Raw genomic sequence first — 72,089 nt, 5'->3', positions numbered from 1 at the left:
GGCAAGGCCATGCAGGTGGTGTAATGGCTGGTACTGAGTGGGAGCTCCCCGCAGGTTCCCCCATCACGGTGAGGTGGGAGGGCTGCCCTGCAGCTGAGGGACGTCTGCAGCACAGCAGAGCCCGAAGATGACGCTGGACCTGCAGCCCCACACAGCCCAGTGTAGGCCCATGCCTCCTCCAGTTAACTGTTATGTGAATCACTAACGCCTCGGTGTACAGTGGTACAGGAGGTACCACTAAAATCTCTAATTGCATTGAGGCTTCTGAGGCAGTGACTGTAGAGAAGGCTCAGCCTCAGCCACTGCCTGTCACAATTGCACGGGGGGATTAACAAGGAGAAAGCACCTGAATTTTGTTTTCTCTTGCTGGTTTAGCTAAAACAGCCTCAGTGACAAGAGAGTTGCTAAACTGGCATGTCTGTTCTGGAGGCAACCAGAGACACAGCTGGCCTCGAAGCAGCAGCCCAGCTAGAAACATGGCTATTTCAGAGCACACCTTGCTATTCCAGGAACACGGACCTGCTGGCCAAGAAAGGCTGTACTGTAAGCATCATCCAGTGATCCAAATGCACTTCTAGAAAAGAGCTGTTAGACTAATGCATAATATGCCCTAGAGCAAAGGTCTTGCACCAAATTGCCGCCTCATGCCTGCTGCTGCAGAGATTTCCATCGGAAAACCACAGGAGGGCTGTTAATCAAAGTAAAGCGGTGTTAGTCCGCTGGCTGCAGTGGAGCGGCTCCAGTATGCTTTCAGTGCTGTGGGGCCACATGCCAGGAGGGGCAGCGTATTCTGGATGCTGCTGTGTGTGCATAATTGGACACGCCTGATCCGGGCAGGCTCGCCAGGACCCTGGTGAGGTTTGCAAATGCATTTGGCAAAAAGAATGCCAGGAAGAGCTGCTGAGCCTAAACATCCTGGAAGTTTCAGCTCTTCTGGGAAATCCTTCTCTGGCATGTGAAACAGCCACTGGGCCAGCCACAGTCAGAGTGCGGTGGGTGGCAAAGATCAGCAAATCTCACGCTTGCTTCTTAAGGGATGTTTCAAGAAGATCAAGCAAACAAAATTCCCAAATCCCATGCCATTTAAATAAACAGACTTTATATTTTGGTGAAAGGAAAAAAATGGCCATCAACCTAGAGACCATTTTAGCTGCAGAAAGATTATTTCAGTTTCTCAGCTCCTGGAAAAGACAGTCTGATACCTCTCATTACTGGCACGACTAGCTGAGTTTTGGGCTAGCAATTGAGGAGAGTGACATCTAAAACCCCTTGCCTTCCAGCTTCCTACCCCTGTTTGTTCCAGGAAGGCAAAAAGCAACTGTGCAGCAGTGATATATCCTTGTCATTTCCCCCCTATGGGTAAGCTGGTTGCTCTTATTACTTTGCTTCGAATGATGAGAAGAAGATTCACACCTTATAAAAATGAAAACTTTCATTACAGATTACTGTTCCCAACAGGGTCTCTGCTTTTACGCAGTTATCTTTCCATTTATACCAGCCAGAGCAGACCCCAATTGCAAACGCTCCTGCCCCCTCTTAGAACAACAGAAACACTTAATACTCCTCCCTTGGAAATGTACAGGACGTACCAGGGCTGAAAGAGAAATTTTTCTCTCCAGACCACAGCCAAACCAAAACCAAATCGTCAGTGTGGAAGCCCCGCTTAGAATATTTGGGTTTGTATCACCACATTTACAAGGAGGTTTGTGCTTCACACTGCGTGTGACACATTTTTAATACACATCGTAAACCTTTGTATACACACAAACCTTCCCCTCCCTTAAGTAATAATGAGTTTTGAGGCTGTAGCACATGCTGATGAAAGCAAGTAGACACATGATTCATAAGGCATCCGCTACAGCACGTGTCTGATGCAGCAACAAATTTGGCAATACAAAAAAGAAAAACCCAAACAACTACTAAATGAACAGACAGTCACCAGCTGTGAACCACCTGAAATGCTGCTGCACTTTGTATCAGAAGCAGTGATATGGCTCAATGCCCCAGGTGAATGGCTTTGACATTAGCCTGGCACGCACACACAGCTGCCTCTGCTGCACCCTGTGTAAAAGCACAGGATTTGTGCTCACGCCTGCTGTCTCCCATTTCAGTACCAATTAAAAACTAACTTAGGGCCACAAAGGACAATCTCCACCTTGCAGCATGGACAGGAAGCAGCTTTTCCACCCTTAAGCCAAAATCAAGGATGAAAGCCCAGTCCTCCAACAGAGCTGGTCTAAGCTGTGTGGTGTCTATGAGCAGAGAGGTGCAGCATGTGTGCACCCAAAGGGCATTCGTGGCATCAGGTGTAGTCCCAAAGACAAACAGCTGTGGGACCAGTTAGCTCTGGCCAGCAGGTGAGCGCGCTCAGCTACACGGTGTGGTGCATCAAGAGGGGATGAAACTCTGTAAAACCTAAATGCTGTCTCCTATCATCACACTAACTGACATGTTGCCTAGTGGCCTCAGACACATACCTTTCCCCTGTGTGTAGCACAGTGGAGAGACTCTGCCCCTGGCCTGAGGACCTTAAGACACAGAGAAAAGACAAAAGGTGGAATGTGGAGCAGCTCAACCATGATGCCTGCTGAATTAGTGGTGGGCTGGGAACAGATCCCAGCCCTGTTGCCAGCCCCTTTGCGAGGCAGGGTGCAGCAGTGCTACACCTCAGCTGCTGATCCCCAGCACTTTGTTTAGCAGGATGCTCATGCTGCCACCACAGCATTTTCTGTTCCAAGTGCAACATGACTATGTGTGACAAGGACAGGAAAGGTGGGACCCACTGCTCTAAGTCAGGCTGACTTTTCCCTGCTCTGCAAAATAAAAAAAAAAAAAAAACAAACCAGAAATTGTAAAGGATTACTCCTCAGTGATCATGGTGAACGGCTTCAGCTGTTTGCTTCCCATGTGCCTTACAGAAGTTTGGAATTTGACTTTTAGATCTAGATTTGATCCCAAATGTCGGCATCCTGGAATTTGATTCACCAAGGTCCATATTTGGCTGTGAAACTAAACACCTCCCAGATGGCCCCTTTTTAGTAGGTGTTTGAGTATGTTTCATTGTGGTATTTAGCATATGGGAAAAGCACAACAAAACAAAACAGACCCACTATTTCATCATACTTATCTGAAATTTCTATCTAGGATCCATAAATAAAAAAGCTGAGTCTTTCACAATAAAATATGGCATATGACTATGTGAGCTTGGGCTGCTAGTGCTGCCCTCATGGAAGAGCTGGCAGATGGGTGCTAAACTGGAATGAGCAGCAAAGCTAATGTACGTTGAGACTCAGCAATACGCAGTGTGTGGGTACAAATAAACACAGGCAGATAATCACTAAGTGGTGAGCAGACAGCTCTGCTGACTTGCAGTTCTTCGTCTCGGTTCTGTTATTATTCATACGCTGATTAAATCCTCACACTTAGCAATCTGCTCAAGGAAGCCTATGTAGACACACTGTACTGAAATGACATTCACTATTTCAAGTCTTCGTAGCGGTGGCACACCATGCTTTGCTTCTGATCCATCTTATAAAAGGTGGGTGGAAGAGGAGAAGGACCTGTTTTTTATTTGCTTTTTAAAAGAACCATTTTGATGTATATAGGACCAACTTTTGAGTTTCCCAGGCTTGGATCACCTACACCTCCAGCACGCAGGTGGAGGGAAATGACTGTAGAGGGAGCATAGAGCAAATGTTGCACCAGGCTTATCCTCTCCATCCTCCCTGGATGTCAAGACCATGCCCCCACAAGCCACAAGGAAGGTTGCTTGGTCAACAGGGCTGATAACCCTTGCTTCTCCTCTTCTGGCTCAGCAGAGGTTCAGCATCAGACTTATATCTTATTTACCTTCAAACTCACCTCTGTCAGTGTATTTGGAGAGTTGTGGCCTAACACAAAGCTACTGTAATGCCATCAGCCCTTGACATAGTCACAGTTAATACAGATATGGGGCCTACAGCCTCTCTGAAGCCAAAGTGCAGTGACGAGATTGTTCATGACACCCCATTATAGTAGAAGAAAATGCCCAAGCTGATTTTACCAAGACTCAGACCACTGGAAGGTGTTTGAGTGTCTGTTTCTGTGTAGATCCCCATTCATTAGAAGAGGCAATTTCACACAGACTTGCATGAGCTTCCTACAAACATTGGACCCATCCAATGCCTGGCAAGGGTGGGAAATCTTCAAGAGGACACAGTCCCCAAAATACTTGGTATGGATGAGACAGGAAGCTATCAAAAGGCTGCAGAGCATGGACCAACACAAATGCAACAGCCAGACAAGCCTAAGCATACTTAGAAGTCCAGGGTTTTTTTGCAGTGCAGGACACAAAGCTGGAGAGATGGTCTCATGGACAGTATTTCCCTAGTGGGCCAGACAGAAACCAAGGTCATTGTCCCAGTGTATAGCATCAGCTCCACAGTAGTGATGGAGTCACAGTGGAGTCATGGCAGCTCAGAATTGGCACAGGGTGTGGAAACTGGGGCCATGCAAATTTGAGGAAAGTCAAGCCATGTATTTCACATTGCATAATGATAATTTAAAGCAAAGGCAACAAAGCACTTCAGGGTTCTCACTGCTGTGGTTGGAACTTACAGCATTTTATGTTACATTTTTCGAAATATGGAGCTAAAGGGGTTAAGGATGTCACTGAAATGTCCCACAACTCAGGTGTATTGAGGCAAAGTTTCTGATTCCAGTTCTACAGACAGGACACTGAGGTAGAGAAAAGTACCGGTTAATTGCATAGCAAGGCAGTGATAGGAAAAAACAACCCAGCCCACAAGAATAAATCAACCCAAAAGCGCATGTCATTCCCCACATGCTTTCTTCCACTGTGACCAATACCATCTGCTTCAAAAAAAGAAAAGGAATACATTGCTATATCAAGACTTCTCTGAAACCCAGCTTTGCTCATTTAGAGTCTCTGGGTATCTGCACTACAGCACAATGCAGAAATAATCCATTTTAAAAAGAAGGACATGCCGCATCCTACAGCGTTTAACATCTAAAAGAGAAAGGCTTAAGAGAAGCTAAAAGCTGGAAGTGGATACATTCAAACTAGGAATGAGAGCTAGCCTCTTAACAGGAAGGATGGATGACACTAACCAACAGCGGAAGAAAGCCCCAAAGTCACTGTCCCTTGACACTATCACATTATGTCAGGCTAGGAAGATGTGTACAAGTTAAAACAAGTTATTGATTAAAACATATTGGCAGCTGCATAATAGCATATGATGAAGATCAGGGCCAGAAGGCCTGTTAGTCCTCTCTTTCAAATTCAGTGAAAAGGTTATCTGTATTCAAAGCATATCCTCTCTCTTTTCTTACTTTTTCTGTTTACCTTTCAGTTGGATCCCCAATCTATTTAACGCTTTTATTTTGCAGAGCACGTGCTCCATGAACAGGAAGCAGGCATGGCTTTGGAGTGTCTGGCAGTGGTGTGTGTCATATACCACTGGTTGGAGCTGTGCATGACATTCCTCCCTGGAAGAACCAAGGGAGGTTCAGGATGCCCTCTGCCCTCCAGAGCACCAAGGTCTGTCCCACCAGAATTGTATGATTCTTATTACAGACTTTGAGTTTTATTTCCCTCTTGGACTAAGCATGAAGAGTGTTAACTGCCAGGACACCACTGCACATCAGTGCAGAAGGTACAGAGAGTCTCCACAGCAGCCCAGGTGAGGATTTCCATGCCTGTTCCCAGAGCTGCAGAGACTGCGTGTGGCAATTTGGGCTAGCACAGTAAGAGCCAGATAGCAGAAAGCCAGAAGGTCCCAGCATGTTGGCTGTCCTGTGATCCCATTTGTGGACAGTGAGAATGTGTTACCCAACTGTGTGCCATCACTGCTGTTAATGGCAGGGCTGAGGCAAGCAGATTTTTCCCCACCAGCTCAGAGGTGTGAGCACTGTCACTGGATGGGCAGGGATTGCTGGTCTGGAGGAGGCAGGCAGGACTTCTGTGCCCAGGGCAGATGATCTAGAAACACCTGAAACACTTGGATTATGCATGGTACAGGATAAACTCCCTGATATAAAATAAGATGTCCCCTCAACCATCCCCATTTGGCAGTCTGAACTGGAGCATGCATACTTAAAGTGATCCTGGTATATGACGCTTAACTGAAGTAGAACTGTCTATTGGCATTGAAATAAATGAATTATTTCACCATTCTTTCTCAGGGGAGACATCCCTTTGCCTCTCACACATTTGTGAAGAAAACTAATCCAGTTCCTTCATAGGCGTCAGTAATGGGACAGCTGCCACCAGGACCAAGCTCTGGGAGTGTGGTCTCCCAGCTGTTGTCACCATGCAAAGGCACAGCTGGCTGCTGTGTCATTTCATTTTTATTTATTTTTGTCCCACACAGGAAGTTAAGTTCTTTGGCTTTGTCCTTTAGCTCTGTTAACTCCTCGGTGTGAAAGTCCCTGGTGAACCCACAAAAAAGGTATGTTTCCCAGTCAGGCACTGTCAGACTGTCAGGAGAGTTGACTTTTCTCCACAGCCCAAATAACCAGCAAACCAAGCTGATATGCAAGAGTAAATCAGAACAGAGGAAGACAACAGTTTTTTGCTACTGCAGACTCTTCAGTAAGATTTGGAAACAGTCATTTGCCAGCATCTGCTTTAGGTGACTGCTTAGGTGATGCACAAGACCATAAACCCCACCTGACAGGACATCCACAGAAGCAGCAAAGAACCATGAGCACATCTGGCAACCTGTCTGTAGCTCTTTGACACAGCAGCTTTGAAGACCATTCTTTTCCTATGTGTTGCTTGCTGAGAAAGGTGCACAATGCAGTTGAATGCCACAAGCAATAATTTAATATGATGTCCATCCCAGACACATTGATCAGCTGTGAGATATATCACCACTGAGCTAGATGGCATTAACCATATGACCTTGGCTGAAATTGAGGGAAACAAGAATGGTGGGGCTCTGACCTGGCTGTAGACCCGCTGCAGTCATTGCAGGGGTAAGATAACAACTCCTGTACAGAAACTGCAATTAAGGATGTGAGGTGACTTGTGCAAATCACATTGTCCAGCTCCCCTTATAGCGCTGTGATTTCAGACTCACAGCTGTACACAGTGGGGCCTGCCTTTGCCACCAGTTGCTAGCATAAGGTCATCCAGCTTGAAATACAAATGCTCAGGCCAGTTGTTTGAGGGGGTGAACAACCTGAGAGTCATAACCTTTGGGCCTTCCCCATAAGCTTCTTCCTCTCCTGTTTTTTTTAATCTTCCTGTTATTAAAGCTTCAGTGTAGTTATAAGCTCCAAAAAGCAGCCGGTTTATTCTCTATTACTCAGTAAATGCTATTAGTGCAATAGCATTGCTGGCTGCATACCGAAAGGGCTACTCCAGCAAAAAATAGGAAGATGGATATGTGTGTATTTTAAGTGACTCTTCATGCACATGGATCCCAGTGTGGGAGGTTGGAGTAGAGACTTCTAGAGGTCCCAAGACATCTGCAGTGCTCTCGGATTTTGTCAGGGACACCAAGTGAGGCAACCTTTATATTACCATTGATCATGCATGTCACAACACAACTCCAAAGAAAGTCAGTGGCAGAGTACTCAGGCTGGCATGGGGGCAGAGGACAGGATCTGTGCTAGCACATAGAAAATATCAGGTCAAGAAATGCTCTTTTATGGCAAAATATGTAGAGCAATGCTATTTGTTCAGCTGCTGAGCAAAATGCCTGCCCACTTGGTAACCCAACCAACCCTGGTGCACAAGAAGCCTGTCCCTCAGGAAACATTAATAATGCCCTTGAGTTTACACATAGGATGTTGGGCCCCCTCACAGATGGCATTCATGAGATTTATGCTGGTCTTTTCCATCACCAGCATGTACAGACAGGCACGTTCAATTTGGAAGCAAGCACGCTGACAGTTCACCATCAGTTTTGGATGAGTTCTATCCCCACAGAGTCAAAAGCTTAAGAAGCTGTGCTCCTGGGGGAGACCTTAGCCTACAGCTCACTGATGATCTCGCTAAACGCTGGAGGTTGCTAGAAGCACCTGGCTGTGGGGAGTACTCCTTAGGAGATGCAGACAGGGCTGCTGGGAGGTGAGTTGAGTGCCCTGGCACAGAATCAAGCAGAGGCTGCACAACCACCAAGCATCACCTACTGTGATTCTCTCTCCAAGCCAACGTATCCACCTGTCTGGAGAGCTTTCCTTCATCATTGCCTCTGGCTCTGACATTAGATGGCTTTCCTCTGTGGACCGTCTTTGGCCTCCTGCATACTCCTAGGATCATATGGGGGCAGATACTTGGGAAAGGTGCAGAGGGTATATAATGGTAGTGAAATATGCAGAGCCTGAGATGGTAGACCTGTGTACAAGGACTGGAGTAAAGTAACCTCACTATGCTAAGCCTGGGTCACAGTAAGACACTCCTTAGGGATTACCAGACGCATCATGACTAGACACATCAAAAACCACATGAGCACCAGCTGTGGTACCAGAGCTCAGATCTCCTTTTCCTCAGTTTCATCTTTTGAATATTCAAAAAAAGGGTTAATCTGTATTTTTACAGCTTTGGCCAAATTCTTGCTTTCTGTAACAAAGATATGGGTGGGATAAAGTTTATTCAACCTGAAATATATACTTCATCCACATATGTGCTCAGTGAAGCTTAAGGTCTTTGGACAGTAGTAATCTCAGTTAAGGGAGCAGAAATTGGCAGCAGCTTTGACCCATGCCATAGTTTCCTCATGTTCCTCCCAGCGCAGATCATGCTCCAGTGTCACAGCACGAGTATCTATGTGCATTGCTGCATGGGAGGAAATAAGGGTTCCAAAGACATCCTTTTACCATTGTGGGCTACACTAAGTTCTCCTCGTTGCTAGGGTGTTAAGAGACCCTAGTTAGCATTGGACTAAGATCAGACCAATGGGGTGGGCTGAGCTGACATAAACAATTTCACCTTCCTAAACCACATGCTGGGCAAAGCTCACCCCTGCCCCAGCCGGTGAGCAAGGAGAAGCAAGTCAGGGGCCTAGAGACATCCTTCCGCAACCTAGCGTGTGCTAGGACAGCCGCTGCCACTGTCCTCGCTGCATTATCCCAGTGCCCTGCCACCTCTTTGCCTCAGGTAACGATGGGGACAGCGCAAAATCCTGAGCAGCACAGCGACCCACCCAGCACATGCCGCGACAGAGGCAGAACTGGTCTTCATGGCAGGCTCCTGACCATGGTGACTTGCTCTGCTGGTAGGTACATGAGGGTGGCCTGCTGATAAAAAGATCCCCACCTATTTTAGTCCATTTTCTCACACCTTTCATTACCCAGATCCCACAGGAATATGAGAGACTACTGCCGTATCCCTCCCAGCTCAGCTGTTTCTGAGTTACATCTTAACTCAGGCCCACGTTTCATGGATCCATCCCAGGAGCAGAAACCCAAGCAAAGATGCCACCATGGGAACACTCACAATGAAGTGGTTTCCTACAACTTTGTACCCAATATTCTCATTTCCCTTTCTTTTTTGAGGCCCTCAAGTAGCCCTGGATCCTTTCCCTCTCTCCAGCTCCCTTTTGCTATGAAACCACCCCCTTCTTTACATCTTTTTACCCCTTGGGTTAAGCAAACAGAAGCTGATTCACAACAGGCGTGTTGATTCACTTGCCAGTGGGGTAAGAGGCTGTTTCACCAGCCCTTCCACTTCCTCATGTGAAAAATCAGTTATGATATGGAGTTCACATGCTCTGAGGCCATTTGCTGCTGGGTCACCTGCGGTTAGCAAATGTATTCAGAAGTTATTCTGGGGTAAGCCCTCAAAGACAGAGATGGTAAGAGAGGAACAGGCAGGGGGAATGTTTAATCCCTGATTTCCTTAGGAAACCAGTTTAAAAATAACTTTGCATCTACATAAGCACTTTGGTTTTCCAAAGAGCTAAGCTCCTGAGAGAATTTGGCCCAAGGTGCTGCAAAATGCTGATCTCTGCAATCAGCCAGAAAGAAGATACTGGAAGTCCTGGGGTATCACCACCTACCTTTGCCCTTAATGATGTATTTTACATCACCTATTCCTTGATACAGGGTCATTATGAGTAAAGGAAGTCTGCAGAAAGTGCTCATTTACATTATGCAGATTTCTTCCTCTCTATTTTGGCTAACTGATATGTGTCCTGTTTAGATATCTCACAGAACTCTAAAAAAGGTTCAGTAAGCATTAGCTATGAATTGCATTTCAACTTTTTCCCCCCACAGTGGAGCTGGCAAGAGAAAATTAGAGTTGGAGTACACTGGAAAACAAAGCAGCACAAAAGCAATCCAACACATGCAGCAGGGGAGCCTGAAGTCTCTTTGCTCTGTGAATTTTAAATGTGGCAACACTGACAGCATTAAGCAGGGTTTAACACCTCTTATGACTTTGCATACACGCATGCAGATACTGCCTACCATGAGAGCCTGCAGGCTGCAGTCACCCAGTCAACCCCTTCAGCCATCCTCAGGACACACAGCGCGGTGCTTCACAACCAGAGTCCTTCACTGATAATCACAGAATGGTAGGGGTTGGAAGGGACCTCTGGAGATCATCTTGTCCAACCCCACCTGCTTGAGCAGGGACACCCAGAGCAGCAGGCAGAGGACCGCATCCAGGCGGGTTTTGAATGTTTCCTGAGAAGAAGACTCCACAACCTCTCTGGGCAGCCTGTCCCACTGCTCAGTCACCCTCACAGGAAAGATGTTTTTCCTCATATTCAGGTGGAACTTCTTGTGTTCCAGTCTGTGCCAATTTCCCCTTGGCCTGTCATTGGGCACCACTGAAAAGAGTCTGGCCCCATCCTCTTGACACCCACCCTTTAGATATTTATAAGCATTGATAAGATACTCTCAGTCTTCTCTTCTCCAGGCTGAACAAACCCAGGTCTCTCAGCCTTTCCTCATAAGAGAGATGCTCCAGTCCCCTGATCATCTTGGTAGCTCTCTGCTGGACTCTCTCCAGTAGTTCCCTGTCCTTCTTGAATTGGGGACCCCAGAACTGGACGCAGTACTCCAGATGTGACCTCATTAGTGTGGAATAGAGGGGGAGGGTAACCTCCATCGACCTGCTGGCCACACTCCTTTTAATGCACTCCAGGACACCATTGGCCTTCTTGGCCACAAGGACACAGTGCTGGCTCATGGTCAGCTTGCTGTCCCACCAGCACTCCCAGGTCCTTATCAGCAGAGCTGCTTTCCAGCAGGTCAACCCCCAACATGTACCAGTGCATGGGGTTGTTCCTCCCCCGGCGCAGGACCTTACACTTGTTTTTGTTGAATGCCATTGTGTTCCCCTCAGCCCAGCTCTTGCTGAATGGCAGCACAGCAATCAGCTGTATCACTTTTCCAGGGATGGAGGTGAGGCTGACTGGCCTATAGTTTCCTGGGTCCTCCTTCTTGCCCTTTTTTAAGACTGGAGTGACATTGCTTTCCTCCAGTCTTTGGGCACCTCTCCTGTCCTCCACGACCTTTCAAAGATGATGGAGAGTGGCTTAGCAACAGCACCCATCAGGTCCCTCAGCACTTACGGGTGCATCCCACTGGGGCCCATGGATTTGTGAGGATCCAGTTTGCCTAAATGATCTCTAACCCAATCCTCCTCAACCAAGGGGAAGTCCTCCTTTCTCCTCTTCCTGATCAGGTGGCCTGTAGCAAGCACCCACAACAGTGTCACCCAATCCTACACAGTCCATCCGTGCAACGTGCACACACATGCACGTACATACCGACTCCCTTCTCCCTGAAGTAAGCACAGTGTTTGAGCCACAAGAGCTCCGATTGAGCTGATACCGTGCTGTCATGAGTGACCTTCAGCCAAAGAGACTGCTGTGGCTGGGGATTAACAACAGCATACCCTTCTGCCCCACTTAACTGTATCTGATCCAAAGACATCTGCAGCAGAAAGGAATGCCTGGTGTAGGAATGTCTGTGCTTGCAAGGCATTACAAACATTTTCTAATTCTGGAAGAATTTGCCAACAGCCGGCACATAAAGTGCCACCTCATTTCTGGTACACTAGCTTCAGACCAACGCCTCCTTCAAGGAGCAAAATGACAATTGCTTCTGGTATATACTGACAGAGTCCAACTACGTAATTAATACCAGCCAGCACGCCTCATGGAACAAACATTTTATTTCAATGAGATTAGTGTGTTGACTTGATATACTTGAATTTTCCAAGGTGTTTTACCTTAGAGTCTTCTGTAAGATCTTGCATTATGGAAGTTTAAGAAGGTAGACATGATACGAATAAACACTCTCTCCAGTGACAGGTCTTCCAGGTTCTGTGGCTGCTAATTAGATCATGAGAAATGTGTGGGTCTGTTTTACTGACAACCCCAGATGCAATCCTTGCTGCAATATTGTTTTGTTTGACTACCCGCTATCTAGACAATGATGCCAAATCTTTGCAGGCAAACTCAGTGGATGATTCAGAGGCTAGAGGATAGTAAAAGCTAAAGAGGATGGGTCATCTTTACAGAATGATCTGAAATGACTGGTTAATGGCCACAAGACAACAAACCCATATTTTTGTAGAACTAAAAACTAGGTACTATCTCTGGGCACAGAGCATAAGTCATACCAATGGGGTGGGACACCGTCCAGTGCCTCCTTATAGCTAATCTATGTCTGATCCCACTTCAAGTTGCTCAAAAGACAAAGATAAGCAAAGGGGGCTGTGCTGGTTTTGGCTGAGAAGGGGTTAATTCTCCTCACCGTGGGGGGTCAGGGACCTTTCCAGCTTCCCGCGCTCTGCCGCGTGGCGGGGGGGGGGGGGGGGGCTGGGAGGGGCGGGGCCATGGCGGGGGCGGCTGACCCCGACTGGCCAATGGCACGTTCATTCCATACCACGTGACCCCATGACCAGTATATTGGGGGGGGGGAGGCGAGGGGGGCAGTTGCGGCTCGGGGGCAGCGGTGGGTCGTGCGGTTGGTTTCGGTGTTCGTTCCCCCTCTCCCCTCCTTTCCCTCCCCCCCCGGGGCTTTGCGCCGCTCGTTGTTCTCCTTTACGTTGCATTTCTGGTGTTGTTTCTTTTAATTTTAGTTATTAAACTGTTCTTATCCCAACCCACGAGCGTTACCCTTCTGATTCTCTCCCCCATCTACCGGTGGGGGAGTGAGCGGCTGTGTGGGGCTGAGCTGCCAGATAAACCGCGACAGTCATTTTGGTGCCCAACGCGGGGCTCAAGGGTTGGAGATAACAAGAGCTGCTGGTCACAGCACCATGTTGTCCTTTTTGCAGTTGGTGTTAAAGATCGGTGTTGGTTTGAGTCTGCTGTGTTCTGCTGTGATTAGTAATGTTTTGCCTACAAGATTTGTTATACAAACACTCGTTTTCAGCTTTATCTGGTATTTGGGGATTTTGCTGAAACCGTACTTTTGCTGAAACTGTACTTTGGATGCCACCTTGGTGAGGCCATTAGCAATGATACCTCCTCCTCTGAGAGATTTTATATGGAGGAAATACAGAGTAGTACCTTTGCAACTTTGTTCTATGATGTCTCTGCCTCTATTACAACAACCTTTTTGTATCTTGAACATCCTTGGGTGGTTAAGGTGCACTTATTGTTAGTTTTTGGGCATGTTGTTTTGATTTTGACTAAGCAACTTAAGAATATCACCCAGAAATCTGCCCCCAGGCTCGATAGTTACGAGTGGCAGGGCACGTGGGATAGCATGGGCAAGTACCTAGGGCAGTGGGCACCCCCAGTGTTTTGGAGTGTCACCCCTGAACAAGTGCAGAATCCTAAAAAACTAGTAGAATATTTGGAGAAAGTATGTTCCTATGCTGGGAACTCCAGAGAGACACAGATAACTGCAGCGTTCTGGGGCCTGGCCCATGCATACCGAGCCCTGCTCAACAGTATTCAGTGCCCCCAGGGGGAAGAGAATGTCTCTGGATTGAAATGCAAAGTGACTGGCTCTGTGGTCGCTTGAACCCCCAGGACAAGCACTGCAGCCGGCTCAGAGAATCAACCCGTACCAGTATCAGTTGCCCCCATACACAAGATGAAATATTGGAAGCGGATGTCAACTCGTTTAGAACGGGATGATGAAAAAGCAGGGCCATCACAGGGAGAGGAGGAAGAAGTCATAAATGAAATAGAGACCACCTGATCCCTGTCCTTGAGGGAGTTGCGAGATATGTGAAAAGACTTCAGCCATAGTTCAGGTGAGCACATTGTCACCTGGCTGCTCCGATGCTGGGATAATGGGGCCAGTACCCTGGAACTAGTGGGAAAAGAAGCCAAACAACTGGGAGCCCTTTCTGGGGAAGGAGGCATTGACAAAGCAATTGGGGAAAAAAACACAAGCCCTCAGCCTCTGCTCCTGTCTGGAGTGAAGGAAAGGTATCCCTTTAAAGGTTATGTTACATATTGCCCAGGAAAATGTGCAACTATGGAGAAAGGCATCCAGTATCTAAGGGAATTAGCTGTGCTTGAGGTGATTTATGGTGACCTGGATGATCAATGGTCATCCAAAGATCCAGATGAAGCCAAGTACACACGACCCATGTGGCAGAAGTTTGTACAGAGCACACCATCTTCGCATGCAAACTCATTGGCAGTGATGTCCTGGAAAGATGACGAGACACCAATGGTGGTGGAGGTGATTGATAGACTCCGGGATTACGAAACAAATATCTCTTCCTTGCTTGTCTCTGCTGTGGAGAAACTATCCCAAGAGGTCCAGCAACTCAAAGAAGATATGTCCTGCTCCCCACCTTGACAGAGCAGTGTCTCAGCTGTTAGGAATAAGCGTCCTTTGACTCAAAGAAGGGGATACACACCACGGGCCACCCTATGGTTCTACCTGCGTGACCACGGAGAGGACATGATGAGGTGGGATGGCAAGCCTACCTTGACCCTACAGGCACGAGTGTGTGAACTGCAAGGAAGAACAGTCACTCAGGGAGGCTTTTCCAGGAAAGCTGCTGCTCCAGTTTCCAGTGAGCAACTCCCCAGACAGAGGAGTAGAAGCGCAGATTTTATTTCTAAGCATAATAGAGGGACTCCTGATTCACATTTACAGGAACTGAGTTGTCACTGCCATGATCAGGACTAGAGGGGCCCTGCCTCCAGTCGGGTGGAGGAAAGTGATAACCGGGTTTATTGGACTGTGTGGATCTGATGGCCTGGCACGTCCAACCCACAGGAGTATAAAGCTTTAGTGGACACCGGCACACAGTGCACTTTAACGCCATCAAACTATAAAGGGGCAGAACCCATCATCATTGCTGGAGTGACAGGGGGATCCCAAGAGCTAACTGTATTGGAGGCCGAAGTGAGCCTAACCAGGAATGAGTGGCAAAAGCACACCATTGGGACTGGCCCAGAGGCTCCATGCATCCTTGGCACAGGCTACCTCAGGAGAGGGTATTTCAAGGACCCAAAAGGGTACAGGTGGGCTTTTGGTGTAGCTGCCTTGGAGACAGAGGAAACTAAACAGCTGTCTCTGCCTTGCCTGGCCTCTCGAAGGACCCTTCTGTTGTGGGGTTGCTGAAGGTCAAAGAACAACCAGCAGGTAGATCAGGCTGCCAAGATTGAGGTGGCTGAGGTGGATCTGGACTGGCAACATAAGGGTGAACTATTTCTAGCTTGGTGGGCCCATGACACCTCAGGCCATCAAGGGAGAGATGCAACATATACAGATGGGCTCGGGATCGAGGGGTGGACTTGACCATGGATATTATTGCACAGGTTATCCACGAATGTGAAATGTGCGCTGCAGTCAAGCAAGCGAAGTGGGTAAAGCCTCTGTGGTATGGGGGACGATGGCTGAAATACAAATATGGGGAGGCCTGGCAAATTGACTATATCACACTCCCACAAACCCGTCAAGGCAAGTGCCATGTGCTTACAATGGTAGAAACAACAACTGGCTGGCTGGAAACATATCCCGTGCCCCACACCACTGCCTGGAACACTGTCCTGGGTCTCGAAAAACAAGTCCTGTGGTGACATGGCACCCCAGAGAGAACTGAGTCAGACAACAGGACTCATTTCCGAAATAACCTCATAGACACCTGGGCCAAAGAGCACGGCATTGAGTGGGTGTATCACATCCCCTATTACGCACCAGCCTCTGGGAAAATGGAACAGTACAATGGACTGTTAAAAACTACACTGAGAGCAATGGGGGGTGGGACATTCAGGCACTGGGATACACATTTAGCAAAAGCCACCTGGTTAGTCAACACGAGGGGATCTGCCAACCGAGCTGGCCCTGCCCAGTCAGAAATCCTACATACTGTGGAAGGGGACAGAGTCCCTGTAGTGCACGCAAAAGGTATGCTGGGCAAAACAGTCTGGGTTCCTCCTGCCTCAGGCAAAGTCAAACCCATTCGTGGGATTGCTTTTACTCAAGGACCTGGGTGCACTTGGTGGGTGATGCGGGAGGATGGAGAAATCTGATGTGTGCCTCAAGGGGATTTGATTTTGGGCGAAAACAGTCAATGAACTGAATGGCACAATGCGAACTGCTATATAATATTGTGTGTCACCTCTGTGTTGTATCAATGATATCAGAGTACGAGCCTCCCAACCCATGGAAGATCAACTGTGAAACAAGCCATGCAGCAGTGACAGAACGATGACTGACTCGGTATGCAGCAACCCAACGCCACACACCATCTCTCCCACCCTGAAAGCCTGATACAGCAGATGGAGCCCAGAGTCATGGACTGGGTGAACTCAATGGACATTTTAATGGACATTTTACAGGGAAGGTCCATGAACTAAGGGAATGATGTCTGTGTATTATGTTAAAGGATGGGAAGGGGAGGGGTGGTGGTTGGTACGGTTGTATTGCATCGTATGGGACCTGGGCATGGTGTAAATGGTATGGAATAAGGGGTGGAGAACGTGCTGGTTTTGGCTGAGAATGGGTTAATTCTCCTCACCGTGGGGGGTCGGGGACCTTTCCAGCTTCCCGCGCTCTGCCGCGTGGCGGGGGGGGGGGGCAGGGCCATGGCGGGGGCGGCTGACCCCGACTGGCCAATGGCACGTTCATTCCGTACCATGTGACCCCATGACCAGTATATTGGGGGGGGTGGGGGGCAGTTGCAGCTCGGGGGCGGTGTTGGTCCGGTGGGGGGTGAGCGGCTGCAGCGCGTGCGGTTGGTTTCGGCGGTTCGTTCCCCCTCTCCCCCCCTTCCCCCCTCTCCCGGGGCTTTGCGCCTCTCGTTCTCCTTTACATTGCATTTCTGGTGTTGTTTCTTTTAATTTTAGTTATTAAACTGTTCTTATCCCAACCCACGAGCGTTACCCTTCTGATTCTCTCCCCCATCTACCGGTGGGGGAGTGAGTGGCTGTGTGGGGCTGAGCTGCCGGCTAAACCACAACAGGGGCTCATGAGTAACAGGAGAGCTACCGAAAAAAGGTGCAGAAGGAGAATCGGGGCCACTGTGACTGAGACACAGCCCAGCCCAGATACTGGCCCACAGAAAAGGCATCAGATGCTAGAGACCATCTCATGCTTGCCAACAAGGATAGCTGCTGAGGCAGCTAGCAGTTGAAACAAGGCAATTCTTAAGATATGGGCTATAAGGCTGCATGTTGCCAGCTATCAATACTAGCCTATTTAACCTTGGAATTCTGAAAAACAACACAAATTTCCTTTTTTTCTCATACATATCCCTATTTTTTAACAAGCATTTAGCCCTTGAGTTCGGGTAATGGAAGCACAGAGGACATGAACACCAGCCAGGACTTGGTGCTGTGATGAAACATGCCCTCATTACACTTTCAGATGTCAAAAAAAAAAAACCCAGACTGTTTATAGATATGAAGAAAAAATTACTTCCCTACAGTATGTCAGCTTGGCTTGGACACAGCAAGCGGCCTGTTTGACCTCTGCAATAAATTACACGGATTGTCAGCAAGGATCCTATGGCTAAGTCTCAGAAACCAAGTCCCTGGGACTTCATCTTCTGTGCTTGGCATAATTTAATCTCCTAAAAAGGGTAATACCTTTGTTCAGCCTAATACTCTTGGCAGGAAAGCAGGAGGTATTTTATTGTAATGCTGATCAGTTTCCTTGGTTTTCACCTCTGAAGATCTTTGTGACAGAGCCTGAGTGACAGGATAGCTGGGTGGACCTGGGGATTCAGAACATTTTCAAATGTTATTACTGATTTCCAGGAAGTTAAAGCCACAAGGCCTCAGATTTTCTAGAAGTGTGGCTGGTACCTCCTGTAAAGTCCATCCAAATAGTCTAAATGCACTGCTCCTTCCTGAAAATACGGCCCACTACATTTTTACTTACAGACTTCACTCTATGTTATGCAAAATGTTGTCCCCTTTCCCTTCATACACTTCAAACTGTAACCCCCAACTATGGACTGCAGACAGATGTATCTAGGATGTCAGGGTTTTTTTTTGAAAAATCCTTTCAGACTTTCATAGGAAGTACAATTCTCCCTAAAACCTCTATCCAGAAAGCAGGTCACAGTTTTTTTGTGGTCAGAGTAATTAATTATGCCAATCCAGTCCAACCCCCTACTTTGCACAGGCTAATGGAAAGAAATCTCAGGCCACCTGGAAATGTTTCACCAGTTCAGCTCTGGAATGCAAATAAATCACAGACTTCATTTTCTATTCAGCACTACATGGTTTTGTAATTATTTTGAGACCTTAATGGCCATTGAGCAATAAGCACAGGACTGTTGATTCTTTTGAGGGTTATACCTCATCCACACAACAAATAAACTAACACAGCTTTCCACTTAAAAAGCATTCACCCCAGGCTCAGAAACACGACAACATCAGTTTGTGTGCTAAAAAGGCAAAGGACTTACCCCAAAATGCACAGGACATCAGTGGCAAAGGTAAGCATTGATATTACACCAGCACTGAACCAATACCCTACCTTCTAAACCCAACAGCTCCTTGAGTGCTGTGTGTTCAGCAGTGCACTCAGATTAGCTTTAAACTTCACTGATGCTCTAAAGCAGCCTTGCTCATTACCTGGTACTGAGGGCTGCAAGTCCAGCAGAACATGGAGATGTTTCATTTCACATATGACAACAGCTCTGCGAAGGTGAGGATGGCCTAGACCTGCCTCGCTAGGGAGGTTCATGCAAGGGGTTAATCCTAACTCCCAGCTCCAGGGAGCAGACTAGTGCTCTGATCCTGCACTCAGCACCCAACTTCAGCACCTGAAGTATATATGAATCCTGCCCTCCTCTGTGCACAAGCCACAGGAGAGCAATTGGGACTATATTCACATGCATGCTTTGTTCCCTCAGCTTCTGAGTTCTCGTGGGGAAAAAAAAGAACATTTTTGGATCAAAACTCTTTTCTCATCTGAGTTGCCTTCTGAAAGACTTAGTTATCTAGCATTAAGGCCCTGTCCTCCCTTCCCTCCTCTCTACCTACCACACACACACCCACACACACACCCCCATCCATCACATCCAGCAAATGAGAAGCACATGGAAAGAAATTCACACCACTGCTGCTCCCCACAGGTTGTTAGTGTCATTTTGGTCTCAGCTCTGTATAACAATACTGTCCCCCATCTTGGTGAGCTACTAAAACAGTAAGTTAGCCAGCCAGCAGTCCTTGCAGATATCTGATTGGTAGCTTCCAAGGGTTTCCTTTGGGAAGGCTCAAAACTTTACTTCCTCTTTCCATATAGTGCCACATCCCCACACCTTTGACAAAGGGTGTAACACCTTTTGCAGATAGCTTTATTAAGGCTCAGGAAGAATTAGTTGTCTATCGTCAACTGGAAAAGGTCTTTCGAACAGCAGGGTTTCCACCATTTATACTCTCTGTTGGCTCAAAATACTCCTGAGCTTATGGGCCATGAACTTTCCTTAACAAACGATGGCAGTTCCTATTTTTTAAACCTTCAATCTTATCCCTAATACAGCATTTTTGTTTCAGCAAAGCTCAAAAAGAGATAATTTTGATGACCTCCTCCCACCTGTCAGCCAAGGTTGCAAAGATGTACTGCCACAAACCTTTCAAGTAATCATTCAGCATACGATAGCTATCATTAGCTGACTAGTCACATGCTCACCTCAGAAAACACCAGTCCTTCTCCTTGTACTCTGACTCAGTTATACTATGAGGTGCCCTGAACATGTACCAGTGTAAGTGAGAAGAAAATTTGGTCAAAGGAACACATTTTCTATTAAAATAGTGATGTTTATTATGAAGATGTGCAGTCAGGATCTTTGAACTTTTGTTCTGCTGCCTCTTGCATTCTTACCAACATGCTTTACTCTGTCCTTCATGTGGTTGTGACATACTCAGGAAGTGTTTGTGTGTTTACATATAATTATTACTATTACACTTTCAACATTCAGAGACTTCAAAGATTCCAGGTGAAATGCTAGGTCTACACATCTTGGGCCAGACTTCAACGAGGGACTCAATTTTTGGAAGTACAACTAATTGCTATAGCATGTCTCTGTGAGCACCTCAGAGCAGCCATAAGCCAGGCAAAATCTTGTAGGTAAGCTGGAAGCTGGTAGGTTCAGCTGTTTTATGTCAACAGGCAGCAGCACTTAGAGTAAGTGTTTTGCAGCTCTTTCATCTGTCACATCCTTGTGTCTCCTATATCATCCCTGTATGAAAGGAACAAGAACACTGGGCTGCTCTTTACCTCTGAAAGCTTACTCATACTCACATAATGGTCCCTCTAGAGCCAGCGTGTGGTCAAGCCCAAGGCTGAGAGGTGTCTGTATTTCAGAAGAGGGAGCATTCAGAAGCAGATGTGGAACAGATACGTCTTCAGCTCCTCTGCAACAGACTTTCCCAACAACCTTTTCCTTTCTAGCTATTTAATGCTGGGTCTTTTCAGGACAGTTATGGGCTTAAAGAGACAGGTACAAAGTGGTGGCTTCTGAAGCTTCTAAACACCTTTGAATAATCAGACCAGACTGTCATTCATGTCTTGAAAATCTGGCCTTTCATCTTTGCCACTTATCCTCAGTTAAAGATGGGGACATGCAGAATAATGGAGACACTGTTATTGCCCAGCCTCATCACACAACAGAGAATAAAAGTACCAGAACAAGACAGAGTAATCTACTGCTGACTGAAGTGCTCAGACACGATGGGGACAAAGGCCAGAACAAGAAGAACAAAAAGGGACCTGGACTAACCAGTTTCTAGGAAGGAGAGATGAAAGACTCACGTCTGCCACTGAAGCGAGTGGAAAGACTTTCATTGACTTGAATGGAAGTTAGACGAAGGACTTGTGTTTACCTTGTGAAGCAAGAGGCACATATGCAAATCTGTAGATAGGCCAGGGAAGCGTCAGAATCAGACATCAAGAGGGGTTCACTGCAGATGGAGGTGGCAAGAACGGGATTTCTAATCTGGTTATAAAGCAAAACATTCCACCCCCAATAGAGCAAAGTTACATACAAAACTTCAGCGGGAAGTAAAGGAAGCAACATCCATCTCACAACTTTGGTGGAATCTAGCACATTTAGCATTCAGGACTAATTAGGGTGAGTTAGCCAAGCTGTAGTGCCCCTTGGTTGGGTCACATGTACCTGCTCTCAGAGCCGTATCTGTAAACCAAGTCACTTGAGTCTCTGAATATAAAATGCACCAGTAAATATGCTGTACCAACAACTGAGAGTGTTAAACAGGTTTGGTTAGCTGTCAGCCCACAAGACAGTTTAATGACCTCTCTCCTTCCACTCCCCCACCCCAGCCCCATGCAACTGGACTGGAGTATCACTGTGACAAAAACAGCAGAGGCAGAGGGAAGGCAGATCCTGATCAAATTCAGCAGCAGTGAGACACGGCCCCTTGCAAACTCGGCTGTGTTAGCCTGGCCTTCTTCAGACACCTGCCCAGGATCAGGAATGTCCCCTACACATATAGAAGATGGCTATCCCGAAATGAGATGAGTAATGTCATGTCTTTGATGACTGACCAGACTGCATGTTCTGGCAAGAGTGTCACTAGCCAGAAGTTAATTCCAGCCTTTCATTAATACCCATGAATCACTGCACAGCAAAGTAATCTACTGGAGGGGAGGGGGGGAAGAAAAAAAAAATCAAAATAAGAGATATGTCTATTAGCAGGTAATGAGATCACACTAGGAATTTCCACAGGACCTTAGTCTGGTTTACAGAATGAAGCACCAGAAGTTACACTAGGAGACACCAACCTGGAATAAAAAGAATGAAAACATAACAGTTCTGCATTTCATTTTGCTCATGTGAGTAATGCCTCTGAAGTCTAATGACCTACTTATATGAATACCTGAGCATTTGCAAGAGCAGTGCACGGATTTGCACTTTCTTAATATTATTTAATCTGTAAAGCCAGTAATTACAAACAAAAGGCCTCATATTTAACAAGACCACCTGCCCATACAATCACACTAGTTGTATGAACAATAACTAGAACCCCATTTACAAATTAACTGCAAAGTGTAGGCGGCTTCTGTTTTGCTTTAAAGTAGGCCTTTAATGCCCCGTATATCGACCTAAGCAGATTGGATTTTTTTAATGTTGCTTTTTTGCCTCCCTCAGTGTTGATGGTGTAAATCACTAAAGTATGTCTCAGTGACACATTCCCAGCTGGGATGAAGGGTTATGAATCCCCTGACCAGTAAAACTATGATAATTTGCAACAGCAGCTGCTCTGGCCCTTGCAATAACCTTTGTGCTCTACTGCAAAAAGAAAAATAATGGCTCTGTTTGTCAGCCCTCTGCACTCTAAACGCTGCCTGATTCTTATTTACACTTAGCCTTCCTTACATCACTCTGGCTTTGGAAAAAGGCCCCCAAGAGAAGTGGAATTTCCAAAAGGGAACATCACAGTCTCTGTTTCGGTTCCTCCTGTGCTGCAAAGGGTGTGGAAACAATCAGTGTCATATGAAACTCACAGAGCAACCAGCATGCCATTGTGAGGAACACTGGAACATATGTAGCACACTGCTTTTATGGGGTGCTGACCAAGCCTGCAGTGGGGTTAATGGGAGACCTGGAAAAGTTAAAAAAGCCCTCCTTGGAAGGCCAGTTTTGAAAACTGGAGTAGCTACCTGAGATATGCATCAGCAAATAAAAGAGCAGCTCAATAGTGGCTGTTCATCCAAAAATTCTGGATGGGCTCGGGCATTCAGTCTGGAGGAAAGTGTCCAAAATGGCACATAGGGAACTGATGATGACAAGTTCATATGCCACTGAGGATTTAGGGTTTGGTTCTAGGGCTTGGGTTTTTGCTAAGTTTCTGAACAGAACCTTGTTTTCTAAGAAGTTGTATCAATAAGATTGATATATTCAAGTACGTTGTGGTCATATCTATCCATTTAGCTATCTTCAGTCCTCCCCCAGACCTATTCAATGAATTTGACAGGGACAGAGGTTTGCACTCCTAGGAGGTTAAGCGGTCAAAGACAAATTCATCACACTACAGAAAATGGCACACTACTGTCATGCAAACTCATCCATATGAGGTTAGAAACCAAAAATTCACAGGAGAGAAAAATTTTATAAACATCTCAACAAAGGGAAAAGTCTATGAGGGCTCAATGTCTATTAAGAGCCAAAAACCCACAAGTAATTAGGCTTTATTATTGCTGGCACTCAAAGGACTCCTAGGTGGGCATTGTTTTGTTTTTTGTTATTTGGACAAGTAAAACCTACCTCTCCCGTTCATTATTTTACTGCCTTATGTGCACTCAACATATCACCAAAGACAGCTTGAGTTCTTGAGGTAAGATACATTCAAGTTCACTTGACAAGCAGTCTCAAAACAGGCTGCAGTATCTTCTGAGAAGGGTAATTACCAGCCTACGTCAGATCTAAAGCAGCCTAGTACTCAACTTCAGCTCTGCCAGCTGCTTGAGATGATGTAGGCTAACCTAGTTATAGGGGTACAGACTGGGCTACATGTCAGTTGACCTATTCTTTACAAGCAATCTTGTCCTTTGCTCTAGTTACTAAAAAATCCCATAAGGGTAATTTCTAATTACACTTTTGCTAAGTTTTTTCTTGCCATGAATGATGGATGCCACTGGCGCTGAGGTGGCCGGAAGCTGTCTTGGGCTCAGCAACCATGAGACGATAGAGTTTTCAATTCTTGGAGAAGGAAGGGGTCAGCAAAACCACTACCCTAAACTTCGGAAGGGCAGATTTTGGATTGTTAAGGAGTCTGGTTAACAGAGTCCCTTGGGAGGCAGTCCTGAAGGGCAAAGGAGTCCAGGAAGGCTGGATATTATTAAAGAAGGAAGTTTCAAAGGCGCAGGAGCAGGCCCTCCCCATATACCTACCATAAGTCGAGCAGGCGGGGGAGAAGACCGGCTTGGCTGAATAGGGAGCTTTGGCTAGGACTCAAGAAAAAAAGGAGAGCTCACCACCTTTGGAAGAAGGGGCAGGTGACTCAGGAGGACTACAAGGGTGTTGTGAGGTTATGCAGGGAAAAGATTAGGAAGGCAAAGGCCCAGCTGGAACTTAAACTGGCCACCATCATTAAAGATAACAAAAAATGTTTTTATAAATACATCAGTGGCAAAAGGAGGGCTGGGAAGAATCTCCCTCCTTTGTTGGATGCAGAAGGTAACCTTGCCACAAAAGATGAGGTGAAGGCTGAGGTACTTAATGCTTTCTTTGCCTCAGTCTTTAATAGTCAGACCGGTCATCCTTGGGGTTGTCAGGCCCCTGTGCTGGGAAATGGAGATAGTACGCAGAAGGAAGTCCCAGTTGTTCACAAGGTGGCAGTCACTGACCTGCTCCTTCACCTGGGTGTTCAAGGTCCATGGGGCTGGATGGGATCCACCTGAGGATACTGAGGGAACTGGCAGAGGAGCTCGCCAAGCCACTGTCCATCATTTATCAGCAGTCCTGGTCAACTGGGGAGGTCCCAGATGACTGGAAGATACTGAATGTAATGCCCATCTACAAGAAGAGTCAGAAGGAGGATCTGGGGAACTACAGGCCTGTCAGCCTGACCTTGGTGCCAGGAAAGGTCATGGAGCAGATCATCCATTGATAATGGCATTAATGAATGCCATTATGCAGCACACGCAGGACGCCCAGGGGATCGGGCTCAGCCAGCATGGGTTTATGAAAGGGAGGTCCTGCCTCACTAACCTGGTCTCCTATGATAAGGTGACCCGCTTAGTGGATGAGGGGAAGGCTGTGGATATTGTCTACTTAGACATCAGTAAGGCCTTTGACACTGTCTCCCACAGCACCCTCCTGGAGAAGCACCCTCCTGGAGAAGCTGGCTGCTCACGGCTTGGACAAGTGCACTCTGCGCTGGGTTAAACACTGGCTGGACGGCCGAGCCCAGAGAGTGGAGGTGAATGGAGTCAAATGCAGTTGGTGGTCACGAGTGGTGTTCCCCAGGGCTCAGTGTTGGGGGCGGTCCTGTTCAATATCTTCATTGATGATCTGGATGAGGGGATTGAGTGCACCCTCAGTACGTTTGCAGATGACACCAAGCTGGGTGGAAGTGTCAGTCTGCTGGAGGGCAGGAGGGCCCTACAGAGGGACCTGGACAGGCTGGATCGTTGGGCCGGAGCCAACGTTATGAGATTCAAGAAGGCTCAGTACTGGGTCCTGCACTTGGGTCACAACAACCCCACGCAACGCTACAGGCTTGGGGAGGAGTGCTGGTTTTGGCTGAGAAGGGGTTAATTCTCCTCACCGTGGGGGGTCAGGGACCTTTCCAGTTCCTACTCTGCTGCGTGGTGGGGGGTGGGGGGGGCTGGGAGGGGCAGGGCCATGGCAGGGGCGGCTGACCCCGACTGGCCAATGGCACGTTCATTCCATACCACGTGACCCCAGGACCAGTATACGGGGGGGGTGGGGGGCAGTTGCGGCTTGGGGGCAGCGGTGGGTCGGCGGGGGGTGAGCAGCTGCGGCGCGTGCGGTTGGTTTCGGCGGTTCGTTCCCCCTCTCCCCTCCTTTCCCCCCTCTCCCGGGGCTTTGCGCTGCTCGTTCTCCTTTACATTGCATTTCTGGTGTTGTTTCTTTTAATTTTAATTAAACTGTTCTTATCCCAACCCACGAGCGTTACCCTTCTGATTCTCTCCCCCATCTACCGGTGGGGGAGTGAGCAGCTGTGTGGGGCTGAGCTGCCGGCTAAACCGCGACAGGAGGAGTGGCTGGAGAGCTGCCTAGAGGAAAAGGACCTGGGGGTGTTGGTTGGCAGCCGGCTGAATGTGAGCCAGCAGTGTGCTCAGGCGGCCAAGTCAGCTAATGGCACCCTGGCTTGTATCAGGGATAGTGTGGCCAGCAGGAGCAGGGAGGTGATCGTGCCCCTGTACTCGGCGCTGGTGAGGCTGCACCTCGAGTTCTGTGTGCAGTTTTGGGCCCCTCACTACAAGAAGGACACTGAGGTGCTGGAGTGTCTCCAGAGAAGGGCAAAGTTGGTGAAGGGTCTAGAGAACAAGTCTTACGAGGAGCAGCTGAGGGAACTGGGGTTGTTTAGTCTGGAGGAGGCTGAGGGGAGACTTTATCCCTCTCTACAACTACCTGAAAGGGGGTTGTAGCGAGGCGGGGGTCAATCTCTTCTCCCTAGTAACAAGCGATAGGACGAGAAGAAATTACCTCAAGCTGCACCAGAGGAGGTTTAGGTTGGACATTAGAAAAAAGTTCTTCACCAAAAGGGTTGTCAAGCATTGGACCAGGCTGCCCTGGGAGGTGGTAGAGTCTCCATCGCTGGAGGTACTTAAAAGAAGGGTAGATGAGGTGCTTGAGGATATGGTTTAGCAGTGGACTTGGCAGCGATAGGTTAGCGGTTGGACTCGATCCAACCTTAACAATTCCAACCTTAACAACTTCCAACAACCTTAACAATTTCCAACCTTAACAATTCTATGATTCTATGACAAATGACCCAGCTGACAAAGATTTAATATGAGGGGTCCACTTCCAAAAAAGTTTTCCTGAGGACTGAAGTCTATCTGAAGAAACCAAACTCACCAAAATCCTCAAAAGGGCTGAGCTGCCATTTGGGCACTGAAAGCCCTCCATTTTGTGAGAGCCGTAGAAGTCAAACTTACATTCAAGTGCCTTGTGCAGAGCCCCACCTAGCTTGGTATCACACAGGTAATCCCCTCTCAGGTTGTCAACTGCCATAAGCAAGAACACCTATGGACCTGCTTGTTCCTCACGTGAGCAGTATTTCCACAATGATTACAGGAGACTTGCAGGGACAAGAGAAGATGTAATGTAACCAGGTCCTTTACTATACACTGTAATGCAATATAGCCTTGGGCCAACTGATGATGTAAATCGCACTTCCATTTCTATTGAGGTACCACCATCTTTTTCACAAGGAAAGACCAAGATGCAACAGAGAGGTGATATGGGGGCACCAGGGTTATTTTGGACAGGGAGGTTGGAAAAAACTTCCTCCTTCTCCCATTACAGCAGTTACACCTTCAAGTTACCACACTCTCCATTTATTGTCAGAGTGATTGCCTTTGAAACAATCTCCAACTCTGAGTCCAGAACGAATGGAAAAAAGGAAAACAGTTACCAGCTTTTGATTCGCTAATGCAATCACAAAATGTACAGAAAACAGGCACCATGCAAACAAGCCACTGCTTTGTAGTGTAAAAGTCTAAAGCAGACAAGACTACTTTCAGGCTCTCAGACTGGCATCAAGGAGTAAACTAATGGTGTAAAATATTTATTCCTATGCTGTCAGGGAATATCTGGAGTCCTTCACAGCACCAAGCACACCGTTCTCTAACAGCAGCAGTATCACTATTTGCTTTCTCTGCCAGAAAACCCTGTACAACATGATGCCGTCTGATCAGCAGATGGCTCCTTTATTTGCACTGAGTACCCATTCAGTGCATGGCTTGTTTCTTTCAGTTACTGCCTCATTCCTAGTCTGCTCGGGCCCAAATTCAGACAGAGGCTAGGCAGGCAGGCACTCAAAATGCAGACTTTCATTCAGGAACACAGCAGAGTACTCTCTTAGCCTGAGTATTTCTTTCACATCCACTGCGGAATGTTCTGTTCATTGGTTTGTCAAGATACTTTTAGCACTCAGGAATGAGCTCAAGAATTTATAGGCTTGAGATAGCTCAGACTGTGTGCATAAGCAAGAGAGGCAGGCTCGAAAAGCAAATGCTTTCTTCTACCCCTCCTATTTTCTCATAGCTAGAAAGGTGCATGGTAACTTCAGGACTGATAATGAGGGGGTCCTTTGAAGTGAAATAGTAGACAGCCAGTTACAGCACCTCATTTGGTGCTGTCTCCCGCCCTGTCATTCCAGAACAGGAATTCTTCCTCCCACACTCAATCTGCTCTTAATTGTTCAGAGATTATCAGGTGACAAATCCTCTGAGAAGCTTCCACATGGACATTGCTTTTCATATTGTCATTTTTCATCAAAGTGCTTCAGTGGCATGGAGACCAAAGCAGTTCTACCTTAGATTAGGACACATTTTAGCATCTCCCAAAAAGCAAATGCATTACTTTCATGGATGAAAGGGAGCTTTGACCTTCTGGCTCCTAAAAGTCTTGATAAACACTTACACTGTTTTACATCTTATGGATTAACAGACTGATTCAGGATAACGAGAGCCCCATTTTTCATTGTCGACAGCTGGAGCGTGCAAGTTCCAAAGCATAAAAACCTGAGGAGATCATGTGACAGAAGTAGTCACTGCACAATGGTAAGTGGCGAAAGACTGGTTTTGTTTCTAGATTTTTAGTACCAGCTGTTGCAAGAAGGACAGATTTCCACCTCTTCCCAACTTCCACCCGAAGAAATAATTTGTTGACGTAAAAAATTAATGCCACTATGCTACTTCCTCCTTAATCATCAGTGTTACTAGCTGAACTTAAAGATACCCCAGGAAAGTAAATGAACCCATCTTGGCAATCTTTCAGGGCAGTCCCAAGTCAGAGAATCTCAGAGGAAATGAAATCTAACTAGACAACAACCCAGAGCATAAAACAGAAACAGCAAGCACTGGCTTGTGCATCTGCTTTGTTCTATGCTCACCAGAATGGTCTGAAAACCCAACATGCTGGCACGTTGTGAAAGACTACCCTGTTTCTTCCAGCAGAACAGTCTTGGCACAGTTTTTAAGCACTCCCTCTTACAGCCTGCGTGGATTCCGCTACGTGATTTCTCCCACCTTCTGACAACCCACCCAAGGGACTCAACTGATTTTCTCCTCAAGGCAAGCCTGGGAGTCTAGGTCATTGAAATCTGTATGATATTTAAGATCTATTCTATTAATTTCTTTCCAACGCAGACAGAGTGAACAAGACTGTTGAGCTGTATAGCTGATCTGAAAATAGTAAGGGTTTTCTAGTAACATTTTCTAAAATTAATTCAGTCTACACTTTCATAAAATTCATGTTCTTATTCATCTGGATGATCTGTTTAAAAAAACCTCACAATTAAGCTTTCTGGTAGGGCTTTTGCATCTTAAAAATAAGATTTTTCCACAAACACCAATAGAAACTTTTAGCTGGCAAAGGAGAAAGTAAGCCCATGGTGGAAGCAATGTTTTTGAAAATAAACAAATGGCCAGTTGCTTCTATACCAGGTAAAGGACGCTAGACAATTTTACAGTAAATATCAGAGGTGCATAGGGCATTTGTATTATACGCCATTCAAAAATCCTTTTTTCAATTTATGGTAATATCACTCACCGGATAAGAACTGTCAGCTAACTATCTGCTCCTGCAACTTGTTTTTCTCACACATCAGAACCTAAGAAAGAAATAAATTTAAGCCTCATCTAACTTATGTTGACATCACTGAATTTTTAAAGAACCAACAGTGTGAGCCAAGTTTGCTTTGTAAACTTCTACAGTCTGCTTAAAATATGAAGAGACACAGAATGAAGGTGGCAGAACTAAGTATTCAAACGCTCTTTAGTCAGCCTTTACACTTAAACAACCAAACAAAAGAAAGGACAGGATATGGAAAATAAGCCTTCACAGAAGTTATGTCCCCACCAGAATGGTACAGTTGCATAACAAAAACTACTTAAATTTGAGACACTGGATCAATCAGGGACCTCGGGAGATCCTTAGCCCAACCTCCTGCTCAAATCAGGGTCAGCCATAGGATCATACCAGAACGCTCAGGCCTTCAGTGACTCTGGACTGGAAAACCTCCAAAGATGGAGACAGCACAACTGCTACGGGCAACCCATTCCAACATTTGACTTGAATCTTACTTCATTATATTAAGAACAATGTCCTCCATTATTCAAGTATGTTTAGTCACAAATGATCCTGAAACCTATTATGCTCCTGTGTGAACAGCACATCCATCTACCAACCTGACCATAAAGTTAAGGTTGCCATATGAAAAACTGATTCAGATTCCGTCCCTTTGTGGTTCACAGATGGTGGTAAAAACCACACCACCTTTCCACTTCAACTAAATAAGCATCTTGACTGTTACAGGATATTATCCTCCAAGCAGAATAGCAACGAGAACAAGGTGACAGAAACTTTGTAGTACCCGTCACATATATTTGCTGATAGCAGAGGACAGGTGATGCTCCAGCTTCTCAGGACTCATTTTCAGAGCTGGTGATTCATACCCTGTGATCTGCACAGTATCTGCAAGTGGGCCCGTCAAACTGCTGCCAAACTGAAATGGAACATCTCAAAAAAGGTGAGGAGAAAATTAAGTTACTAAAAATGCTATCAATGGACAGCTCAAGTTTTACATACTTGTAAATGAAAGTTATTGTAACAGTACAATACAGTCTCACTTGTGTCTGTTTGTTTTTAGGCCAAGTGGCTCAAAAACTCTACCTCTTTTATTCAAAGCCTGTTCCCTGTGCTTTCTTCCTTTCCACTGGTCCTGTCCAAGCCTAGAGATTTCAAGTGCTCTAACCTTTCACAGCAAGCAAGAACAGCCACCTTTCCCTGACTACAATGAACAAGTGGTCTGTGCATGAACAGTAAAATTAGCATATGCAGAATAGGTCAGATAATTCTTTTTGCACAGACCAGAAACGTTAACTTGCTATGTACAAGCTCTCAAATTTGTTGACATGAGCAAGACTGATATACCCAAAGCTTCCAGACTTCTTGTACCACGGAAGCTCTGCCTGGGCACTCAACATTGGAAGCCAAAGAAAAACAACTTGGCCCTCATAAGTGTTCTTCTTCCTAGCCCCAAACACACAGATGGAAAAAAAGACGACATCCAACAACTTCTAGATATCTAGTAACTCTGCACAGTGAAACAAATTTGAAATTTGAAAAACTAGTGCATCCCTTACTCCCAATATTGTTTTCCAAAACAGAAGAATTCTGTTTTATCTGAAACATATTAAAAAGTCACAAGCAGACACCAAGAATGTTAAGTTTCCTTCCAGATTGTTTAAAGCTGAAAAGTTAGGAAAAAAATGATCAAAGAATCTTAGAATAGAGGCTGTCAGAGTTTCAGTGAGTAAAATTAGCTTTCTAAAAAAATCCCAGAATGGCAAATATTTGCAAAACCCTCATCCCACCTCCTTCATAATCATTGCTTTTTCCGAGTGTTACTGTTAGTCCTTTACACTGTTTAAGCTGCTCAGATCTGCCTAACAGCCTGTACTCTGATCAAGCCCAGGACCAAACTCTAGTTTCTGCCAGACAAACTCAAATGACTGCGTTTCCCACCTCTACACTCATCCTCTCCACAGTTTTATTTGCTTTCAGGTTTACATAGTCAGATTTGGGATAAGTCTCCATTAAGAAGTAGCACACATTCTGACATCATGAGGTTACACTCAGTTTGCATGACAAAAGTGATGCAATTTTGAGTGGAAATAACAACTTAAGTCCAACCCCGATACTGCAAGCTGCATGTCTATAAAATGTATACTTTCATGTCTATAAAAACCCTCACATAAACAAGAGAGGTTTCTTCAGGTATCTACCCTCTCTAGCCACCTCATCTGCATGTTGTTAGAGTCTCTAACCTAGGACAAACTCTGCAGTCCCAGCAGAGCTTCTAAGACTGCTGTAGTAGCCTGGCAAGCATTTTACCTTCTCTTGCCCCAAACGCAAAATGAATCGCTTCATCCTTTTCTCCCCTTCTCTCACAGCTACCCTGTATGCCAGCCGTACAAGAAGCCTGGTCAGCTTTGTGTGACCTGTGTCTCCACTTCTGTAACTGCTAGTTTAATCCGACGGCTGAACTGTTCATTCTTCATTTTAATCTTCCAAGTGTAGTTCAATCCACAATTACAAAATCTGAGCGTTAACATGAAGACAAGCAACACTGTGGCTGGGGTCAGAGGTAAAGGGAGAGCAGGATTAAAACGAGGCAACCTATACTTCCATCTGATTAAAGCCACTGCATAATGATGACCCTGCTACTGATTCTACTAAAGAAAAAAACTGCAGTCATTTTCAGGGCAGCAGAGTGTCTACAAACACACAACACTGGAGATCAGTAGAATCTAGTAAAAGGTAAGTATATAGAAAACTTTGTTTCATTTGTCTCAGTGTTCTCAACTACTTGTTTTCTTCTCGCCATAAAGCAAAACTCCAAGGAGAAGCTACATAGAAGCAGCTACAAAAACAATCTTCCAGACACTTGTAAAATACACTAATTGTTCCACGCAGGCTATGAAGATGTGACAATCAAGTAGAGAGAATTTTTTGAGCTGGAATGAGGACTATGATGACAAGCTTACAGTTTCTCCACCTACAAACCACAATCGTGCAAATAACATCTTACCAATAAGATATCTATTTATGTAAACACAGGCTCAATCGCTTATATCTAACACATTCAAAAGGTATTATTAGGGCACGTTAAGGCTTATTAAGGCCTAATACAGCATTCTAAAGACACCATAAACTCCAGAAGTGCAGCAATGAAAAGAAACTGCAGCATCAGTGTCTTCGATTTCAAAATCTATATACACAGATGGCAGAATTCTGCCTATGCATTAGATGAAGCCCCATTAGTCAAACTTATTTTTCTTGCAACACTAGCTTCCAACAAGCTATTTCTCTCATGAAATACACCAGTTTATCTCTGCCACCTGACAGCCTGAATGCCAGAGACAGTGCATCAAATGCATGACTTCAACTTCAGCCTCACTTTGCATTAGTATGCTTAAATAATGTCTCTTCCAAAAAAACGGTCTTCTCAATTCATTAGTGACCTTCTCAGTTCTCCTCACTTGCATTCTTAGCTTTCAACTAGCCCCCACTTTAAGCAGTGTAGCATACACAATTCACAAGTCACAAAGCTGACTCTTCAATAAGCTTGCAAAGCAACAGAACCTTTCCAACAATTCTGAACCAAAGTGAATTCTGAACTGAGTTCAGAACACAACGCTACCCTCATCACTAGCAGCAGCCGACAAAGCCACCATTAAATGCTATTTGCATGCCTCTCCCACAGATAGTCATGCCAAACTGTTGTATTCAGCAGCATCAGCTCTCCATTCTGCTATCCTGCACAGGAGCAAAATCGTCACTCTTGTTCACGTCAAACTGCGGTTCAGTGTTTTAGGAATGCAAGTTTGCCACTGATTTTGAACAGCGACCTAGGCACAGAAGATGCCACTGATGCTACTGTCTTCATAAAACGTGCTTTGATTAGAACTGGAATTAAATTGTGTTTTATTAATATTTTTCTTGCCTAGCCAATAAGTATTTCTCACTATCAAGGAGGAGGTAAGAAGTGAGTGTTAAGAAGAATTGAAAAGCTTAATATCATTTTTAAGGTCATATATTCTGAGAAAATATAAATACAGCACTGGCACTTGACAATCAGGTCAGCAGCATCAGCTACAGCCTGCAGCTTTCCAATCATCAGCAATGCTGATCAGTCATGTATTTTGTGGTAAATTAATTAAATTAATCATGTACATAATTTCTTCACACATGGAATAAGACTACTTTTCTGGATAGTTTTGTGAGGTCACAAAGTTTTATAATTTGTGGCTTCTGAACCACATAGCTGTAGTTTCAAAATAATGTTTTTCAAAAGAGTGTGTTGAACACTTTGTTGGTATCCCAAACCAGGCAAGGAAGACCACCTAAAAATGTTACTGATAAAGATGTTGTCTCTTCACTTCCACCTTATTGTTTCCATTGAATTATATAGTACCTTTCAAGCACAGAAACTCTAGGTTAGTTTTGTGCACAGAGCGAGCTGTGCCTGAAAGAAATCAGCGTAAAAAAAATTAAACATTAACATGCCTGCCTCCAAATCTCTAAAACCAACTGAAATATCCAATGAAACCACAGGTGACAGATCTGCTTACATTATTTGAGGACTTGGCTTTGTGTCTCCCAGTTTCATTCATTCAAGTGTACTCTTGAAGTAAAGCTCAATCTGAGACTTTAAAATCAGAGCCACAGTTTGACTTCATGAGTGATTACATCATGTCTAAAGAGTTCTCTTAAAAGTGGTAAGAACAAAGCATATCACCAATCTAATCTCTTGGACTTTAGCGAGATTCATAAGAGGTTTCTGGACATGGTTAATGCACCGCAGCATTAAAATTCAGCTGTATAGAGGACATAAGAATAAACAACTAGAGTTAATATGACTTCAGAGTAATTTTTGTAATCCCAGCTAAAAGTGCATCATGAATAGCTTTTCACTAAGCAGATGCTTAGAAGTTTTACAAAAAAAAGTAAGGACTCCAGTATCAAAACTTAGGAAGAAATACTTGATTTTCCTAGCGCCTGTTCACAAAGCCCTGAGGAGATGGCTCCCCAAATCCCTAAGATATCTGCAGCAAACAAGCTGAAAAACACTGTGCAGGCAATTCCTGGGAGTACTTGACAGAGAACAAGGCACAGCATACCCAGGGAACTTATGCAACTTGTTCAGGTCACACTTACCTTCGCAACACCATGAGTTCCATATATTCTTCCCCTTTGGGCAGCAACTACAAAAGAGGTAGATGATTCTCCCTGCCAAGTAACCCGCTATTGATTAGATAATTTTTGCTGGCATATAAGGTCAGACCCCTGCTGTTCATCAGAAGTCACACAAACACTGTTCCACTGCTGAAAAATGGGAACAGAATTATCAGGAAAGCATCAACCACAGCAGCTACAAACCCCTTAGTCTCTCAGCATGCAAAGTTACAAATGGCCAAAGCTACTAGGCTTTCACAAAGACCAAGTTCAGCCGCCTTTCATTCAAATACACTTAAGTAAATATTTCAGAAACAAAACCGGAGGGAGTAGACTGAAACACCCACAGACATTCTTGCTTTACTCTCCACCCTCCTAGACAAGGAATGGTTATTTCTGATAGTGGTTTGATGAGTACAGAAGGCTCCCACAAACTAAAAACTTTTCTCTTAGCTATGTAGTAAAGTACATTCAAGAACTCCTTGTCTCAGTTTGGCATTTTTCGAGTAGCTGGCAGCTGGTCCTTTTACAGGTAAAAAATAGCCCCTTTTTGCCTGCAGAGTGCTAAATCAAAATCCATCTCTTCCAGTCCATATATACACTGAGAATCGTATTTAGCTGAAGTTTACTTGCTGACTTGGGTATTCATGTTAACTTCTTTAAAATGAAAGCATTATGGAAGAGTTATTTTCTGTTTACCAATATCACACCTACTACTGATAGATTTGGGTTGTGCTATGGAACACTTAAACATCTGTGAAATTTAGAAGAATAAAATCTGAGTAATTAAAATACACACTATATGAAAATACACCACAGAGGTCTAATGATAGAAAGAAAAAGTAAAACGCTTTAATACATTATTTTGTGCAGATAATTATTTAACAGACTACTTAGGCCAACCAATAAACAAACAAAATACAAACACAAACATTTCAGTCCTTGTTCTCTTTTCTCAGGACACTTGACTTGTACTTTGAGCTTAAGTAGCAGTTAAGTAGTTAAGTAGTTAAGCCACTGATACACAAACTAAGCAGAAAATTTTTCAGTTGTACCACTAAATCATTAATATAATTAGTAGTACAATAGCTCAGTGCTGTACCACAAATAATCTTTTATTGGTTACTGTAGAGATAAATTTGTAATCTAAACAATTGGAGTACAACAGTAAAAACTCAAAACATCCCCAACCTGTGTTCAGGAAATATTGCACGTAATAGCTTTAGATTAAGTTAGAAGTTGTTTTCATGGCTAGCATTGCAATGATGGACAAAATTGTCTCTAAAAGTCAACCTATATCGATGGAAGATTGTTACATTTTATGCTGACTAACCAAAATGAATGACAAGTTGATACCAAGAAGTAAGACTCAAAACTATAACGAGTGCTTATTTTCAATAGAAAGGTATGAGTTCAGATTCTTTTGGGTTAGAATAACTTGTCTGCTTGATATCTCAAGTTATGAGCTTCTCTTCCTCAAAGTGAATAAATCCAAAAAGTCCTTATTGAACAGATATAGCTTGATCATGACAATTTACTCAAGAGCAACAGAATGCCAATATCTTCAGATGCTTACAGCCCTACTGCAAATGCTGCAGGAAGATAAATTTCATTTGATAAAGTCTCCTTGCAGCAGACAAAATAAGCTTGCATTTTGTTTGTTGGCTGAAAAAGAATATTCAGTTCACAAGAGTGCGTATAGCAAAACCAAAGATGCAGCCTATCGCCTTTGTAACTGTTACTGCAACATAACATTGAACTGAACAGTAATTAGATATCCATGATATTGCCAACGACCATTTTTCCAAAAGAAAATATGTAAACAGGATAATAATTTTCCCTGTATGCCACAGCTTCTCAGATCTTTTGAGGGGGCAAAGGAGGGGGTGGGATTTCTCAATAACCAAGTCACTTTTAAGTGAAATGGGTTTTCATTTTTAAAAAGCCAACATTTTTTTAATCCAGCATTAAACAGAAAACTGTGCTTCTTGCACCACTTTAACACATCTGAAAAAGCAAAATAACTACTCATATTTTGGCATTCGTGTTTACATTTGCTCAGATCTTCTAGATTTCACAAAGCTTCTATCCAGTGTTGCCATGAAATACAGATTGTAGAATCTAGGTAGCGCACACTACTTCCAGAACCAATACAAAGTAGAAAGGAACATGAAGCAGGGTGTTACGCTACTTTTCTGGAACTAGTACAATAAGAGTGAAAACCTAGAAGAAGTTAACCTACAGTTTATGGAAGGAACTAATTATCTGCAGAAGCTGATTTTTGGTTTTGTATTATTTTACACTGTGTAATTTTCGTATATCTGCTAATTTAAAGCAGATATACTTGCTCCTTTCTTTGCTTTGCTTCATATATTCTCCACCTTTCCCCATATACCATACACCAAGTGTTATGAATATAAGCCCAAATATCCCAGACAATCCAGTGAACAAAGTTAGTGTAATGCACTGGTGTGAGGTGTGAAATAAAAAAGTGTCTCTCAATCTTCATCAAAGTTCTGTTGTAGAAGGAAGTTGGCAGCCAAGTTTTCATTCTTCTCACAAGCAAAATATGCCTGTATCACAAGTCCTTCAGGAAATCCTAATGCCTTTAACTGAAGAAAAGAAACATATTTAGAAAGTACATTTGTGTATTAATCTTCTTTGTATGTCTAGTATCTTGAGATACCACTTAAGCAACTACTGCATTCTTGAAACAAACATTGCTGCCTACATCAATACAACCTTTAGTGAGTGAAGAATAAGGTGGCGTTGCCTGTCTTTAGCATACAGAACTCTCACTTGAAAAAAGTGATTTCAATGAGTCTAATAAAGCACCATAAAACATTTCTCTTTTCTGTCACTGCCATATTAAGTCACTAAAACAGCCTTGGGCTACAGTAATGTCAGGAAGTAACAGCACATTGCACTGCTGCAGAGAAAAAAATCTCCAGTAGATTAAAATGGGCATTGTTTAATTACACAAAGCTCATTATTTTTAATAAAAGTTGCCTGGAACAAAAGGTCCCCCCAGACTGCGATCACTAGTAGGTAGCCCAACACATCAGATGAAGCCACTTCCAATTGTTTCAACTGGACTTTCACTATTTAAAAAATAGACTACACAGTGCAGCTATGAGGTGTGTCTTTCATGGAAAGAGGAAGAAGCATACAGGTGTGTCTGCTGGGTTTGGAACACGTTGTAGAGGTAATGCTCTACTGCATAAAATGGTTTTAAAAGGAAATGCAGCAGACTAGAGAGGATGATCTGTGAAGAAGTACATGAACAAACACATTTATTAGACTAATTTTATTCATTGGCAATTTCCCTGAGATCTGAATTTTGCTTTTCTGATGATCCTTACATAACCTTCTGCTTTGCCAGTGGAAAAACACTGTCTTTGATATATAAAAACACTACCACAGTTTGATGTAAGTCTTTGTAATTTGTTCTAATAAAAATCTCTAAGGCATTGCCATCTATACAAGTCCATATTTAATCAGTATTACACACAGTATGAGTGCAATATACCACCCCCAAGTATACTTTTGTAGACATGTTCACCTGTATATTTAGGAAGCTATAATTAACTAATATTCTCATGGATAGACAAATAACTGGGTTAAGTAGCAACTTCAGCTAATCTACTTAACTATGAGAGCTCTTACTATCCAAGTACTTTGCAAACAGTGCTCAGGCAGACACACCTTTGTACCTGGAAACCTATCACCAGACGATCTATAACAGTACTGTCTGAGGCTTTACTGCCTCAGAGGAATTACTACCTGAGTTCCAATTCCTGTGGAAAATTCATTCAATCGTCAATTATTACAGGTGGTCCCTGATCACTTAAAAATCTCTGTATCTTAGTAAGACAGCTTGAAGAGGTATTAGACTCCATTGCTTTAAAGCAAGAAGAGATGTGATTTGAAACAAGACTACAACACCTATGAGACATCAAATAAAAAAACATCAGAAATGATGCAGAACTACTGAGCATAAAAAAGTTTAAGTTAAGGCATGTATCAAGCATGCACCAGAGCCAACAGCCTACAGCAACAACCAAGAAACTTTTCAAAGACTCACCCTTTCTATAGCTTCTTTCTCCTGAGGTGTTACTTGAATGTAGTTCATGTGAGTATTTCCAGGTTCTGTTACTCCAATACTGGCTTCACTCCCACTTAAACCTTGGTGGTACTCTAGAACTGGCTCATTCAACATATGAATAAAGTGTTCCTGGTGTTGGCTTATTTGCTGTGGTGCATTGGAGAATAAAAGAAATAAATACATCGAAATAAAGCATGTTTAATCCTGCCAACAGGCACATAAGAATATTTTTAGTGAATTCAGTAGTCAAAAGAATGTGTAAAAAGCGCACAGAGAAAAAAATGTTTAAGTCTAACCGTAAGAAATGTTTTCCTGTTTCAGTTCAACTGCAGTGCCCCATCCCTCTTCCTGATGCCCTTTGCACCTCTTACAAAGAAACTCAGACTCATTTCTAGTGTCAGAGAAAATACATTCTGTACAGCAGCAACTGCTGAAAAGCCAACAACAGAACGTTGTAACTGCCACTAACACACTACCCCAGTTAAGATCAACATATCCCTTTCTTGTAAAGCTGAATCAAAGTTAGCAGCATTATGTTGTTGTTTTAAGATTCACCTGCAGTAGTTGAGGGTTTTCCCGTCCAATCTGCTGTAGCAATGCTGGCAACAGAGAAGGATTTTGCTGAATGATTTGTCTCATCTGCTGGAACTGAGGCTGATTTCGTAAAAACTCAAGTGGATGTCCTGAAAAAAAAAAAAAAAAATCAATGAGAGAACATGCTTTTTGAAAAGTTAACAAAATTCTTAATGAAATACATACCTACACTATAACTAGACAGAAACAGGATGTTAAAGTGGACAATATACCCCTCACTGGAGAACAGAAGAGTTTGCTTCCTCATACTAACTTACTCTAGCTTTAAGCAAGAATTCTTTATACTAAGGTTAAACAATGCATTTTCTTTTCACCCAGCCTTCTCTTAAGATTCAACAGCCTTCTGTCCTTGATCTCCAGCACTTTTCTCATTATGTCTCCCCTGAGTAACCTCATTCAGAAACACTTACCTGGCCCCCTGTCTTGTCTCTACACCTACAACAGAGTTCTCCACCTCCTGCAGTAGGTCAGTTCTGTTCTTCTTAAGTGACTCTTGCCGTTCTGTATATCCTATACTGTTGGGTACTGCCTTGAACACAGCAGTGTCTGAAGTGCTCTGAAATATCCCATTCCCCCCTTCTCTCTTTACAGATGTCATGTGTGCCTGTCACTACTACCTGTATGTTTAATACCCTGGCCTATATCAAGGCTTACATCTTGAACCCGATCTCTGCCACAGCCTAACACAGACCTTTCCTGCTCCTTGCTCTTTTCATGTATTTATTTCCCTTTAAGACAGACATGTGCTACACTGCTGAGTGAGGAGTGGCTCATGGACAGGTGTCTCAGGTCTACACCTCACAGCCTTATTGCAGGTTTCTCCCTTGAAACTTAGTATAGGCAGGTCAACAGTGCACAGGTAGCCACAGAAGTAAGAAGCCAGAATTTAAGTGAGAGAAGACACAACTCCCTCCCTATTTGTGGTCTTATGCTTAAATCCAGAACACTGAATCAAAGGAATCGTGCAAGTTCACAACATTTTTAGAAATTAATCCTTTATGCCAGATATATCCACATACACAAGCCATTTGTTCCAAGCAAGTACCACACTTGGAATTTCCCTGTTACAGCTCTTATCCAATTCACTCCGATCAGTTTAGAAGTACCACAAACTTAAAATTCACTGAAGCAGAAAATGCCTACGTGCATGTGTTTATCACATCCTCCCAAATATAACCTTTCTTACCTCCAAATGAACTTGTAGGTCCAGTTGCTACTGCTGCAGCCACTGCTGGAGATAGAAAGGCACCACTGCTTGTTGCTTGAGAGGATTCAGCCACATCCTGGTTATCTCCAGGTATACCCTAAAGCCACAGTTCACATAATTACATACTTGTTTTACTGCATGTATTACTGAGTTTTCAAAATGAAGGAAAAAATTTCACTGCAAATACAAAGCAAGATACCGTGATAGGTATGCATTCACAACTGGAAAAGAATACTGTGAAAAGAGTAATTTATTTTTTAAGAGTAAAAATATGTGGTCTCTATAGTGAGGTAGTAAAGCATGCACTGCATCAGTCTAAAATACATTTTACTCCATAAACAAATACTTGCTTTGAATCCTATTCTAAGATAGTTGAAACGACTAAAAAAGTTAAACTAAATACACTGTTACAATATGTTATAGTGTTATGCAAATAAAGTTACATTACAGCAACAGAATTGTAGTACACAATGCTAATGGAAAGATTATAGATGCCACACAATCTGGCAAGAAATTGAGAAGATATATAAGAACATGGCTCTTCAGACTGTTATCCTGAAAAGTGTGTTCGTTCGCCCGGTGTACAAAACGCCAAACTACACATTTGGAGGCATTTTATTCAAGTCATTTTTGTACAAAGATGGGTGCTAGGTGGTAACCCACAAAGCTAGCACACCACAGCAAGAAACTACAAGGCATTTATATAGTTAAGTACATCAGTCACAGCTAATATTCATATGCTCCGGCTAATAATTGGTTAATTTCTTTCTTGCTTCGATGTAACAATACCGCTCACTTTAATTTACTGCACATGCTCATAGATTAAGGGACTTAGGGGGGGCCGGTTCCTGGCCTATGGGCCTGATTTTCAGTATTATCTCAAGGACAGTTCCAAAAATGGGCACTTTGTTTTAGTTCTTATCTACATTCCAATTAGTTTTTTCTCCTTGACTACACACTTTATCACCCCGTTCCCAGCGGCTTCTGAGGTGGGATGTTTGCTTTAATCTGTCTCTCAGCTCTCCTCAAGGATACAGTCATGAAACAGGTGCTTCCATATCTCTCTGCCTCTGGCCTTCAACTTGTTTTGCCAGCCTCGCATAGTTGTTATGCCTTTAGCAGACAGTTCAAAAAATTCCATTTTCTTAGGGATATCAGGAACTCTTTCCTCAACTCAACAGAGTAACAAGTGTCATATACTGCATCTTAAGTGTGAAAAGCCCTGTACGTTACTAAATTTTAGCAGTTTAAAAGCCAGTTAACTTGCATTTTGTTTATTTTCCATGTGCAAACAACTTTAGAAAGGAATCAATTTCTGAGGGGGATGAAACTGACAAATCTGAAAAAGAACAATTATGGTAAATTAGAATGTGGGTTATACAACCGAGACAGACCTTTCCCTATTACCTTTCTCCTGCATGGGAATCCATCAAACTTCCCACCCTAACCAGGCCTACCCCACTGTCACTGAACTCCTGCACCAAGTTGTCCTTTCCATCCTCCTCCATGAAGCCCAGAAACTTAGGCAGCTTGGCATCAGACAGACAGACACCAAGAAAGATTCCTATGCAACTACAAGCCCTGGTGGTAACAGGCAAGGGGGCAAGGGAAGTTGCCTGACAAACTCAAGAGGCAGACTCCACAGAGCAGTAAGCCTCCTGACACACAGGATAACAGCAGAGGGAGCTATGTTAAACCCAACCCCAAACAGGCAAGACTATACAAGATCCTCTACCTCACAACACTCATTTTCCAGGGCACCAAAAATTTCCATTTTTCTACAGTCTTCCAGCATATTCAATCCAGATAAGTCTAGGAAGGCATCAGCACTGGTATAACTGAATGTATTTCACCTGCCTCAAATGAAGGCACCCGTTGGTTTGAGAACCACAAAACATAAGGAACAGTGTGGGTAGAAATAATCATAGAACTTCAGTATAACCAGACAATGAAGAGATCTGGCAAACCTAGCATAGAAATCACTGGTAGGTAATGCAGATTGAAAATCGTGTTCTTCACATAATACATTCATGACTATAGCTGGACAAAAGGACAAATACACAGCTAATAAAGGCCACATCTAGAAAGTGAGAACTGGACAGTGCTCCAGGCAAAACTTTGCCTTACCTGTGAGATAAGAAGCACATCAAGGTATAAACCACCTAATCAAGTCCATGTTTAAGCGACTCAGAGCAATAAATACAAGTTCTCCCTGACACACACTTCCTTACTGTTACATGGCTTGGTCAGCTTGCTATGTGTCCCTCCCTCCCAAGAGGGGAAGAAAATTCCATTCATGACATAATTCTGAGGTAACACTCTTATCAGTGCCTTGCAGAGCACTGCTTAAATACCTTTTTCCATCAAATCAGTCATTTCTGGGAATCTAGGTATGATGTAGGAACTTGGGTTAATCATATGAAATTTATTGGTTGATTTCACCTATTCACAGGCATATGTTGTCACTGCAATCTCTGCCCATGTCAGACAGCATATGCTTGTTTAAACCTAAAGTTTGCTCTTGAAAGGAAGCACTATGGAAACTAGTCCAACCAAATTTACTTAGAGATTATTGGTCATCTTGGACATCTTAACTCTTAAATACATGCCTGAAGTATCAGTCTCCAAATAACCGTGACTATGTACAATTCTAATCAGACAAGACTGGTGAGAAGTATGGACCTTGTTCATAGAGCTATCCAACAGAATAAGGCATTATACTAATTCACATAAAATTAATTTTGTATGTAAACATTGCTTGCACAGCAAAGAGGCCAGTCTTGACTTATGACCGATTAAACAATAGTTTACAGTTTAACTGAGCATCAGAGCAGTTTTCATCTGACATTGTTCCCCACAGGGTAAAATCACATCAGGCCCAGCCCAAGCAATGCACACATTTAGAACAGAATAGTTCCAGTTGGAAGGGACCTACAACAATCATCTAGTCCAACTGCCTGACCACTCCAGGGCTGTCTAAAAGTTAAGGCATGTTATGAAGGGCATTATCCAAATGCGTCAAACACTGACAGGCTTGGGGCATCGAACACCTCTCTAGGAAGCCTGTCCAGTGTTTGACTACCCTCACAGTAAAGAAATGTTTCCTAAAAATTACCAAACTAAGAGGCTGCAACCAACAGACCAATCAGACTTCAACACATGGCATGTCTACCAAATCGATTAACTCCATCAGCTTCTCACGGCATCAGGATGCTCTATTTCTGTTCAGGATTTCCTGTACAGAAATAAGCTAGATCAGGGAAATACCAGACTGAGTGTACAAGCACTGCACACTGTATATGATTGGCACAGGCATGGCAAGTGCAACACTTACAGAAGGCACTGGATTTATGGTATATGTACAGACAGAATGAACAGTAAAATCAAGATTTTTAAGGCATGAAAAGCAAACATTAGAGATTCCAGACTTATGGCAGATAGATGGGAGCTACTACATTCACCCTTAGGGCAAGACAATATTTATCACCTTTTGTTGGCCTAATACTAGATGACAACTGAACTTTTTACATTCATGTACTCGAAACATTTGTTGTCTATTTTAAAAGTGCAGGTTACAAAGTCCTGGGATCATTAACGTAAGCAGCAAGCACACCAATGACTTGTAGCTGTAACTGCTGAAGAAAAACTTCATTAACAAAGGTAAGTTTTATAACTGGAGGTAAAGATGGTAGATTTCTTTTCAATATATCAAAAATTCAATCTGCATATGTTTTGTGAGGACTGGTTCAAAATATCTGGCTTCAAGATTTTAATGAAGTTCAGATTTGAAACAAGGAAATATAACATCAGGGAAGAAAATTGTATGCTAGAGTGAAACCTAAATGCACTGGAAGTACTGATTAAGCAACAAACTCCCAGACAGATTGTCTGGTGGTCACAATGCACCTGTCAGATTAAGGTACACAATGAGAAGTAATCCAAAAAGCCCCTAAAATAACTCAGAGACTTCCATTAAAGTGAAGCTACTCCTCTATTTCCTTGCACACCAGTGAAGTTCATTTCACCCTTCAAACTGTATTTATCAAATGAGAAATTATTTCTTCTCCAAAACACTGCTTAAGTTGAAACACCAGTTAAATTAAGCACACCTCAGAAAACTCTCCAACCTTTCTTTTTGGAAAGTATATTCCAACTATGTGCAATATTAGTAAAAACAATGAACTGGAACTTTAAAAAATGCCTTTGTGATGTTACAGGTACTAACTCAAAAATAGAGCTAATGCTGTCACTAAGATGTGACACAAAATCACTCCTTGAGCTAGCCATTGGCAGCTAAAACTATCACTGTAACTGGACATACTTTACAAACATGTCCATGCAAATCAACAAAGAATAAAAATCACAAAAGTGATAGCGGTACTTATGGATGACTTCAGTATTTCCTGTTACACAATATGATCCTCAAAATCCAAATCTCAGCCTTCCAGATGCTCTGCTCTGATGTTGTTCCTGTATACGCATGTATTACTCTCACTGATGGATAATATTCAAAATAACAAGTAGATCAAACTTAAAACTATTCTTTAGTGAGGACAAAATAAAAAGTGAAAGAACAAGGTGTAAGTAGAATAAACTGCTCACCATTAAAAGGTATTCCACTGCTCTGTCAGGATTGTTGAAGCTGGCCCTCAGCGCTGCAATTACGTGCTCCCGTTCATATCCCATTGACATGATCTCAGTCACCATATTCTCATAGGACTGACCTGTCACTAGAAGTAACATGACCACAATTTTAAGGGAATAAGGCAAAAAAGTCACAACAGTTCAACAGAAATTTAATTTCTACCCAAATATGAGTCATTCTTTGAAGAATAAAGGATAGCTCATATTAAACCTGCCATGGTTCTGTTGCTTTAACTCCAAATATATTCTGGTTATTTCATTTGCATTTGGTTGGAACAGTAGAGGGTAATGAACACAATGCAAACTTCTGTTGAAAAAAGCAGCACTTGTGATACTTCTGTACTAGTAATTGAAATAATATTCCCTCTCTATGCTTTCATCTAAGGTCAAGAGCACCCTCACAGCTAATATTAAATTCCTGATGTAAGCAAGAAAAGTCTCCTGCAGCGTAAGTTTGGAAATTAAACTTTCTAGGCAGAAATCTGCCTGTCAAATTGTTAGCCGCTGAGGTTCTTCCAGATAAACACTTTATGTTATGGTTAGATAGATGACAAATAGTGATGACCAAGTTACCACTGTGTATTGCTACATGCTTGTGATGATGATCGAAGTAATTTAATCAACTTAACATAGACCAACTCAAGTCAGGCAGAAGAGTTAGGAAAGTCACTCAAGACCTCAACGAGGGTTTTGGAGAACAAGTTATCCCATTTAATTCATGTATATTTGACTGGACATCCATCACATCGAACTCCCCACCTCTTACAGCGTAATGGACTAAAACTGCCCATACCTGCAGCCATCAAGACAAAAGGGTGCACACACTATATATGGAGCAAATTAAGGGCAACTGATCATATCATTACCCATTGGTACCATAGGGAAAATTATTGCCTCTTTTCATAATCAATTTTATTTCCCTTCCTTAAAAGGAGACAGCAGGTTTAACAAATCAAAAAAATAACTATCCTGTTATAAATTGTAATTGAGCAACATCTTAAAGGTTATCTTCCCATGCAAAAACAGGAAAAAATCCCCACCCAAATCCAGGCATTAAAATACCATCTCTTTCCCTGGATGAAGGTATTCCTCATCTCAGTGGAACACAACTACTGATTCTGTAACACTAGCAAGTTAGTGGCAGGAAAGATTTTAAATACTTAACAATAAAAAAAACCAACAGAATAAAAAAGGTAGAGGAAACAATACTGCTAGTGCTACTCTGTTAAGACATGTGAGTCACAATTAAAAGAACCAAGAAAATATCAAGCTTTATTACCCTAGGGAGAAGATGTTTTAACTCAAGCCAACATTTACACAACCACATTGCCTGATTTTTAAAGAATGCTTCTAAATAATCAATGGATGTATGATTGAGGGTAATATACTCAAGAACAAATAACAAAACAGCCCTAGCCCAAGGATACTTGTGCATTATCCATAAAGATAAATAATAGATTTACAACCCTTGACTAATTTGAGTATTTATTGTCTGGACTTCAAAATGACAGTGCCAACCTGAATTTAAGGAGTGATAAGTTCACGTCTTCATATACAACTACAAGATCAATCATTTTACAACTACCTTCATTTTTTCAGGGACATAAAAAAATTACCTGCACCTCACTCTAGAGATACATACTTCTGTACATATCTTCAGAAAAGCAAAAAAGCCAAGCCAACAAATGTCCCAACACAGTGATTTCGCTAAACTTATGGCTCATGTTCTTTCTTACACAGCACTAGTTTACCCTAACTATTGCTAACAAACTAGTCAAGGTAAATAACAGGCAGAATACCTTTTGATCTCATTAGTTACTGCTTAAACATTTCTGTAGTGCTCTTTCAGAATAAGCTAGGTAGAGACTAGGACAGTATGAGGGATCTGGTACAGAAAGAGAGATGCAAGGTCAACTTGCTCTGGACAGACTACATAATTATGGCTTATGTAGCCATAATTAAAAGCCAAAGAAGGAAACATAATTACTACAAATTTAGGCACATGTATTCCATATACAATCTACTTACAGAAGTCATGAAAAAGTAAGACCAAGAATGATTCAGGAATTGCACACCAGCAATGTCATGATATAGAAGCAGGCCTACCTCTACACAGTGCTACTGGAAATGTTTGTGAGGTCATTGCTGAACTGATTCTGGTTTTTGCTTTTGTCTTTCAAATAACATTTTAAAGCTGGATTAAGTTTCAAATCCAGTTCATCACACTCCCCACAATAATTCTTGTCCCATGCTCTAAAGAAAGCTTAAGGCTGCTCCAGTGAAAGGCTATGGTTGCACAGGAACTGCAAGACGTGCAGATCTTCATGTAACACAAACACCCAGATCATTTCTCAGTCAGTGCATTTAACTGATAACAAAAGCAACTCAGTAGAAAACCAATCCCTGTTTTTAAAGCGAAGTTAACGATCTTCAGGCAATGTAGCTGAGAAGCCACAGTAGTAACATGCCTAGGATCCTATTTAGGATGTAAACACATACTACATGAATTCGTGCAAGCCAATTCCTTTTAAGACTATTTCTAAAGAAAAAGAACCACAGAGTTCATGCCTATTGCCATTGAAAATTTTTTTGGCATATAATGCTTGCAGTATGCCTACTCAAGAAATTACACTCAATGCCTGTTATTTCTAAACTGTTAGGGACATGTGCGTTTGTTGTACCAGATACCAATCAAAGAACTTCCATATTGAATGGACAGTGAGCTGATGCTCTCGTGCTACACTGAAAGATTAAATTTTTTTCAGTTCTGAAGATAACTGAATCAAGAGCACCAGCTTAATTAAACTTTGTCAATATTGTCAACATGAGTATTTGTGATGACCACACCTCGGCCACTAAGGTATAATGAATGCTTAATGAAGCCTGCAGCACCTCTGGTAGCAGTAGTCACTTTAAAGATGTAACAGACTCAACTGGTTGTCTCCTACAGCATCTATCAGGTATTTCAGTTTCATACATTTCTTCAGTCTAAAAGAATATGTCATAACATAAGACCTAAACTGCAGTTAGACAGACAAAACCTGGTGGCTACCACCAATACACATAAAACATTACTACTGCTCCTAAATCACCTTGGGCTTCTTAATCACAACACCTGCCACCCCTACACAAAAATGTAGAACTCTTAAATCAGTTTAACTTTCTGAATCAAGTTGCAACTTAATGTTTACAGAAATAAGGAAGAGGTGGATTTTCTATTTTGTCTTATTTCTGTACCTTAATTTGCTACACTCTGAAAAAAATCCCCTCCGAAAAATGTAAGTAGGAGTAAGGAGTTGTGGGTTCGATCAGTAATTTCCTAGCTAGTACAATCAGTATAAATGAGGGGCAGAACCTCCTATTGTTTTTACCCTGTTTATTCCACTGAGAAGCAAAGACGTTTAAACTGTCAAAAGAAAAATGAATTGACTGTAAGTATACGGAGGCATTCATTCCTCAACCCAAAAAGAGCAGATTTGGTGAATTTATCTTATATAAATATGTCAAAAGACAGTACTGTCAAAGCTGGAACAAGTGAATAATAAAGGCAGCCATTTTATCAGACCTGCACACTGGGAAGAAAAGGTGAAAAGAAAAGCATATACATATTTATGTCCAGTCTTCTAGTCGAGCCACTTCAAACTGCATAGTTAGAAGAGAAATCAAGGCAAACAGGGGGGGAAAAAACCCAGGAATTAAGATCTTCCTTTTACACAATAAAAATATATGAAGTGAAATATTCTCCAGTAAAGAAGTTCTTGGTGCTGGTTCCAAGATACCAACGTCAGGTCTTAGAGAAGAGTACTTTGGTTATAACTTCAACAATGACAGATATAGAAGAGAACGTCAACATCTGCTAATCCGTCATTTGTTTCTGCTGCACCAAAATAACGTCTACATTAAAAAAACACTCCACTTACCAAGTGCACTTATAGCATCCTCAAAAAGATTTGATCGAGATGTATCACCTGTTGTACTGTAAGATGAAGACAAGTGCAATGGTAATTACAAAACTTTGGAAGACTTCCTGTTTTTCAAAAAAAAGCAGCAGCAGCTGTAACTCTAATAGCCCCCTTTGTTTCTAAAAAAAAACTAACAAGCTTTCTGAAGAGCTCTTTTGGTCTTATACTGACGACCAGATTTTACAAACTTACAATGGTACCATTTTTAACACAAAGCCAACCTTCCCCCCTACCCCCCAGTAGTTTGGCTCTTGCCCATCTGCTCAGGGATTAGCCATCTGCTTGCTTGAATGCTTTAAAGTGTGGGAGAACAAGGTGGGTTTTCAAAAGCACACAGTAGTCTCACTAACTGCTTTCCCATAGACACTGGTTTGACCCCAGTGAGGACCCAAGGACGTCAGTGGCAAGCACTTCTTAAAAACTCAGTATCCTACTTTCCCAGGACTATAAACTGCTAACACTTGCAATTACCCCATCTCAAGTTGTCATATCAAAGCTGTTAAATTATAGGATTAAAGGCTCACCTCCATGAACACCAAGGAACAGAGAGGCACACCACCAGGCAGAGGAACCCCAGTTAACTCAGACAGCACCACAGGTGCCCCTTTCCTGGCTCCTCCCAAAGTTGCAACTTAAAGCATCAGCCCCTTGGTCTTGGGTTGACACCCCAGATGGGTCAATGGGAGAGGCTCTCCTGGTTTCTTTACAGATCAAGGGCATTACTGCCTACAGGGTGACACAACTCACCACCCGGTGCCAGGAGAAAGCGTTTGGGGATTGTGCAAGACTTATGATGGGACATCTAGGGGAAGAACCAAAGGCAGGGGAAGGGAAGCATCAAGGCAACCTGCAGATGAGAAGCATGGCTAAAAAGAGCAAAAAGGGCAGAAAAAGGGCCGGCCACATGTAAACAGCACTTGTCTGGCCATGCCGTGCACCTGATCACCAGTTGATCCCGCCTTCTAATTAAATTCCATTTCTAACTATTTTTCATGCTGGGGGTGTCTCTATTCTACATGCATGTGTGTTTATGGAAGTCTAAGTGCCCACAACTGGACACAGAACCATGAGTCACAGGGATCTGCACACCTGTGGAGCCAGCAACTGCACAGACCAGACAATGTGGAAGTCTCAGTGCCAGCAACGGGAGAAAGGCCGCAGAGGTCCATGTGCCTGGGGTGTCAGCAACTAGACTACAGCACACGCATGTTCTGTGTGGATACATATGCTGGCATGTGTGTAATCACCAGCAAGCACCAAGCTTGACTACAGTGAGTGGAGGAAGATGCTTGTGAGCCATGTATTGAATGGCTGTAAGTCAGAATCAGCTGCTGGAGAATCCAGAGGGTCTGAAAGAGGAGCTGCTGAAAGACTAACACCTGGGGGTCAGCTATAGGCAAGGTCGCAGGCCTCAACCAGCCAAGTGGGAGAGACCTGCACATGTGTCCATGAATGATGCAACCGGGAGACCAGGCAATTTAGGGACTAGCTTGCAGGTTCAGTACACGTCTATAGCTAGTTCCTGGATGGATACTTGGCGTGAACACGCACACATATGCGTGCAAAGAGTCTGAGTATCAGCAACTGGAGCAGGGTTGCAGGACTTAGGCAGTGTCGTGCCCAGGCACCAAAAACTTGGGAGACCGGGAGATCTAGGGGCCAGCTGTCAGAATAGACTGTCTAAGGCCAGCTACTGGGAAAATTTGTATTGTTGATTTGTATGTTTGTATGTATGTATTTTGCACTAGCAGGCTTTGCCCTAAGTAGCCAGAGGGGAACAGGATGCAACTGCTGATGTTGTATGGTTGCTAGAGTGCTGGCTTTTTCCTGCCTATGTTTTTATATATATAGGTATATACATAGTGTGTGTATGTACTGGGAATACATGTTCAGTCTTGATACTTGATAGACCTGGGGACATGGAGCTGCAGCAGCCTCGCATCTAACAGGCTACTAGAGTCAGCAACTCCTATCAGCAAGTAAAGATCATCAGGTTAATCTGAAAGAGTTTTCAGAAGATGCCACTAAAAATTTAACAAGGCATTTACAGAGATGCAATTTTTTATGTATTAAAAGCAAACAAAAAAAATTGTTCCAACAAGAATGCTGCACTAGTATCTATCACTAGTAAGATTTACAACTAAAAGATCAAAGGCGAAACAGGACACCAGCTTGCCTGGCCATGGCTCAATAAATCTTCACCAGCCTTATTCAACTTCTAAGTAAATCAGTAACAAGCAGTACTCACTGAAATCAAGGCAGGTGGTAACTACAATGTGTTTGCTAAATTATTTTCTTGCTTCCTGTTAAGTATGTAAATTGAAGCTCCCTTACTGTGGTTTTACAACAGTAATCTGTCCATGGAAAACCTGGAAAGCACTGTTTCAGTATTAAAGACTTAATCTAATCTTTGAACCTACTGGACAAATTGAGCAGCAAAAAACCCCACCTACTAACATTAAAAAAATTCTATGTTATCTGACTGATAAATGAAGCTTCATTTATATTCCATTTTTAAAATATGTCTATTTCTCAGAATTGAAAAATTAAATCATCAATTAGGGTATTAGTGCAAGCAATCTGATGATATTTTCAATATATTAGGCAATTGCACATTTTGCTTTCTTATCACCAAATCAATATTTGACGGTGTTTAAGTACAACCACTTCAATAATTACTGTCTTGTGCACAAGTATTCCCATAAATAACACATAAATAATTGAAAACCAGTGTATGAAAAATGAAGACTTGATGTTATGCAGCACTTCAAGGGCCATTAAATTACAGTTAACATTTTTATTCCATGCAATACTTAATCAACTTAAAGTGAGCAAAAAAGGGCACAGTACACAACAGGGATGAGACCTCTACCTTGCATTTGATTTTCTGAAATATAGAGATTGAGGTTAAAAGCTATCTCAACTCCCACAACTATGTGCAGATGGGCCAAGAAGCATTCAGAACAAATAAGCTTGTAGTTTTAAAACATTACATGATTAAGAGCAATACTATATCCTACATTTTGGAAGAAAAAGCTCTTTCCAGAAATAAAGAGACTCTTACAGTATTAAAAACTTACGGTTCAAATCTAACCAACATGAATCAAAACACAATCAGAGGTCTATGAACAGGACAGGACACATCCCTCTGAAGCCTTTAAAAGCTTTGTGAACAGTAGATCCCCCGCAGGTGAAGATCCTCAGTCTGAAAAGAAACTTGTGCCACAGTAACTCCAAAATGCCTAATGGAAGCACAAGTCCTGCATCATTTAACTCCACTCCACAGATTTAGACCACACTTCCCACAGGAGAAGGTGTAAGTGGGGAGGACCACTTCTTACTGTCAGTAATGTTATACTTGAGCCAGAGACTGAAGTTACAGTTAAGAAAGAAGAAAAGTTATATAGAACAGAAAGTTATTGGACTAATGCTGTAATGGAAAATTCAACTTAAAATCAAAACTAGAAGCAATAGAAGTGGACAGGGAAGCCATTTTTGGAGGCTCTTTCATACCTGTCAGTTGATGGGCCAACAGCAGCTGGTGCCTCAGGTGGGGTTTCTACTGGCATCTCTTCTTCAGAAGCACCCACAGGTGCAGATTCAAAAGCAGCTGCATCTGATGCTGGCGGTGAAGGGTCAAGAGCTGTCACAGAAGCAGCAGCAGGGCCTGGTGTAGTGACTGGTGTGGGAGCTGCAGTTGTCGAGCTAATAGCAGTAGTAGCATTTGACTGCTGAGTCGCTCCAGCTGCTGTTTTGGGCTATAGGAGGACAACAGAATTCAGACCAAACACAAAGCTCCTAAACCCATGCCTTCTATAGTCAACACATTCATTAAGTTCTGTTAAGATCATTTGCCTCAACATCAGGCATAACAGTAAGACACTGGAAGACATCAAATCTATAACACCTTTTAGTACTTATTTAGACACTTAAGCAGTCAGACTATTTGAGTATAAAGTGGAACGCAAGGATAAGTTCTAAATATTTATAGACTGTAATACTCTAAAGATGAAAACCTTGTGTTTTACAGAAGCACATTATTCAGAAGAAACTAAAACATTTGTCAAAAGACATCTGACAAGTGTAACAAGCAAAAGGTTTTCCCACCACTCAAATCTGGAGAAAAAATGATAAAGACAAAAATCACATTTCATTGTGAATGCTATTTGCTGGAAAATTAGATGCTAAAAAATTTAAACTTAACTTGCAACAAGTTTTACTTATGAACTCTTTACATTCAAAGCACTACATAAATAACATTTCACTTGAGCTCTGTAGTGAGCACCAAAAATGCAGCAGAATCAAGGACTACCAAATCTACAGCAACAAACTTAGAGTGGGTAACACTTGCCTATAGTTGTGATTTAATCTTCACATCTCTAATGGAAACATGATTTTTGCTTGGATGTAGTATTAATTCCATTATAAGAAATTATACTTTTCTGAATGCATGAAACTTCCAGCTAAGGTACAGAATTACGCTTCTGAAAGCTGTATCTCTGTAGTCCCTCACCTACAAATATCCTTAAGGATTGACAATGCTGACCTCCATCTCTACCTTACCAAGAGAAACCGATGAACTTTAACAAAACACAACTACTTATTCAAGGTGAATCACTTTCAGACAACGTTTGCTTAAACTAGGAAAAATGTACTTCCTCTTTTTGTCGGAAAGGAAAGGCTGAGAATGAATAGCTTTCAACGTGGTGGGCACAAGAAAACATTTTAGGAAGCATCCAAAGGAAAACACTGAAACACATCTGAACATCAGATAAAGTCAGCAGTTGTGCTTAAGTGACAGGGCATGTCTTATCCAGAAAATAATCAAGAAAAGGGAAACTGAGCTTAAACACTTTGCAAAAAGACTGCAACACTGAAGAAATGCCCAACTCGGAAACACAGATCCTTTATTATAATAAGGTATTGCATTTAGCAGTTCTTCATTGAGGTCTGTGTTTCTTCTGCTATAAACAGAATGAAAGCTGTACTCTGAAATCCCATCTGCACCTGTTTTCTTGTACTGATAAATGCCTTTCTCCAGGCAAACCACAGACTAGAACACCATTTGTTCAGGAAGACAGCCGTCACAGTTACGTTCAGAGAATCTAATGAACCAATACCAGTTCGAAGTGAAGGGCAACTGAATAAAGGTTTTCTTTGTCAGGAGGACCTCTAACTCCAAAGTTAAGTTCATACCTCAAGACAGAGATGTAGCCAGTTTTATTGAGAACCCAGAGCCTGGAATGCCTAGAAAATCAGTAGCTTGACTCCTGGAAGCAGTCTGGTAAGTGGTTATAAGGAGAGACACTTCAAATACCTGTCAGAGTGTCTTTAACTTGCCATTGCAGACATTCAAAACTCACAGGTTTGTTGACTGGCATATGTATCCTTTCTCTACTGATTTAAGCTGTTGAGCTTGGCAAAAGAAACAGCCATGAAACATGGCAAAACTGGAGGAGTCTGTACAGAGGATTTAGTAACAAACTATATAGGTTCCCTTTCTCCTTTTAGTATCATTGGAAAAGTGACACAGAGAGACAAGAAAGGAGAGTAAAATCAGCCACTGGCAATTTTTTTTCTTTGATGTAAGCATTCGGCACAGAACAGCAAGAAAAATCAGTGTAGGCAAACTAGGAGCGTGAAGCAGTATTTCATACCTATTTGCACAATCATTTTTACTCTTGACCAAAACTTTCACATGATCAAATTCCACTGGTTTTAAGGAAAGGCATATAAAATCACTTGTCACAATGAAAAAACGAAATGAATGCAATTTCCTTTTCAAAAATAATGACTACTCACTTTTGTAACCATAACCACCACAAAGTTCTTCTCATCTATTTTGTATTCTTTAAGAGCAGTATCGTCATTAAGGATTTTACCTGGCAAATGAAGCAAATTAAGAAGTTATGTAACAGACCTTTAGATGATTTGGGGATTCCCTCATATAAACACAGTTCAAAAAACCCCATACAACCACATTTTATGTAGCTTTATAAACACTAAAACCTCTACAAAAAGTGTTTTGGTTATGAACCTTTGGCAGCAGACCTACAAGTAACTTTCCTCCTATGATGTCCACAGTACTAGTTAGCTTGAAGGCCGTGGCCTTAAGTGTTGAAGGTGCTTCAAATATTTTAAAACAGAAGCATTAAGAAAGATTTATTGGACCTATAACACAGATACAAGTAATATGGAGGAAAGGCTTTGGCATACAATAAGCTTAACTGAATAACTTATGCCTGCTTACACTCTAAACACAGTAAGAAAACTCCTACCTGCTTATCTTCTCTTCTGTTGCCCTTCAGATGTACTAAATTATCTACAGTTCCCTGACACAGACTATCTGCATTACATAAGTTTGCAATTTTATAACTGTAACGACTTGTTCTTAAAAGAAGGCTAAAGCATTCGAAAAAGCTAGAACTGTTCCATATCCTGCTATCTTGACAGAAGCATTAAAAAAAATGATCAGACAAAACCAGAAACCTTTGTTATACTACCACGTTTGATGTCTCATAAGCAGCAATAGTACTGCGGCAAAGTAGATTTGCCTTACCATCCACAAACTCAGAAACACATTAAACTACAGGTTTTTGTTGTTTTGTTTTTTTTTTTTAAGGATAAGCTGATTTAGAGGCAGTACCACAAAAAAAAGAAAATTAAGTCTATATTTCTGTGAGTTTTATAGCAGCTGCTTCTACTACAAAATTTTCAGGAAATATTTTTTAATTTTAACTGATTCATTTTCTGAAGATGTGTCAACAACCGCTTCCCTATTTCAAGAGAAAAATACACATTTTCATAACCATTCTCAGTGCTAGTGGAATACACTGCTTCACTGTAATTAGCAGGACACATCCTTACCCTGATGATTGCAAGGAAATCAAGCCATGCATGTGCATTATGACACTTGGAACACAAACAAGGTGGCTCCGTCCTACTCTCTACTAGTTCCACCACTCTTGCAGGTCAAATACTCGAGAACATATTACACACACTGTAGTAGTGTTAATACCTGTAGCAGATGGTGCAGCATCTGACTCAGAACCTACACAGGTTTACTTACAATTTTCTGGTTTATCGGCACTTTAGGGAAGGAGCTTGCACAACGTATATATGCAGACATCATATTTCCTTAGGGTACACCACACTCAGGGTTTCTAATACAGATGACAACACAACAGATCTACCTCACCACTGATTAGCATAACCTTTTTAAAAAAAACAAATTGCGAGCTTTTTTAATAACAGATGGTATACTTTTCATCAGTTTCAGCTGGAATATCACTTTGCTTTACCAAACTATGAAAATTCTAAAGCTCATTTTAATCAAAGTAAAAATGTCATCAATATACCCTTCTTGTATCTCTTGTCCAAGACAAAAATACAACCTATCTTTGGATGGTCTTCTATTCTAAATCTTATTTCACACATTTCCTACTGCTTGTAAGGATTATACAATGCTGCAGATAAATTCTGGCTTCTGAAAATACTCAAGTCACAACATATACTCTTATGGAACCCTTGATTTCTTTTAATCACAGAATCATAATATGAAGCGTACATGCAATTATATATATTGCATAAGGCCTTCTGCCTTGTTCATATTTCTTCATGATACATGTGACTTTTAGCTTCATGCTCTTGATGTGCATTCCCTTCACTGAAGTACCAGGGACATAAAATTTGCTAAGAGACATAGTCCTGAGGAATCCATACAAACACAGAGACACTCCTGACTTCTCTTCCATTAGCATCTTTTTATTGGGATCAGTGGCTTTAGGTTATTAACTTATTAGAAGTGGAAAACCAATACTGTTTACAAAGCAGTACACTGAAGAAGTAAAAAGACCACCAAAGTTTATTTCAAGCATGGTTTGAGAAGAAAAAGCACTAGAGGGAGTACTGGAATAGAACTTTTTAAGTTCTGACATGAAGCAGGAACAAAACACTAGATCTGTGTATTAGTGCCAGAATAGATCAGACAGGTAGAAAACAGTTAAGAAAATTGCCAAAAAATTTTTTGAACTATATTTGTTCAAATAAAGGAACTCATGTCTTTATTAGCCTGCTTTTTGCTAGCACATAACACATTTCTAATGATAGAGCTTAAAAGTATTGGAAGTACTTTTGTACAGCAAGGATTTGGTGATGGGTTTCTTCTGTTAATACAAAAGATATAATCTAATTTTTAATTCTCTAAGGTATACACAGGAACACTTCAGCTATACACAGCATAAACTAAAGAAAAGATGAGAAACAACCCAGAAGATGAGATATGATCTGCTTGAACACTGGTTTCATGCAAAAAATGCTATTTCTGCTTCATCCCACCCAGGACTAAAGCTGTTAGCATATCATGCTATCAGAGCAAAGATAAAACCAAGCACATGTATTAAAACCTGAAAAATTCTAGTTCAAAATTAAGAGTTCCCTTTGACAATGTGGTTTGTTGTTGGTTTGGTTTTGTGTTTGGTTTTTTTTAACCTGTTCGCACCTCAGTACTTATGATCTTCAGGAGACTTAACTTTCACACCAAAGTCAAAGAGGAACATAAAAAATAAGGTAGATTTGGATACAGTATCTTCAGAATATGCATTACCTGCATAAATTAGTTTTTGGCCAGCTACTGGAAATGCATCTTTCCCCCGTTCAGATTCAATCTTCTCTTTCAGTGCCTTCACCTAAAACACAGAAACAGTCTTAATGAAAAAAAAGTTTCATAATACAAACCTAAATAAGTACACTTTGTTCTAAGTTTTATATACTAAAAGTAGTTTTCAGTCATATCTTGATTATGTCAAGTACATCAGTCTTCCAAACATGTCACTGTAGCCACTTGCAGAGCAACATGTTCCCTTCCCAAAAAACCTCTCATGCTTAATCAAATTCAGTAAGTATCTGTCCATGAGATTTTACGAGTTTACAACAGAGTGAAAATTTGAGAAATTTGGGCAAAAAATGCTTTTATCTACTGTCCTATTTCCCCTCCCTGACCCTTCTCTGAATGCAGGGAGTATACATGCTATCCACAGCTGATGGATTTTTTTCATCATAATGAGTCTTCAGGGAATGCCTGTGCGGGGTTTTTTTGGTTTTTCTTTTTTTTTTTGTAAGGTCACCATGACATGAGATTTAACCCACTGGAATGACTTGAAGCCTTGATATGCAAAGACTTGTGCAAACTGTCCAGTTGTTAATTTTACAGGAGTAATTTTCAGTTCTTTCCCCTCCCCTGTCATTTTCTGAACTTTGTGTAGCAATTTTAAGCCTACACATGAAAGCATTTTGCCCGGTTTACTTGCTTACACAGACCACTGACATATAGTCCATACTTTCAGAGCACCACATACAACAGCTCAAATGACACTGAGTTGTCATGCATCAGAATGCCTGTAGTCTCCAGAAATACTGTGTAACACCATCCTGAAATAAAGGATGATCCTGTAGAAGTATTTCTGTACTGATACATTTGAAATCGTGTTTTAGGACAAACTGCCTGTACACAAACATTCATTCTTCTTGTTTCCTGACAGATGCTCCCAATATATGTAGAACAAGAACAACCAATCTGTTACGAACTTATTACAACAAACTAACCCCACCTTCTGAAGCTTTTTCCTGAATATACATAAGCTTTTTTCATTTCAACTAAGATGCATACACCTAGCTATTTAACCAGCTAAGCACATGAAAATCTTGTCATTAACAGCTGCGCAAACTGACACGCCGCACTGTTTGCCCTGGTTGCTAGCACTCCCCAGGCTGCTTTATAAGTGTGGGGTGGCTGCTGTTGTTCTGGTAATGCCCAAGCCTCAGCAGAATCTCCCAGCTTCTGGAGACTCTCTCTGCTGCTCTGGCACTCCCCTGCCTCATGAACACCCCCCGTGCACCATGATCTGCTGCTCCACTACAGTCACAGCTGGCTCCAGAGCAGCTCCCCTCAGCTTCAAGTTTATACTGTAGTTCCAGCACATCTGGTACTGCTGCACTGCAGGGTGGTTCTACCTCATATTCAGACCTCAAAAGTATACAGTTAATCTCTGCTCCCCACTGGGTTTTCACACAAGTTAGACACGTTGGGTTTTTTAAATGGTGAATGAATTAACGCAACCACCCCTCGACTTCCCTGTTCTTTGATATGACCATGTATGGGACAAAGCGGATCTCTGTTGCTCCAGTATTGTAACCAGTGCTCCGTCTGAGTTGCAGCCAGCACTAATCAAAGTGATACCTGTAGTTCTACTACCAATGCTTCTTCTGAGAAGTCAGTCGGTTGAAGTATCTCCACAGTAGCAATGCTAAATACTCAGTGTCCTCATGGATCCTTAAAATATCTGTTCCTCAAAAAAGACAGTGCCCAAGGTGCAAAGGTAAGTCCTGTTACAACATCATGAGGTTTACACTTTAGGGTGAGGCTGAATTCAACTTCTACACACAGCTTCTGCTGACCTATATAGAGTAGGAATTAATGTTAACCTACCTATGAGTTACTGTTATCCTATATACACTATTAATACAAAAGCTCCAGTAGGAGTACTGCACATACTGCCTGCTAGGCTCCTACCCTGAGCATGAACCCTCAGGTTCTGCAAGATTACACCCTGGAAAACTAACTCAGCAGCCACAGGCAGTCTCAACCTCACGGACATTCAAGAGGCTGCACTTCATCTTCAGAATCCCCTTCCACAGTCCGAAATCTCCCTTTGGATCCTACTCCTGACTCCAGCTGCGCAGCTTTAGTCCCAGGCATGCCTAGAGGTCCTCCACAGCCAGGTGTCACAAACCACAGTGATACTGAACACAGGAACAAACTACACATTTGCTCCTCAAAGAACAGACAATCTTTGGCTAAAGCCTGCCAATACAGTGGCCATGACTAGCTTCTTAAAGGAACTCCAAAAAACTGGAGATGTTGAAGAGAAAAGGCCATTACAGTTTTCAGTACTGGTCGTCTTTATTCTCTGTACTTGCCATACACGTCAATCAGTTTAAGAACAGATCATATACTGTTAATAGATATTATATTTTATGTTTTATATATAATATATTACATATATAGATGCATACATTATAGATTCTATATATATAAAAATAATAAATCTCTGGGAACTGAAGTAATTTGTTATCCAGCTGACAGTTTACAAAAATCTAAAACAAATTTAAGCTTAACACAGCTCAGCTAATTTACAGTATTTTGCTAACTATATCCACAGACCCAGCACCATTTGCAAAGGCAAAGATTGTTAAGATAGGCCTCTCATTTAAATAGACGTTCACCCTACTGTGAACTCTTGCCAAAGATCTCTAATATTTTGGAGCTTGTGATGTGTTAAGTTACTGTCAATCTCCATAACACATTAATTAAAAATTCTGTAATGAAGTTCATGTTATTCCTACAAAAGTAAAAAAACCCAGAAAATAGTCAAGTAACTTCCAGAAAATGCATTTCAGAACATTTTTAACTGTTTTATACAGAACAGTAGTTTACAGAACGGAATCTGTCGTCTCAAATGAATTCACTTAAGCAATCAGACTTACTCAAAGCAGCAAACAAAAAGGACTTCTACTTAAGCCCACTCTTAACTACTATAGCTTGAATCTTCAAGAGAAGACAGTCACCTGCAGACTTCTGCATTCTCCTACTAGAGGCAGAAGTTCAAGAAACACTCAGGCTAAAATAAGTTTTTATAAACAACGACTGCCTGTTCTTTTGGCTTGCATCACTACCTAGCTTAAGAGGCCAGAAACACTTCATTTGCAGAGGACACAATACTAATTCTCAGAACAAAAAGGGAATAGATAACATCAGATACATCCAATTTAACAGCAACATGCTAGTGGCATAAAATTTCCTCTTGTAGTTCCAACTGGAGTGACTGAAGATTTAGCAACCCCTAACAAGACACTCGCACCCTTAATTCTGCCCACAGAAAAGAATAGGTAAGAGCACTCCCTAAACAACCTGTGTGTCATCAGACACCATAGTCTTAATCATCTTCATTTACATTTAAACTGTAAACACTCCTTTTTCAATGAAAAAAGCAGATCTCTCACTGCTCTTCAGAAAGCCAGATGCACCTTCTAGCTAGTGGTACAATGAGCAAGATCCTAAACTTGGCCTCTAGCAAATTAGGATGCTGACAATTTAGACTTCAGCATCACCATCAGTTAGGGCTTATTAAGTGAAAACTGATTTCAGGAAAGTACATCCAGCGCGCTGATCTGTCCAACTTATAAAGCAGGTTTAAGATACAGAGTCAACCTTTACATCCATAACTTTGACTTATTTTTCTCAAGAATACAGATCCATAAACCAAACCTCAAGCCTACCTAGCTTTACTCCACCTGATCAGAGTCCAAAATATATTTCAGTCCTCAGAGAATCCCATTTCTGTTTTGCCCGACTAAATTTCACAGCAGAATAAACAGAACCCATACTTCAAGGCAACACCTTTAATGAGCATCAGTTAATCTGCAAACACCCTAAAGATTCAGAAACAGCACACTGACACACTACAGAGGGCAACTTACAAGATGATTTTATTCTGCCCTCTTTGAATTTAGATGCAAAACTCTCCCTACTATTCAAAGACTGTACTGAACACAATGTCCTCAAGAATAGATGCCATGCAATCTGTTCAATTAAGAGTCGGAGCTGATTGATCCTAACTGAGGTCTTCCAAGGAACTACCAGCCCCCCTAACTGCATCCCAGCTGGGCATTCTAAAAATAGGTTACATGAAACTGCTAGCGCTAAGTTGCCCAGTTGTTCCCTACAGCTACCTTAGCCAGCTAAGCAAGAGGGGCACGCTGGGTTCCACCTAGGCAAATACATAGCTCAGTACACTGAGCAAGCTCCCTCCTTTCCCTCTCACACAGCAATTTCCATTTCTCCTACCTCGTACACTATGCTAAAACAGAAGAGGGAAAAAAAAAAAATCAGTTGATTCAAAGGCTCATTTCGTAATTCCTAATAAAAAACTTAACAGTATACTTCCATCAATGTTAATCTATAATCACACAGCCTGTACAACACAGGCAAGATAAACTTCTTAACTTCTTCAGATCTATAGCAAAACTGAAAATAAAACTGAAAAGGACCCCTTCCAACATCAAGCCACATACCCACCTTCCACACCACAATCTTCATCAGGAATCTGATCCACCTTTACCTAAACACATACAAGATCATTTGCTACTTCTACCACAAGGCTGCTACAAAGTTTATTCTGACATTGGAAGCCTTTTCCTAATTTCCAGCCCAAATTATTACTTCACAGACTATTAACACTTACTAGTTTTTATGATGATGTTATAATTCACACATGAATAGCCTTTCCACCTACCATGGTGCTTACCCCTGTCAAATATTTATACAGCATTATCAAATCTTTCTCCCAGCTTGTGAGCTAAGCTAGCCAGGACCCTTCAGTTAGCTTTCATGTGAGAGTCTCAGTCTTCCATACCCTCCCAGCACCTCTTTCCTCCACCTGCTCTGGTGGAACTTCATTCCTCTTGGGAACGTGTGGCTGGCACACACATAGTAGAGCGGTGTCACTACTTCTACTGGAAGTTCCAGGATCTATGAGCTTCGAGGCTTCATCTTGCAGTGAATCCAAATCATTAATCTATGTTGCTCCTTTGACACCTGTTTCCAAAAGACTGAACCCCAATCAGGCAGCCAAGTACACACATTATACTCTGTGTTCTTCAATTCCATCACATTTCTGTTGACTTGTGCTCAATATCATCAAGTCCTTATCAAATTAGTAGAAGGGCTATGAATAGATGGATCCTAAGGCTAACTCCAAAAGGACTTCACTACCAACCTACCTACAGTTGAACTGTTTCTCTTTTTGAGAAGAAACTGCAAGCAGAAGGGTTTTTAAAATCTATTTTCTGATTCTCCACCAATCACTGTCTTTACTGCAGTAGAGTAACAGGTTTCTCCTGGACTTTGGGAAAAGTCATCATTTGGACAAGCACAAAAGTTTTCAGTCCAAAGGGCTTTGCTCTCCTCCTCCTCCCTGAGGGAGGACATGCTTGTCTAAATGCTTCTGTTTAGAATATAGGCTTAATATTCCCAAGTTTTCTCTCCTACTGCCCTTGAAAACATATTTACCACACCTTATACTGCCACATAGACACTGCACAAAGTCAGGTTAGGGTGATGCAGTGGTATCAGACAATAAACCAGCTAATGAAGCAACAAACTGACCAGTGCAACAGGTTTTGCTACCTTTAATCAAACTCCACGATCAGCAACAGGTTAATGGCATATATTTTGCCTACTACTGAAATGTCCAGAGGATAAAAAGCTACTTAGCTCACAACCTTATAGTAGCTTTACTGTATTTTCTATGAGAAGAACATATTTGGTTCTAGATACTTCCTTCTACAGATAATAAAAGTGGATTTTGCTGGCACAAACCTACATTTACAGTCATCTCTGACATTGTCTTCCTAAACAGGACACTCATTTAGCCAGGAGACCACCTTGACAGTTGGTTGCATGAACAGATTACTGCCCTACTTCTGGTCCCAAAGGCATAACAGATACAGTAACTGAGAAGAACCATAGGAGGGAAAGAGTCATGTGAATCCAGTCAGGTTTATGAGGTTAGTGAGTGACTAGAAAAAAACCCATTTGTACTCATCTAAAGGCAGTATTTAAAATTTTTCCTCACAGCCTCACAGGCTGTGTTAAGCATTCATAAACTTTTATATTTACTATTTGCATTTACTGTGCTGAAGTTTGTATACAAATACACAAGCAGCATGGTCTGGAAGATAAATAGCCTGGAATTGGCAAGGTACAAATACAAATTTAGCTCTGACATTTACTTCCTGAGCAATTACCTCTGCCTTTCTAATTTACTTCCATCTACACCTAGGTGAAGTTTATCAGTCTAGCAGCTGCTCTTATACACTGCCCAGAGATCAACAAAATTAATTTCTGAGCTCAAAATTGGCCTCTGCACACTTCTACCCTGCATTTCAAAATTGATTAAGCCCTGTTTAGAGGAGAAGACACTAGGGCCAGTTTTCCAATGCTAACCAGTGACAAAAAGAGGTACATACATGCAGGTTTGTACTGACACATGAACACATACACTTCAATGTAAAGCAGAGGTCTAAGCAACAGAAAAAAAAGCAGCTATCTGCACCTTTTGAAAAAAGCAGAAAGATGCGGCCATTGACAGCTCTGAGTGCTCCCTATGAACTCACAAGACTTATTTTAAGGAGAAAGCTTACATTCTTTTATGATCATAGAGCCAATGCACTGGAAAAATGACTAACACGTAGAAGCATATTCTAATAGGAATAAAATTAGTTGTATTCATAATTTATGCTATCTTAACCTTTCCTTTATTAAGTTTTAAAGAATGTCTCAACCTCCCCACAGTTCTTTGTAAATTTTATTAGAACACTCACTAGAACTTAAGGAAAATATTCCTGAATATGTGAAAGCCTAGCCTTCTTCAGCTAAGAATTAGAACGACTTCTCTTGCTTGAAAATTCTAAATCTAGCCAGGTAACAGGGAAAAAGACTAGCTCCCAAAGAAAAACACTAGTAAAAAGCCCAGTTTATAAAATGAACATGAATTATCAGAGAACATAATTTGAAAATGCTACAGTCTGCAAAGAAAGTATTAAAACAATGAGAAAAAGAAAATACTCCCTGATACTCTTATTCTGGTAATCTTAAAATCTACCATTTTTGCAGAGTCATCTATCAAACCTCAAGCAGCAAGTACAAGCCCTTAAAATTCACACCTCCTCTGACCATGCGGGTTCATAGACTCACCGGTAAAGACCTAGGAGATGCAAGATCAACGTAACAACAATCCTCTAGAAGAGGAGAAAGATATCTGCTGTAAAATTAAAAAAGAATTAGAGAAAAATACTAAGACTTGAGACAGAAAGACATCTTTAGTCTAGAAGTTTCTGAATTTTGAACAGGATCACGAGAGCGCTTTTCTTCTAACCACCAAGTTGATAAGCGCTCAGGGAAATATGAAAACAATCCTCTTATCTGCAACTGCTGCAGGATTAGCTACACAGGAACACACTGGGAAGGAGGTTGTCAGAATAAGTTCATACTTACTCATAGGTTACAAGCCTCCAAGTCAGATCTTACCACTTGACCCAGTAAGATTCTCTGGCTCTTGCAGAACTGCTTCTAAAGTTAATTTTTCTGAGAGATACAATAAAATACAAATTCAGCAAAACTAAAGTGACCAAAGCTAAACCTATTACTTTTATATTTTCTTCTAACAAAAAAAGATATCACTTTTTAATGAGATATGTCTACTACTACTTAAAATTCATTCACTTTATATATAGAATTGTGTTAACCCTTATTCTTCACTAATATTTCTAGATCAGGAGGTCTTTTTCCAACAGAAGGCCACAGTTTACCAGGAGACCTCTAAGAAACATGATTGAAACCTTTCACAAAAATCCACTATTTGTTTCCACACATCTTTCCTAGCCACAGACAGAACAGGAATTGACACAAAGCATGCTTTAAAATTACCTAGGCTTTCAATACTCATCATTTTTATTAGACGCTTTATTATAGCTCTCAGTATATGGAATAGATACAAACAGATGTGACTAATAAAATTTTGTGGGTTCACAAATAGTATTCACCTTCTTACGAGTTCACAAATCATACTCTAACCACTCAGACAATAGTCTGCACTAATTCCAAAATTTATCACTGCACTCTCTGAAGAGAATTAAAGCAGCTTGTCATTTTATCAGACACCCCCCATGTACATATTAAAATGTACCTCCCTTATATGTACCACCTCATTGTTGTTACAAAGCCAAGATGTTTTTTATAACCCCTACAAATCTGAAAATACAAATTCTTTGCTATGACATTGTCATTTGAAAAATGAGAGCAGTATCTCTTTTTCCCTGCAGTCTACCTGTTTTATCTGGATCACTTTTTTTCCTTTGGATCCTGCTTCATTTTTGCTGGAGCGCAGTCCTCACACGTATTTAATACAGCTTCGATTAGTATCTAGCCTAAATTTCTAAAACTTAAAAGCCAGGAGCTTCCAGCACCAAAGGGGCATAACACTAGCATCCAAAAATCCCATTCACTGTTTAACAATAAAGCATAAACATATTAAGGACGCACTAGAACATACAGAAGTTCAAACTTCCACAACTAAGTGTCCTGTTTGACATGGTGTTAAAACAAGTGGGCATTTCCTGGGTGTTCAAACATCATGGCAGAACTGTGAGATCTGAAAGCCCATATTATGTGACAAGGGACTGGTCAGAAGACTACTGACGTCCTGAATATTCCTTGCACTTCTCTGCATTTTGACTGTCTTTTTTTGGTTAACAACACAGGGAAGCTGAAAAAGAAACAGGACAGACTTACCTTCAACTGGCATTTCACTTTCAAAGAAAGTTAAGAACGTTTGTTGAGTGTTTTTTTTTAAAAGCCCATTTCATGTCTACAGAGTGGTAACAACAGAAGCGCTAGATTTAAAAGGCTACAATGCCATCACTGTCACCTCAGAAAAGACATGTGGCTCCATAGGTCTGTGTGAGTTTCAGACAGGTCTTATTATTTGCTCCAAACACAAAGCTTACCATATTTGCTCTCTCACAGACAGTCAAACACAAGAAGCACCTTGTGTAGATAAACGCACCCCTTCCTTTACCCTGGTTAAGCCTGAATGCTCAGGTACTGAACTGCCCCGCTCAGAACATGAAAATGATTACAATGGGTAAACCCACCCCTCTGCAGAGCATGATGAGTACCACATTGATTCCCACGCATTCCAGACGTTTCTTCCCCCAAAACTTAACAAAAACAGCAATGCCTGAAAAAAATCTCCATTTGATAATAAGCCTTCCCAAAGAATAGTGTCCAAAGCTAATTCTTTTCAACTTTTTTAGTCAGTCAAAATATTTCACATCTTCATCGAGCTCTTTCACGAACAAGAATACTCCATGCTTCAAGTCTCATTTTTATTCAGTCAAAATACTCAGTGGGCCAAAACTTCAAAACTAAACCAAAGCTAAAGTCACATTATTAAAAGCTTGTTTTGAACTTTAAAATTCAACTGTCTGATTAAACAGGGAAAAAAAAAATCTGTTGCTTGTGTAAAAGCTGTAACAAGCCTAATTAGTTATCATGAAGTGTGTTGCTTCAAATTATTTAAGTGTTCCTTACTATTACTGACAGCTTTCAGTTATGAGCATAAACTCTTGTCAGAATACTACCTTGCATTGTAACATCAAATCTCTTCACATTAGTTTTGTATTGAGAATAAGGGGAGAAATTGCTAGAACCAGAAACCAATTTTAGAGAACAAGAATCCAATATTGGAGCAACAAGTTTCCTGGGCCTAAAACAACTACATGATTTTTGGCCTTGTCACAGTATAGGGCACAGCTCCAAGTAAACAAGCCTACCCCTAGCAGAGAAACACACACGTATAGTTCAAAGACTAAAAGTAATGTTTCCTGAACTCCGCAAAACACGCATGTTTCAGGATGCTAGAAAATTAATCTAAGAAACCAGTGTACTTAGCTAAAATTAGTAGTTTTCAAAATCAGACTGAGAATTTTCAAACACTTGCTTAACAGACTACATTTCAAAGCATGTTCCAATTTTAACAGATTTGGTATCTAAACAACAGCTCAAAAGTGTTCTTCTCTTTACTAAGTTCTGTGATTTACAACACTTTAAACAAGTATTTATTTGTAATTCTCTAAAAAGTAGACCAAGGAAACTTAAATACAGTTTTCACCTCCACAGCTAGTAAGATCAAGACTGTACCCCGCTCACTTTAAGAAAAAGTTCTCCTCAAATCCTGCCCACACTTCCCTTATCTTACCACCTGTTCCTAATCAAAACCCAAAATATTATGCCCATGAGAAGCATTCTTCTTTCAGATACTGAGCTACTGTAGCAACTACATTTATAAACAGGGAGAGCAGTCTAATTTCCCATAATCCAACTTCTGGCTAGTACATTTTGCTGTCTCATAAGCTGGTGAGGGTTTTGACTGGCAACACTTCTCCAGTCCTCACCTTGATTTTACTTCCCAGGACTGTACTGAATACAGAGAACTTGAGAAAAGATGACAAGAGAGCCTTTCTCAGTAATAAGTAAAGACTAATGCTTTAAATCCTTGAAGATTTCTAACACATGCTTCAGCTAGACATTTGCCATCTCCCTCTACCACACTGTTCAACCAAACGAACTCTCAGTCTAACTTCAACTGTCATGCCCTATTTTCCTTAAGATAGAAGCAGAAGACGGTAAGCCATCAGACTCTACAAAAGCAGATGCAATGTTCCACTGTTTCCAGAGTTTCTCTGCCCAGATGTAATGCGAAAGGCTGCTGAAAACACATCTTCAGACGCTAACTTCCCCAAATCCTTCCGAAGAGGGCCACAGGGATGTCTGGACTCGGCTATCAGAGGCAACCATCTGTGCTCAGGCAAGTGACAAGGCAACTTCCAACCCTGCAAACTCACTCAAGGCCCTTCCTCTCATCTCAGAACACTGCATTCCCCCGATGATTTTTCAGCAGACTCCCCTGTGCCAATAGAAAACATTCACCTGCAACCAAACTGCGTCCTCTCCCTCCTCCCAGTCATATAAAGACAGAGATACAGAGTCACTGCAACCCGCCAATAAGGGAGAAAAGCTCCACTACAAACATCACCACACACCCAAATCCTTGCTCTGCAGGAGGCACCTGTGAGGTTCTGCACCTCACATATGCTCCCTCACCTCATAAGCGCAGGTAAATCACTGCAGCTCACACTGTAGGCAAAACAATAAAGCCTCCCCACAAGCGCTCACCTTCATCACAGTACACATCTGCCAAAGAGTGTCAGAGCAACTACTCACGAGCTCCTCTCCAGTACACACTCCTGCAGAGACGAGCCCTACAACTCTCCCGACACTTCCTTTCTAGGCGGGAATCTGTAGGGAGCAAGCACCACGTTTTCCTGCTGCTGCGCTACCCCCCCCAAGAGGCCACGACGGGCTCCCAACACTCCCTGTGCGAAACAACAGAGATTACTACTTTGCCCCATCACCCACCAAGCCGGGGGTGTGGGCACGTATATTCCTGAAAGGAAAAAGTTTCGCTTCCTACAGCCCTCTTGCTCCTCTTCTCCAGAGCGCGACGTGAACTCTTCTCCCATTTTCTGGGCATTCTTCTCCAAAACGACGAGGAAAGACCACCCGCTGGGGGAGGGGGTTGCACTGGCCACACCAGCTCCCTCCCCCCAGCAATGAGCAGCCTCTCTCACCCAGCGGGAGACCCCGAGGAAAAGGGGTCACCCCACGACCGCTCGCGCCCCCCGAAAGGGGTCGGGCCGCCCCCCTCCCGCCCGCGCTGGAGCTCTTGCACACGCGCAGCCCCAGACTCCTCCCGGGCGGTCACCACATCGCCCCACGCACAACCCCAGCCCCACAGAGGCCTCCTCTCCACCCCCAGCCGAGGGGCCCGTCCTCACCCTCTCCCACCTCGCCCCCCCCGCCAAGGGGTTGGGGATATTCCCCTCCCAGCCCCAGCTCTCCCCAGGGCCGCGGCTGGGCCGCGCTCTCTCCTCCGGCCACAGGGAGCGCGGCCGGAGCCCAAGCGGGGAGGGAGCGCGGCCCTCCCGCCCCACACCAGCCCGCACCGTCGCCTCCGGGTCAATGTCGATCCGGAAGGTCTGCTGTTGCAGAGTTTTCAGTGTGATCTGCATAGTGGCGGCAGATAGAGTCAGCTCGTCACGACCTCCTTCCCGCGCCAGCGTCCCTACAGCGCAGCGGGACGGTCTGGGAAGAAGAGCGGGAGGAAAAGGAGGAGGCGGAGACGGGGGCGGAGCAACGGCTCGCCCTGCGCCGCGCGGCCCCGTCCCGCCTGTCACACGCACCGCCCGGCGCAGGCGCAGTGGAGGCGGCGCTCAGGCTCCGCGCCCTGGGCGGCGGCGGCGGCGGCGGCGGCGGCGGCGGCGGCGGCGGCGGCGGCGGCCGCGGCGGCGGCGGGCGGGGGGGGCGGGGACTCCAGGGGGCGCGCACCGCCGCTGGGCGGGACGTGCACTGTGCGCATGCTGGCGGGAGGAAAGGCGCTAGCGGGGTGGTGCCCGTAATGCGCAGGCGCGGTGTGGCGGGCTCACTGCGCAGGCGCGGCGGCCAGGGCGCGGCGGCGGAGGTGGTGTTCGCGTGTGTGCGGGGATATACAGCGCTTATAAGTTATTGTTATGGGTTCATTCCTGCATAACGCGCGTGTTTTCCGGGGGCGGCGGGGCCCGAAGGCTGCAGCCTCCTCCTTCATGGCGGCAGCGGGCGGTGTCGGGTCGCTGGGGCTGCGTGTCCGTCTGTCCGGCGGGCCCCAGCTCCAAGAAGTGGATAGCGGTGTGCAGTCACGCCTCGGACGAGCTCCTTCAAGACCGAGTGGCTTTTCAGAACCGTGACCAGCCTTGCGATGCGCACGCTGCCAGAGCTCGGGCGCGTTCTCTGCCGGAGTCATCCCGGCCCCGCGGCTGACGTCCGTAACGTGCTCGGCTGCGTTTCCTGAAGCCTGCACCGTCTCTTCCGCGTTGCCATTTCCACCTCGCTTCGATGCCCCGCGCACGAGCGGGGAGCGCAGGAGGTCACTTGCAGGAACTGGTGCAGTGGATGGGACAGGATGGCGCCCAGCTCCGCCGGTGCTGGTTTCAGCAGCTAGTGCTTGCCTTCGATGAGTTATTAACCTCTGTCTGTCCTGGTGTTCCTCGGACAGTGAGGGAGAGCCCTGCTACAAATCACCTTTAAAGCTGAGCTAGCTGTTCTGGTAAAAGAGACCCCTGCCCCAGCTCCTTGCAGCCTCTCCCGTCAGTAGGCGTGGCGTCTCCCAGTGCGTTTTCTTCATAACCAAGACCGTCTTTCTGCAAAAGAGGGCGTTAACATTAGGCTAACTTAATACTGTAATATAATTAAACCCCAAATATCTTACTATTGTGTAATGCCTTGAGAAGTTCTTTGCCACGTTGTCAATGTAATGTTTGTAGCAAAAAACGTAACTCATTATTACAGTTAGCTTGGCTTCATCAGTTTCTTAGCAGCAGCAGAGCAGGGGCCAGCAGGCTGCATTACAATACGAAGGGAAAGTGAGAGATGCCTCTCCCTGCAGGAGTGTATGAACGTGTACATGTGTTGCATACACAGCTGGTGGTGATGCTTCTGTCATTATCCACCTCAGGCTGTGACACACAGCTGTCAGACAGTCCAAGCTTCTTGGGGCTTTCACAACCAGAAAGAAACTGCTGACTGTTGCTAGTAGGAATCCAGCATTCTTGGCAGCGCAGAGTAACTTCCCTGCATTGCATGGAGAGCCATTACAAAAAAAAAAAAAAAAAAAAAAAGGGCATGATATAAAATATTGCTTGCTATTTCTCACATGGATGGTTACAACTTCAAATATGCTACTTGTTCACTTCCACGATTGCCTGAACCCAGGTCTAATTCTGTGCTTCACAGATAAAAGGGATTTTAAAAAAGCTTTTCATTAGCAGTCCAGCATATATAGGTGCTGGGCTTCACGTGCAAATGAAGGTACCTCGTGCTGAGGGGTTGTGTCAGTTTCACTACTCTTCTGCTCAAGAGTATGTTAAATTTGAACTACTCATTCTGATTTTTGTGGTTGCTTGTTATGGTATGAAATAGTTCTGCCCAGTTTGTGGTGGGGGAGGGTTCATTTCTGTGGTGGCTGTTTAGCTCTGCTCTGCGGGCTTGTAAACACCTCAGCATAA

At 42.8% G+C, this 72,089-nt stretch overlaps 1 protein-coding gene across 2 annotated transcripts; it reads right to left on the bottom strand.

Annotated features, from left to right (window-relative positions):
- Positions 1 to 35,628: 35,628 nt before the first annotated feature.
- On the bottom strand, positions 35,629 to 70,179 carry RAD23B (RAD23 nucleotide excision repair protein B). Of its 2 annotated transcripts, none has more exons than XM_075079973.1 (10): positions 69,996 to 70,179; positions 57,916 to 57,997; positions 55,113 to 55,192; positions 52,824 to 53,068; positions 49,269 to 49,324; positions 45,307 to 45,434; positions 40,684 to 40,801; positions 39,459 to 39,586; positions 38,883 to 39,050; positions 35,629 to 37,410 (listed from the first exon to the last, which is right to left on the bottom strand). In XM_075079973.1, the coding sequence occupies exons 1-10, from the start codon at positions 70,059 to 70,061 to the stop codon at positions 37,297 to 37,299; spliced, it is 1,185 nt and encodes a 394-aa protein (XP_074936074.1). In that variant the 5' UTR covers positions 70,062 to 70,179; the 3' UTR covers positions 35,629 to 37,296. The 2 variants fall into 2 exon arrangements, with proteins under 2 accessions (XP_074936074.1, XP_074936075.1); XM_075079974.1 differs by lacking the exon at positions 69,996 to 70,179 and adding an exon at positions 56,380 to 56,473 and having other exon boundaries at positions 57,916 to 57,998.
- Positions 70,180 to 72,089: the final 1,910 nt, after the last annotated feature.

This window comes from Phalacrocorax aristotelis, chromosome Z (assembly GCF_949628215.1).
Source record: "Phalacrocorax aristotelis chromosome Z, bGulAri2.1, whole genome shotgun sequence".
Classification (NCBI taxonomy): Eukaryota; Metazoa; Chordata; class Aves; order Suliformes; family Phalacrocoracidae; genus Phalacrocorax; species Phalacrocorax aristotelis.
The sequence above is the reverse complement of the archived record's forward strand: the minus strand, read 5'-3'. Positions and strand labels throughout refer to the sequence as shown.

Excerpts from the sequence above, each read along its gene's own strand:
- RAD23B (XM_075079973.1), bottom strand. The coding sequence starts at position 70,061 with ATGCAGATCACACTGAAAACTCTGCAACAGCAGACCTTCCGGATCGAC. Across the intron at positions 53,069-55,112 it reads TGGTGGTTATGGTTACAAAA|CCCAAAACAGCAGCTGGAGC; the intron begins GTGAGTAGTCAT and ends GTCCTCCTATAG. Across the intron at positions 37,411-38,882 it reads AGAAAGAAGCTATAGAAAGG|TTAAAGGCATTAGGATTTCC; the intron begins GTGAGTCTTTGA and ends TCTTTTCTTCAG.